Below are 72,089 nucleotides of genomic sequence, written 5' to 3'. Positions count from 1 at the left end.
CCATAACTGTACCTATAACCCCGTATATCAACCAAGGCAGGAGGTAGGAACATGCAAGGGAATTTGGCAGTGATTGCCCCTGTCATAAGTAATATCTACCATTTTATGATTCAGCATTTCTCTCTGCATGATTCTTTTAAAGAGTATAAATAATTCACACTAAATTATAGTTACTAGAAGGATATTTTAAGCCTAAAGTTGAAATTTATACAATTAGTGTCTAAAACCACCTTGAAGGGAGAAAAGCAAACATTTTGACTACCTAAATAACACTTTATAAGGCTTTTAGGTAGCTTACTTAACATTCCTTAAATTAATAGTAATTTCTACATGAAAGTGAAATATGTATAATTTTTACATTAAAATGAAATATTATAAAATATAATTAAGAGGCTTATCAGCATTCTCACATTTTTGGGGTGGAATGCAAAGGTATGAATTCAGAAGCTTATTAAACTGGATGACTGATTGCTCTATCTGTTTCTTAATTATGAAATATTTATACCCCTGATGTCATAGACCATGCAGTATTTATGCCAGATGTGCAATGAAATCTATATTCAATATTTGGGCAACTTGACAGGGGAAAGAACCCATCCCCTAAATTGATTCTAAAATTATCTTCAATTTAAGGCATTATCTCAGAATTGCACATAAAGCTCTAAATTCAAGAGAAAGTAAGATTATTTTTACTTGAATTACCATAGAATTTGCTTCAGGTCTTTAGTCACTTTGCCAATAGAGATAGCCAGAGTTTTATTAAACACTTCTCCATCTGAATGATAATGTTGCTATAGACCCTTTCCCATCCCTACCCCCACATGCCTATTTTTAGAAAGAAATCCACGTGTCTTTAAACATTAAAATACAACTGACTCTTTCATCACCAAGGCCAGGTTTGGAGGTCTTCCAACAGAGAACAGATTATAAACACGTGAAAAGGCAGCTTTCTGTAAGGATCTGTGTTTCCTTTTAAGCATATAGGTGAAAGTCAAGTGAAGTCCTGAGGCAGAGAGTTCTCAAAGTATATCCTGCATAGAATTATCCACAAATTCCTTGACTCGACCTCCAGGTGCTAAATCAGGGAGTAGGTGCAGGTTGGGGCCAGGGAATCTGCATTTTAATGAGCACCTTCCAGTGTTTCTGATGTAAATCATCCCAGGATTTCACTTAGTACAATTTTCCCTAAGTATTCTTCCCCTGACACTTGGGGATTATATATTTATATGACCCACAGACCATGTATAAAAGAGTTTGGGTAATGGAGTAGATGGCCTGGGCTTGACTATAGATTCTGCCATTTACTGGCTCTGTGGCTTTGGGCAAGTCACTTGGTCTCTCAGATCCTGTTGTCTCATCTCTAAACAGAGACTATTCATCGTCACGTATTTCCCAGAGTTCTTAGGAGGATCGAATTAGATAATGGCCATGTGTGACAAAGATGATATTACGGGTTCACTAAATGAGCTTGTCCTAGCCTCCTGGCTGCAGTTACGGGCCCTATAGCTGTTTTCTGGCCAGTGGAAGATGACGTATGTTACTTTACTCCAGACGCCTCACCACTACCACCATCTTTTCCTTTTACCATGTAGATGTCAATTCTCAGAATAATCTTGAGAGCCATGTGTGGAACATGGTTGGTCTTGGACTTGAAAGACTGCTTGGAGCTGAGCCTCCTCTCTGTCTACCTGCATTGTACTGAAAGGTGCACAAGAAATGTCCACTGGACATTTTTGAGTCATTTGTTACTGCAGCTCATCTACTTTGTGAGACACAGTCGTATATAGATTGCGGACCTTAAGTCAAAGGACAAGAACTGGAGCAGTGAAAAGGGGGAACTGAGAGGCCAGGCTGGCTTTTTGGAGTAGGCATGGGATCCGAGGAAGACCTTCTGCCCACAGATGGCCTCTTCACTACATGTTCACCCACTCCATTAGACCTTTTGCTGACAGTGGATCAGAGAGAGAGAATAGGAAGCAGGATGGGTGCACAAAGACATTGGAAGCACTGAAAAGTAGAGACCGGGTATGGGGGCAAGGTGCCTAGAGGGAGGGTGGCAGACTAGGCTAGCACAGAAGCCTGAGGTCTTCAAAGAGCACATTGGACTTGGGAGTCAGGCGAACATCCAGGTGTCAGGGAGCACACAGGTAACGAGTGTCAGGAAGGGCAGCAAAGCAGAAATAGGTACTTTGTCCTAAGCCAACACATGTGCAGAAGTCTATATAAGCTATGGGAATTGGAGAGGACAGGTTCAAAGACTAAGAAGACTTTTCTTCCACACCACTTGAAATTCTAGCCATTCTTCAGAACTCACATCAAATGCCACTTCTTTTATTTGACATTTTTTAACCACCTTTTTAAATAAAGCCTCCAACTAAATCAGGAGTCCTTAATCTGGAGTCCATAGACCCAAGGAGTATAAGAATGAACTTCCAAAGGGTTCTTGAATCTTCTGAACTTGAATGCAAATTTATGTGCTCCTATTTTGGGGGACAGAATGCTTACTATGAAAGCATATGAAACAAAAACTAAGAATCACTTCACTGGTTTTGTGAACACATGAAATACAGGCGTTTGTTTTAATCCATTTGTTTACCCTCCTGTTGAGCACAATGTAGGTGCTCAGTAAATGATCACTGAAGGGATACACGTGTCTTCCTCTGGTTCTCCAAGCTGAAATTGCTCTTTTGGTAGTGTTTTTCCTAAACCACTTGGTTTGTAATTCCCTTGTAGCATTCTCCACAGACTGTATTGCATCTAAGTTCATTGTTTACTTGCTGTTTTTTCCCCACCTCTAATCACTTTAAGGGTAAGCAGAGTAAGATTCATCTTTATGTTCTCAAAGATTGTCTAAGACAACAAATAACATAATGAAAGATACCATTACATCGTTTGATTTTTATAACAATCATGAAACATATGTAGTATCATAGTCCCCATTTTACAGATAGAAAACTAAAGCTTACAAAGGTGAGTGAGTTTATTTAAGGTCATATAAGATAGTGAACTGAGAGTCTAGAGTCAAATTCTTGTCTATCTGACACTAAAGCCTTATACCATGTTCTATTTAACTATATTACAATGTGCTGCTGTAGCTGTCCCTCAAGATGTTTGGATTGAACTGACTTGAACTGAAATAAATTTTATGGACATAAAACAGGGACGGACTATGAGATAATCAGAAACTTTCAATTTGGTCCAATCATCTCATTTTATAGGTGGAAAAATGGAAATTTAGGGTAAGAGAGTGGCTTGCCCAAAGTCAGGCAGCAAATATGTGGTCAAGCTGAGTATCTTGCCTAGTGAATCGATGCGCTTTCTTCTGTTCGTCCCTTGTTTCCTTTGTTCCTGCTCCTCTGGAGTGAGGTCAAAGGGTCAAATCTAGGTAAATTTTTATAAAAAGGTATGGCGTGTCTTTGTAGCTTAATTTAGCTCCTTAAATATTTTAAGATACCCTTGGACAGCTGGTAATGATATGGTTCTTGATTAGACAATGCATTCTCATGCATCTAATTTTCTCCATTTTTTCTTTCAGATATTCTTTTTAAAAGGGAAGCAGAAATGTGCCAGATCTTATGATAAATGCAGTCAACTTAATTCACAGCAATTGCAGTCCCTCATTAGTAATAAATTAAATATTGAAAAGACCAGATCATTTCAATGTGTCAAAAAGAGCCTTGTCACTTGGCATGATTTAAGAGGTCCAAGTGTGCATTTCATAATGATCATCTATATCCAGTATTTCTGATCAGCTCACTCAGCCTCTGTGACTCATGGGACTTACCCAAGATACTTGTTGAGTTACAAACAGAGCCAAATATGAGGAGCAAAATAGAATCATAATTTGTGTCTAAGAATTGTTAGAATTGATGGACATCATTGAAGTAGGAGCTTCACCAGGAGAAGCTGCATTGAATTGTTTCTATGTGACTTCAACATATCACTTCATATTAGACAATTTTTAAAAAATCAAATTATTTTGGTACTGATTTTACCAAAAACAATTCCATTAAAGAGCTAAGAAACATGTTCAAATCTCAAAATGCCAATTCAAAGTATTAGCTTATTTTTCATTTATTTTTTTACCTAAATGCTTGATAATAGTACCATTTTTCTCTCCCTTAACTGACTAAGTTCAGCCAACTGCTAAGCTAGTTCAACCAGTAGTGAAATCAGTCATAAAAGATGAGTTTTGATAAAGAGAAACAGAAAAAACAGTGAATTAGGGATCAAACACATATTGCTTTAGTGTAAACCTCCCTCACATAATAAAAGACTCTGGCTCTCTGTGGGAAACTTACTAAATGCTTTTTTGATAATTTTATTACCAAATTTAGAAAAGTAGGGAGTACTAAGCAGATTTTTAGCAGAAAAGCTGATAAGCTTAAATATTATAATAGCATCCTTAAATGATGAAGCCATATCATCAAAAGGAAAGGGTGCGATAGAAATGCAATATATGTAAAAATGTCCATCCATAAAATTCATTCATTCCACAAGCATTGATTGAGTGCCTTGCCACTGAGTGCAAGCTAACAGGCCCAGTGGTGCATAGGTTGGAGAGTGGACTAAGACAAGAGTCCTGCCCTCCAGGACTTCTCACCTAGTAGTGAAGCGGAGATAGTGACAGCAGTGTAGAACTAACTGTAATAAAAGGTGCCTAAGGCAAGAGATAGATGAAACATAGTAGTTCAGGGAAGGACGAAAGCAGTTTTAGCAGGGGAGATATTTGAAATCAACTAGTGAGCTTGTAGAGCTAACACTCCGGTGAAAAGCCAGCTTATCTCCTGGACAAACTATTCTCTCTAATGCAGTATGATCATGTTATGCTGGTAGTCTAAATGGAGTATTTACAGGAGCACAAAGAGATCTGGGAAAGATCTTGAAGAAAGTCACATGTGAGCTAGGCTTAAAGAACAACAGAATGGGGTGCCGGGATGGCTCAGTCAGTTAAGCATCTGACTCTTGAATTTGGCTCAGGTCATGAGCTCAGGGTCATGAGATAGAGCCCCATGTTCAGCCCTGTGGTGTTCAGCTCGGCTTTGAGCCCTGTGTTGAGCCCCATGATGGGCTCTGTGTTGGTGCTAGGCATGGAGCCTGCTTAAAATTCTCTCAGTCTCTTCCTCTGTATTCCACCCCCCAAGAAAAAAAAAGAATAGAACATAAAGATCTCCATGTCAGTGAGGACTTGATCATTAAAGGTCTTAAAGACCATATTAAGGTATTTGAATTTTGTCCTGTGGCCAATGGAGAGCCATTAAAGGATTTTTTAAGAAAGATTTTATTTATTTGTTAGAGAGAGAGAACACGAACACAAGCAGGGGGAGCTGCAGGCAGAGGGAGAAGCAGGCTTCCCGCTGAGCAAGAAGTTCCATGCAGAAGTTGATCCCAGGACTCTGGGATCATGACCTGAGCCAATGGGAGATGCTTAACGGACTGAGCCACGCAGGCATTCCCCCATCAGAGATTTTAAGCATTGGAGGGATGTGGTCATATTTGCACTTGAGAAAGGTCACTCTGGCTACAATGTAGAAAATAAATTGGAGGGGAAGTGAGCAGGTGAGAAGAAAGGAAAATCCATTGAATTGGTTTTTAATTTAAAGATGATGAAAACCTAAGAAGGTAGTGTGGACGCTGGGGGAAGTGAAAATTATTTGACTATAAAAATGGAACAGAGGGGTCCCTGGGTGGCTCAGTGGGTTAAGTCTCTGCCTTCCGCTCAGGTCATGATCTCAGGGTCCTGGGATGGAGCCCCGCATCGAGCTCTCTGCTCAGCGGGGAACCTGCTTCCCCCTCTCTCTACTTGCCTCTCTGCCTACTTGTGATCTCTCTCTCTGTCAAATAAATAAATAAAATCTTTCAAAAAAAATGGAACAGAAATGGTAAATCTTAAAGATACTTAGGTAGAATTGATTGAACATGGCAACGGTATTGGGTTTGGGGCTATAGGAAACAAAGAAGAATCAAAACTATCCCTCAGTTTTTACCTTGGCTGACTAGATAGTAAATAATAACATTTTATTAAGATACAGAACACAGAAGTAACACATCTCAATGGGAGCAGTGGCAGAAGTGGAAAACTGGGAAAAAGAAAGTAAGAAACTGATCAAACTCCATCAGAGCATGAATCACTTTATTTTTCATCATTGTGGCCCCAGTATCTGCCTCAACAAATACTAGAATGAATGAATGAATGAATGAATGAATGAATGAAATGAATTATTGCATTTGAAATACCACTGAAGGTATTTGAATCTGTAGAGTAAAAAGAAAGCTCATTTCACTCATTGACCTAATAGTTACTGAGCACCTACTATATACCAGGTAGTTCTGTTTTTGTTTAGTTTTTGTTTGATTTTTGTCTATTTTTTGAAGGTAAAACTGGTAGGATTTACTAGAGTGAAAAAGGAGGCAAAGCAGATTCCAAAGCATTTAGTTGAGACAACTGAGCAACAACAATATCAGTAGTGTGGTATTGCACGTGTTAAATTTGAAATGCCTATTAGTGCAGAGGTATGGTTGGCAGTTATGCATACAAATCTGTAGTTCAGGTAAGAATTCTGGGCAGGAGATTAAAAACCTGGGAGTCATCAGTATATAGATGGTATTTATAGCTACAGGACAGGATTGAATTGGACCACCTAGGAAATGAGTATAAATAGAGAAAAACATAAGTCCAAGACTAATCCTTGAGACATTTCAGTGTTTAGTTGGCAGTAGGATGGGAAAGACCTAAGCAAAGAGCAAAAGAGATCAGTAAGGTAAGAAAAAAAAATGAGAAATAGTGGTGTCCTAGAATCAGATGAGTTAGTATTTTACAAAGGAGAGGGAAGTCTACTTGTAGACAGACCTGTGGACAGACCGTAAAAGGGGAGTCCTGAACATTGATCTTTACATTTGGCTACTAGGAAGTCAGTTGTGACCTTGACAACAGCTGTTCAGTGGAGTAGTGTGGTTTGGGACATAAACATAATTATAGTGAGTTCAAGAGAAAATGGGAAGAGAAAAAGTAGAGACAATAAGTGGGAATTAATATTTCAAAGACTATTGATCTAAAGGGAGGACAGAAATGGGCCACCTGGTCAGAAGGGACGTGGGGGTGCAAATCATGTAGGGTCTCGTAGACCAAAATTAGTACTTTGGGTTTTACTCTTTGATGGGGAACCATCATCCTAGAACAGAATGCTGAGGAATCCAAATATTTAGAGGTCTCGGAGAGAAAAAGGAAACCACATAGGAGACTGAGAAGCTGTTAATGAAGTAAGAAGGAAAACCAAGAAATTATTTATGGAGAAGCCAAGACAGGAGAAGACAGAGTGGTCTACTATGTCAAATGCCACTTTGCAGGCAAGTAGGATGAAGGCTTGGAAAGATGAAAACTGTTGGTTTCCTTCCAGAAGTGTTTCCATTGCTTTGGTGGAATAGGAGGGGATGATACGATTTTATAGTGGATTGAGGAAAGTTGAGAAGACCCAAGAATCACAGTAATCAGGCACATTGATCTAGGAAATAGGAGATCTGCTCCAATGACATATACAGAAGGGGTAAATGTGTGTGTGTGTGTGTGTGTACCATAAAATACGTAATAGTTTAAAAAATTGCCACTGGGAATTGCATAATTAAAAACTTAACACTGGAGGGCGTCTTACTGGCTCAGTGCATTAAGCATCAGACTCCTGATTTCAGCTCAGGTCTGATCTCAGGGTCATAAGATTGAGCCCCACCTCAGCCCAACTCTGTGCTCAGTGGAGAGAGTCTGCTTGGGATTCTCTCTCTCCTTCTCCCATTCCCTCTGCCCCACCCACCCCCTCAAATAAATAAATAAATAAATAAATAAATAAATCTTTAAAGACTTAAGCACTGGGCTTTAGAGAACTAAGAATGTTAACCATTAAAGAAGATTTGAATGAATGGCCAGTATAATTCTCACTCTTGTAAAGGTGTGATTTTATTGGTGATTAAAACCAGGAATGAAGTGACTGAATTTGAAAAGTAAGTGGAATTCAGATTTTAATGACTGCAAAGCTAAAATTAGTGCATAATTACAATAATTATATCTTCCCCTTTTCCTGGTACAATTATCTCCCCCATCTCTCTTTGGTTTTGAACTCTTCCTGGTATTTATTTAAGTCACCCTTTGTGAATGTACTTTTACTATGAGTTTCTTTATAGTAATCTCTTTTGGAAATATGTAACTACAAAAAATACATACTTTAAGAACTAGTGCTGAGGTAGAAATCTTGAAGAGGAAGTAATTCTAACCTGTGTCTCTCCTACATAAGAATGTTTCTCGGAAAGTCTTTCAGAGAACTATTTGTAAATAGTTCTGGCCAGAAGGTAAATTAGTGCTGAAGAATTGTAACAGTATACTTGAACTTTGACAGACGAATGTGTTAAGGGCTGATCTGTTAAGGAGAGAGTCTTTGTGGACACTGATCAAAGCAACCATCTACAAGGTAACTAGATAAATATAGAACATCACGGCTTTCAGTTCTCCCCCTACTCCCCCCAACTCGCCCCACTGAATTTCCTACAGACTCTAGCCCTACTGTTAACATGTTTACTTCTGATTAAAATGTAATTACTGCTTATTGAGCAATTACTCTGACTTAGGTATTGGCTAAGCTAAAATAACAGCTTATGTTTAGTGGAATGCTCACTGGAATACTTCAAACCCATATGATGCTCACAGCAAACCACTGGTAGATACTGTTATCCTTTCATTTTACAAGTGAGAAAACAGAGGAGAAGTATGTTGAAATAATTTGCTCAACGTCATACACATCGGTAGCAGAGGAGCCATGATTCAAACCCAGGTGATGTGGTTCCAGCATCTGTGCCCTTAACCACCAAGCTCTTGTGCCTTCCTGGGGCTAGCATACCTTACTTCCCTCAACATTTGAATCTCCATTTTTACAGAAGAGAAAATTGAGGCTCAGAGCAAAGAATCAATAAGGTGTTCAAAGTAATACAAGTAGAAAACAGAAAATTTCCATGTAAATCCTGTTACTCTTTCCATACTCACACAACATTTGATATATTTAGAGTACTTTTTCCTTAACTCAGTAATTGCCAAAATGAGTTCCATGGTCTATTTCAATGGGCATTGTCCAAAAAACCCAAAAAAAACCCCAAAAAACCAAAGCTCCATTGACAAATACTTTGGAGAATGCTGGGTTAAGAAAACTAAAGAGGAATTTCTTTCTACAGGTCTTTTCAATACTTTTGATATGGTAATGTACCTCTTGAAGCTTTGGAGGGCTGGGTTAAATTAGCAACTTAACCATGTAATTTTTTTTCTCAGAGCATCTTACTAGCAAGTGCACAGAACATACTTAGTCTAACTGCATAACTACATTCCTGAGCACACATATCTCTGATGACCTTAATTAGATTGAAAGGCAATCTGGTTTCTGGTTTCTGTATTCAATTAAGAGATACTGATCTTCATGGCTGAGATGCAGGATGTAGTCTTTTCTCAACAATACCAAATTTACATGCCATTCATTACAGCAAGTTATTTTGAAGATGTCCAATCATGTCCAATCAATATTTGTTGTTTTAGAGAGTGATATTTTCAGATTTGGTCCCAAAGTTCTGGGGGGAAGTCTTTGTTTGCAGGCATTCCATCCCTACACACTGACAACCATCTCTGAGGGCGCTGACAGCAATTTGTGATAGAATTTTGTGGTTTCTGTTTATGTAAAGCGAAGTGAATACAGTTCATTCACTTCTTTCGTAAGTGTCTCTGCTGTTTTATGAGTTACTTGAGTAGTAACCAAGACAAGAAACAAGAATATTTAAAACATGAGAGGTAAGAATCTGATAAATCTATTTACTGATTTTCATCACATTTTAGCTCCAGTAAAGTGAGACCTAAAATGATGTCTTCAGTGATGACACAGAAGTGATTATAGTGATGAGGAGGTCTCAAGCCAGAGATTATTCCACATCTCTATTATGATGTCAAGTTGTATCCTGGGATAGCACTGACCTTGGAGAATCTATAGGAAAGTACAACCCCCCAGATTATAAATAAATGTAAAAATGTATTCTGTGCCAGAATAGACAAAGCTAAAATGCAAATGGTTTTTTTCCTTATGGAAGTCATTAGGAATAAAAGCCAATAGTCAGGTCATTGTGACATGTTGCCAAATTTCATAGCTATTTGGGAAGGAAGCAGAACCTCTGTTTCCTTAAAAAGACCAATTGAGGGCACCTGGGTGGCTCAGTGGCTTCGGCTCAGGTCATGATCTCAGAATTCTGGGATCGAGCCCCACATCGGGCTCTCTGCTCCGCAGGGAGCCTGCTTCCCCCTCTGTCTCCGCCTGCCTCTCTGCCTACTTGTGATCGATCTCTCTCTGTCAAATAAATAAATAAAATCTTAAAAAAAAAAGACCAGTTGAGTTGGGATTGAACAAGGTCCATATAAAGTACATATGTCTTAGGCCTAGAAGGAAGAGAAGGGAGAATACACACACACACACACACACACAGATGCATGCACGTGCACTAGTCTTAGGCTTGGGTTCTTACAGCTTGTCACAGAATCAGGCAATCATGGACTACCAGCACTGGAAGAGACCATTAAGCTATCTGACTTATCAATCCCATCTATAATAGTTTCCACAAGAGGGCGCCTGGGTGGCTCAGTGGGTTGGGCCGCTGCCTTCGGCTCAGGTCATGGTCTCGGGGTCCTGGGATCGAGTCCCGCATCGGGCTCTCTGCTCGGCAGGGAGCCTGCTTCCCTTCCTCTCTCTCTGCCTGCCTCTCTGCCTACTTGTGATCTCTGTCTGTCAAATAAATAAATAAAATCTTTAAAAAAAAATAGTTTCCACAAGAGATTATTAAATATTTGCATGAATGAACTAATGAGATACCCTTTTTGGTTGCTATAGAACTTATACCGGCCATCTGGGAGGGCTTGTATTACAAAACAGAACAGATTTTAGAAGTAGAATAGACCAGGTTCAGCTCTGACTCTTCTACTTATAGCTGTATCAGCCAGGATGGGCTAAGTTATGTTACAGTAATAAATAACTCCAAAGTCCCAGTGATAAAAAAGGAATTTATACAACAGAACACCTACAATTTAGACCAAGAACAGAATAAGTGTGTGTGTGTGTGTGTGTGTGTGTGTGTGTATCTATCTCAACATATATATATGTATGTGTATATATATATATATGTGTGTGTGTGTGTATTTCTCAACCGTATATATATAGGATAGATAGATCAATTGATTGATCGATCTCAACCCTCTCTTGGGTCTTCATGGCCAGTGAGAAATCTTTATTTCTTACTTATGTTATATATCCAATCCATATTGGCAGTTTCTCCCCTCTGACCTTGTTCCAGTTTGTCTCTGCTTCCTCTTAGAGGGATGGTCATATCTGAGCACAGTATCCTACCCAGTTCTCATTTCGACAACATAGCACCAAGTTGAGATTATTAACAGGCCTCATCCTGGACACCATGTTTCTCTTCATGTAGTAAGGACATGTCACTCTCATAAAATCAAAGGCTATCATTACTGGCTAGAAGTCATTTAAAGCAGTGGTCCATAAGGACAGCAATATTAGATTCATTTGTAAAGTATTTCATAAGGAGACATTCACAAGCACCACTTCTTGGGTTTCCAAGGTTTTGGGTAAAACTCTTGAAACTGGTACATGGACAAGCTTGATAACTTCTCTGTAGAATCCCCTTAGCCTCTCTTCACTCTATATCTTAGGCTCTTTCTAAATATTCACCATGGATCAAACATATAGTTCAGAACAACTGGAGCACTTCTTAAAAATGGTTTTTAGAGCCTTCCCCCAAAATATAGAATCAGAATTTCTGGGAATTAGGTCCAGAAATTTACATTTATAACAAATACCGTAGTTGAGTCTGATGTGCAGTTAGATTTGGGAACCTGTGATCCAGTTCAAACTTCTACCTAATGTTTGAACTACCCATAATCCTGCCAAAAATTTTACAGAAAATACCACCTTGAGCTCAGTGAAGAACTTATGCAGTAGAACACTTAAAGATTAATTAAGCCAAAAACATAGGGTAAGGATGCATATACATAGCAGCCTTCCCTTGGGTCTTCATGGCCACTAACAGAATCATGAAATCATACATATATTTAGAGTTAAGAAGGGACTTGAGATTCCAATTAGTCAAGATTCCCCAAAGTGTGTTCCAAGGCACATGAGATCTTTAAAAAGGGAATTCCAAGTTAAATTAGACTGGGAAACACAGAACATTCCATCACATGTCTTAGGAGTTTTAAAATGCACATTAGCACAACAAACACTCTGAGAAGTACTGCAGCAAATAAACCTATTTACTAAAATCAACATTTTCCAAAATTATTTGAGCAAAGAATCTCTTTTTTTAAATCACCCTTTAGCTTGAAGAATCAGTGTTCTGTGGAACAATTTTTGAAAAATAGTGATGCAAAATATCTGATGCATGAATGTTCTATCCAACTCTCTAGCAGGAACTCACTAAAATCGGAGGCTAATAATTCCATTTCTGACATCTCTAATTGTTCACACATGGGTCAGCGATTGTCTTCTGTCTTATAACCTTAACTTCAGGCCATATGGTTTATATCTGGAGACAACATAATACGGTAGAACACATGTGAAGTTTACTGTCAGAAGTCCTGGGCTTCAATCTTGGCTCTACTAATTACTAATTAATTGACTTCAGTCACTCTTTAGACTTCTTAAACATAATTTTTTTTCATATACAGAATGATACTCATCTCACAAAGCATTGTGAGAATTAAGTGAGATAATGCCTGTGAAAAGCTCAGCACAGTGCCTGGAACATGATAAGCACTCCAATAATAGGATTCCTTCTATTTACAGATGAGAATGCAAAGTGCTTAACTTCAATACTGAGGGAAGGAAATTCTGTCTTGTTCTCACCCCTACGCACCTTGTCCCATATACAAATCTCCTCCTTTCCTTAGTGCTTTCCCTCCAGATTTGCCTGATCTGCACAGATTCGGTCTGAAAATAACATCCTAATAAATATTGTTTTAATAAAAACAATTCCACTGACTTTATTCCCTAATGTGTTATTATCAGAACACCAAGAAATGAAATATAATGTGAGCATTTTAATCTCTCAAGAAGACATGATAGATGAAGAAACAATGACATAAAATAAACTTTGTGGGACTTGTGGGAAGGTGCTGGAGGTGCTATTCCAACAAGTGTGTTCTGTGAAAAGACTTTTCTTGGAAACATTTAGTGGTGATTGCAGTGGGATTACTTACTCATCGACACTACATGTTTATAAGAAAGCCAAGTCAATAGGACATTCCACATACTGAAGCATACAGTTGCCTTACAGTGAAGCAAAGAGTGTGGTAGGGAGACAATTATGGTTGTACCTATATATTAGCAAAGCAAAGATGAAAAGTGGTATTATTTAAAAAGCAGTGCTCCAGTTAGAATGGCCAAAATTAACGAGACAGTGAACAATATGTGTTGTTAACAAGATAGTAAACAACAAGTTTTGGAGACGATGTGGAGAAAGGGGAACCTCTTCCATTGTTGGTGGGAATGCAAGTTGGTGCAGCCAATCTGGAAAACAGTGTGGAGATTCCTTAAAAAATTAAATATAGAGCTTCCCTACGACCCTGCAATTGCACTACTGGGTATTTACCCCCAAAATACAGATGTAGTGAAAAGAAGGGCCATCTGTGCCCCAATGGTCATATCAGCAATGGCCACAGTCGCCAAACTGTGGAAAGAGCCAAGATGCCCTTCAAAGGATGAATGGATAAGGAAGATGTGGTCTATATATACAGTGGAGTATTATGCCTCCATCAGAAAGGATGAATACCCAACTTTTGTATCAACATGGACGGGACTGGAGGCGATTATGCTGAGTGAAATAAGTCAAGCAGAGAGAGTCAATTATCATATGGTTTCACTTACTTGTGGAGCATAAGGAATAACATGGAAGACACGGGGAGATGGAGAGGAGAAGTGTCTTGGGGGAAATTGGAGGGGGAGACAAACATGAGAGACTGGGGACTCTGAGAAACTGAGGGTTTTGGAGGAGACGGGGGTAGGGGGTTGGGTGAGCCTGGTGGTAGGTATTATGGAGGGCATGTATTGCATGGAGCAGTGGATATGATGCATAAACAATGAATTCTGGAACACTGAAAAGAAATAAACAAAAAAGAAGAAAAAAATAAAAATAAAAAGCAGTGCAGCTGCTCCCATTTGAAAAAGAAAAAGAAAGAAAAAAGGGAGGTGTTAAAATTCCAGCTCTGTCATTACCTAGCTCTAATACTATGTGAATAATTTAAATTATTTGAAACTTGTTTTTCTCCTCTGTAAAATGGGTGAGACAGGAGGGTTATTATTTTTTTTTTTTAGTTTGACATAAAAATTCTAGAAACTTCCATACAATAGGATTGATTTAAGATAATTTTTCAAATGATAATCAGCTTTAAAAACCACTCAATTGTCAAGAACACAAACAGGCAGTTAATATAGGGGAAGTATAAATAGCTTATAAACATAGGAAAGGATGCTTAACTTTAATCATAATTAAAGATATGCAAATTAAAACAGTAATGAGATACTATTTTTCACATATTGGTATGGTAAATATATGAGACAAAATTAATAGTTCATAAAGTTTTTGTTGGTGTGGGGAAACACTCTCATATGATGCTGATCTGTAATGCCTAATAAATTTTAAGTGTATATCCACTTAAACCTAGCAATTCCTCTTCTCAAAAATTATCCTAACGATACATTCACATGTGTGTGCAAATGTAGTATGTGCGAAGAATTTCCCTGCAGTAATGTTTTTAACAGCAAAAACCTGGAAACTACCTCAAAGTTCATCAACAGATGACTGGTTATATAAATTTTGGTTCAAATAATGTTAAGGGCATGAAAAAGAATGGTGGTAGATAAGGAAGCTGTTGATGGCACAAGATGCTCTATACACATTAGATGCAAAGAAATAAATAAGGGGTAGACTAACTCCCATTTAATGATTAGTTACTGAGTGACTGGAACTGGTCCTTTATTTATTAATTCACTTAGTTTTTACATCAAACACTATGAGGTAGGCTCTTGTATTATCCCAATAGTATAGATGAGGAACTGGAGATACACAGAAGGTTGAGTGGCATGGCCATGTTCAAACAGCTGGTATGTGATAGAACCCTGCTGTAAACTTATGCTTTTCTGCCTCTTGCTATGTGGACGCCTCTGTGTTCTTCCACTGGAAGAAAACATTAAAGAAAATATGTACATATGCCTAGATATGACTAAAAAAAGTCCAGGAAAGATATCCAAGAAACTGTTAGCAGCAGTTGACTGTGGGTGGGTGTGGGCGATGAGTCTCTGAATAGAAGAGTTGCTCTGGGTCCTAGACATCTCTTTGGTTTTGTTTGCTTTGTTTTGTTTTGTTTTGTTTTGTCTTTATCTGTTTGCTGAATTACTTTTAATTGATTGATAACTATAAAAGCAACTAGCTTTTTAGAGTAAAATTAAAGAAACTAATACCCTCATTCGATAGATTAGGAGCTTGAGAGTGAAAAAGGGGACAGGACTCACTGAGTTCGGGAAGGTAATTAACAGAGCAGTAAGAGCCACAGTTGTCATCTGTTTCTTTCTGCTTTCTTAGACTTCTTATCCCTGACCCTCAGAGAGTCTGTGGGTCAGAGATAAGAGACCTCATTTTCATTGTTAATCTTTTAAAATTTTTATTTTGTATTTTTAAAAAGATTTATTTATTTATTTGAGAGAGACAGAGAGGGAGAAAGAAAGAAGAGTGAGAACGTGAGCTGGGAAGAAAGGCAGAGGGAGAGGGAGAAACAGGCTCTCCACTGAGCAGGGAGCCTGATGCAGGCCTCGATCCCAGGACCCTGGCATCATGATCTGAGCTAAAGGCAGACACTTAACCAACTGAGCCACCTAGACATCCCTAATCTCTCTGGATTTCTAAAGATTTATTTATTTATTTGAGAGAGAGAGAATGCATGTGCATGCTCAAGTCGGGGAGGGACAGAGGGAGAGGGAGAGAGAGAACCTCAGCAGATTTCCCACTGAGTGCTGAGCCCGATGACGTGGGGCTGGATCCCATGACCCTGAGATCATGACCTGAGCTGAAACCGAGAGTCAGACACCCAACTGACTGAGCCACCCAGATGCCCCTCATTGTTAATCTTTTAAAATTTTTTAAATATTGTATATTTTTAAAATTAAACACTTTGTTTAAAACTCCTTTGTAATACTATCAAACTGAATTCAACAGCACATTAGAAGGTCATATACACTGTGACCAAGTGGGATTTATCCCAAGGATACAAAGATGGCTCAACACATGAAAATCAATTAATGTGATAAACCACATTAACAGGGATGAAGGATAAAAATCACATGATCATCTCAACAGATGTAGAAAAAGCACCTGATTAAATTTAACAAACTTCCATGACAAAAACTCTCAATGAAGTAGGAATAGAAGGAAATCACTTCAACACAATAAAACCATATATGACAGGTCCACAGCTAATATCATATTCAATAGTGAAAAGCTGGAAGTTTTTCAATGAAACTCAGGAACAAAGAAAGTATGCCCTCTCATACTATGGCCACTTCCATTCAGCATAGTACTGGACGTCCTAGCCAGAACAACTAAAAAGAAATAAAATGCATCCAAATAGGAAAGGAAGAAGGAACAGTGTCTCTGTTTGCAGATCACATGATCTTATTCATAGAAAACCCTAAAGACTCCACCAAAAAAAATTGTTAGAACTAATCAACATATTCAGTAAAGTTGCAGGATACCAAATCAACATACAAAAATCCACATTTCTATATACTAATGATGAACTATATGAAAAGGAAATTAGGAAAATAATCCCATCCGTAATAGCATCAAAAGGAATAAAATACTCAGGAGTAAATTTAGTCAAGAAGATAAAAAGACTTGTATGCTGGAAACGACAAAACACTGATGAAACAAATTTAAAAACACACAAGAAGATGGAGAGCTATCTTGTGTTCAATCGGAAGAATTAATATTTTAAAATTGTCCATACTACTCAAAGCAATCTATGAATTTAATGCAATCCCTGTCAAAATCTCAGTGGTATTTTCTACAGAAATAGAAAAACCAATCCTAAAATTCATACAGCACAAAGGACCCCAAATGCTAAAACAATCTCGAGAAAGGAGAACAAAGCTGGAAGCATCACAATTCCTTACTTCAAAATATATTTCAAAGCTACAACAATTAAAACAGTATCTATCTTTATGCCAGTGCCATACTGTTTTAATTGCTGTAGTTTCTAGAATCCTTGGTGCCAGAGCTATATATGTTTTGTAGAGTATCCCAACAGATCAGACTTTCCTACATTTGGTGATATTTTTTTCCACCTTGAACCGCCAGTGCTGATAAAATTGTTTATTTTGCTCAGGCATGGGAACTTGCCAAGAACTTATTAGCCTCTTTGATATGCTGGAATTCCCTTGAACTGGACAGTTTAGTGTACTTAATCACTTGTTTTTTCAGCAGCACTCCTATGGAGAGACAGCAAGAAGAAAAAAACAAAAAATGGATACATCACCAGATGGAGAAAAGCATTAGCCACCCTTGACCTTTCGAGTGTTCTATCTTCTAGGCCCACATTCGGGGACATCTCTGTTGGGCAGATGACTGGAGCCAGACTGTATGGGTTCAATATTGAAACCTTAAAGAAAGCTGAAACAAACAAGCAATGTGTCTGAACATATTAGGTCACAAAGAAAAGCCTGAAGCATTCTTTAGTGTATTTATATGGAATTAGAGGGCAGAAGTGTGGAAGGTGAGAGGAGAAAAAGTCCAGTTCCATTTTTTGAATGAAAACACAACTCAGGAAAGGATGAGGAGTCCTTTGACTCTGTTTAATTCAATTCATTTATAGTCCGTCTCTTTCCAAATTAATTTTGCTCCTCTTTTCTGACATTTCCTCTATGAGGAAAAACTAAATTCAGTGCCCTGTGAAATGTCTCAATTTTTGCTGTGCAAGTGGGTAATGATATTCAAGGCTGGAAAATGCTATTGGATTTCACCTCTCTACCTGCTCCGAAGTCTGCGGCCCTACCCCGGGCTGCTACATAGGAGATCATCATGACTATAAAATAATTTTGAGTGTTGCCATTAGTGGCAGGATAGTGTACAGCTACAAGGAAGTTAAGAAGGGAGGACAGGCATGGCTGACCATAACATGACACATGATGGGACACTTTTTCACATTGAAGCAACTCTTTTCAAAGTCACACGATAAAGAATATAGCAATTATTTCTCCTTCCTCCAACATAAAGAAAGACAGAGAGAGAGAGAGAGAAAGAGAGGAAGGAAAAGAAAGAATAAATGAAAGAAAGAAAGAAAAAAAGCGAGGGAGGAAGGAAGGAAAGAAGAAAGGAAAGAAAGAAGGAAGACCTAGAGTAGGGAATGGTCTGTAGGGATGCCTCCTCCCTAAATCCACTTCCCATGGGACACAATCAACCCTAGGAACAGAAGCACCATGGGAAGAATGGTGGGGTAGATAGTGATTTTCCTTAACAAGAATGGTTTGGGTCTTCTTTTTTTTTCGGCCCGTTTTATTTTGGTGCCATAGAGACCAAAATGGAAACTCAGTTTCAAGTTCGAGCGAATAGGCTCCTTCTCCTCACTAATACTTCACCCACAGGGTTCTAGTTATGGAGACTGAAGTGCAACTGACTAGACCATCCAGCCTGTTGCTTTATTTCTAAGATGAACAGAGCCACACTCCAAGTACGAGCTCTGTTCACAGAAAGGTAGCAGCTCACCAAGACCCTCCTTCCTCAAATGCAGAGCAGACACACACACAAAAGAAAATGAAAACGGACTCTTTCTTATAGAGAAAGAGAAAAAACAGGAAAGGGAGGCAAAGAGAGAAAAGAAACGACACCCTCCCTATCACCTAAAAGCAGCTGCGAGGGTGAACCGGAAAACATAAAGACCTCGTGTGGAAATTGCTAGGAGGGTGCAGAGACTTTGCCTGGACCGGACTAGTTGAGAGCTGTTTTTCCACATCTGCAGTGCTCAATTCTTTCATCCCTGAGATGCCTGAAAAGAATTAGAACAACACAAGCCCCAGCAACAAAAGCTTCATTTGAGCTCAGCAGCGTACACCCACCAATACAAGTAGGAGTAACACAACTGCCTGCCCAGCTTTCAAGGTCTCAAAAACAAGAACTCCAGACTCCCTCGAGGGCTTTGCTGAGCTAGAGGAAGCACACACTCTTGCACCTGATTGAGAAAACACCTTGGCTTCAGTCCTTTCTAATTCAGATTGGAGATAAACAGCCAGAAACACAGGCCAGTGCGTGGTGGAATAATTCTGCAGTATCACTACAGAGTGAGAGCTTTGCCTAAACAACACCAGACTTCCGTGTTAAGGGAAACTTTCCTGGAAGGAACTGAGCGGCGAGATCCTTGAAGGAAGGAGGGGTTCTTGTTCTCCCTCGTCTTTCCAAGCAGATACCTCAGCACCCGGCCTGCGGGAATTGCTCATTCTTATGTTCATTTATTGGAGAATTGGGGGCAAATAATTAGGGCATGTCGGGGGAAAAGAAGTAACTGCAATAAAGACAGGGGAGCCTTTGCAAGAGAGAGAAGGCAAAGAGTAAACAATGCTAGAAGGAACTAGGTATGGGAAAGCAATAGGAGCAACGGTGGCAGGTAAGCAGATAGAGATGACCCTCGGGAACCATCCAGCACCTTGAGAACACCAGGCTCTCCTGTCCTTCCCTGCCTTTACACAAACTGTGCGCTCAGCTGGGACTTCCCTCTCCACCTATCAAAATTCAATCCATCATCCAAAGGTAAGGCCAAAGGATACCTTCTTTGCTCCCCGTGGCTGCCACCTGTTCCTGCAGCCCATTGTCTTTGTGTTACAGCAGGGAGGGTGTGGGGTCCTCGTCGGTCATGTTCACATCCGCCTCCTCTACTAGGCTGTGGTCTCTATGGGGCTGGGACGTGGTCCAACTATTCCGTACCCCCCAGCACTCAGCCCATAGAATACACAGAGTAGGGACTCCGTGGAAGTGCACGAACTTGAATGTAAAGAATGCACTCTACAGAGGATATGCTGCCCTGATGTGGGGCTGGAGGTGGGGTGGGGCCGGAATTTTCTGGTCTGCATTCGCTCTAGTTCAAAGCCCGAAGCAAACAGCCGGAAGGCTAAGATTCCCCTATTTGTTCCTCATCCCTGGTGGGCAGCACCACTGGGCATAAAGCCCCTCAGAAATGCTGGGGGCCTTCCATGACCTTCCCTGACGGCCCACCTCTGATACCCTCTGGGGCTGAGTCCAGGTATGCAGCTTGACCTCCTGCCCTGGAAAGCTGCCGGCCTCGCAGTTTCCATACACCTTTCCTCGGGAAAGTCCAAGCGCGACTGGTACCAGATGATCCTGGTGAGACGGCACTGAGGTCTCTCAGCAGCACTGGACACGTTCGGTCACCCCCTCCGTCCCGAAACGTTCTTCTCTTTGCTCCCAGTCCCCCAGAACCTCCTGGTCTTCCTTCTAGCTGTCTGGTCCCGATTTCTCTCTCTTGCAGGTGCTTTCTCCTCTGACTCACTTCCACAGCAGAGAGTCTCACAATTTAAAGTAAAAGAAGAATAGCCCGGAAAGCTTAAAACTGCCCACAGGTATTCTGGTTCAGAAGGCGTCTGAGGGCTTAAGTTTAACAAGCACCTCAGGTGCTTTCGGTACCGCTGATGCCCGGATGGCACTGAGGACCAAAGCTCGAACCAGCTGCAGTCGTCGTTGGGCCTTGTGTTTTCATTCTGTGACCTCCTTCTGTGACCTTCAGGGTCAGTTCTGTCTCCGGCCTAAGCTGCTCAGCAGAGCTCCTGTTCTGGACAAAGGCACCCTTTTGCCTGACAATTTGAAGGCTTCCAGACATTTGCACCTCGGAGAAAAGCATTTTCTTTGACCCAGCTGCTCAGGACAGAGGACTCTGAGAATCTTCCTTGGCTTCCCTGTCACCCTTGACTCACATAACCCAGTCGAAGGGGAAGGCCTGTAGAGTCTTAATTCCTCATAGTACAGCCTCAAGAAAGCAGTGAGCAGTAGGCTGTCCTAGGTAAACCTAATCATGGCACCTCAGCACTTTATAAACGCTCATTTACTTCCCCAAACACCTGCTAGTCAGAATCCTCCCAGGCCTTTCACAATTTAGCCTGGGGGTTGCCCCGCGGGCCAATCTGCCCCCACCACCTGTTTCCTTAATGACCTTTCACTGAAACACAGCCCCACCCGTTTGTTTACTTACTGTCTACAGCTCCTTCCGGCTACGACAGCAGAGGGACTCCTTATAGCAAAGATCAGGCGGCCCACAAAGCCTCAAGTATCTGCTCTCTGGCCCTCTGCCCAGTACCCCCCCGGCTCTAGTCTCTGCCTGCCTCACCACGGCCACATAATGAGCTAATTCCCACATTGGGGTCTCGGCCCCTGTTGCTCCCTCAGTTTCGAATGCTCTGCCCCAACCCCACTCTTGAACACCTAATTTGAACTCACCCTTTAGGTCTTTCATTTAAACGTCCTTTCCACAGGACAGCTGCCACTAACTCCCGCTCCCCGCAACCTTCTCCCCACTCCAGTACGAACAAGGTCAAATGAATGCAAGCCATTTAGGGGACAGACATGGGTCTTTAGGAGAGCCAGTTTAAGTCAGTCTGCCAGTTTCAATCAATTCAAGCTACGCGAGCTTTACACGTGATACGACCACGTGATACGACTGAAGGCTACAAAGAGAGGCCTCAGTCCACTGTTTGTCACAGGCCTGAAATGCCACCATTTGTCCAACGAACGTGGTCTCCTCCTCTCTTTCTCAATATCCTCTCTTAAAATACCCCTGAGAGTATGAACATACTCATGTACTTGTGAATTAGCTGCAGCGTGAATTTGGTGTTTGAACATGAATCAGGTAGAAAGAAAAACATCAAACACAATTGGAGTTTTAATGGGAGTGGGGAGCACTTGGCCACTGTCACAAAAAAGGATGTTTGAACAGGGCTGCCCAGGCAGCAGGCAGGGCGAATTGGGCATGTACATGAAGAGAGAGGAGAGGCCAGAGGGTCAAGGTGCTTTGTCACATATCAGCAACAAATCAAACGAAATATTTTTATTCCTTCTAGTCTTTTCTACTTCAACATTAATTAGGCAGAGGTTATTTATACATTTAACACTGTGACTGTTTAGAAGTGAAGTATGACTCTAAAATGCAAAACTGCTAATTTTGAATGAACTGTTAACTAGTACCTTTGAGGTTTGAAGGTTTTATTTTTTTTAACCTTCCTTTCCTCCTTTTTTTTTTTTTAAGAAAACTTTGTCTCTATGGAATGAAATTCAAATAAATATTTCTGAGAGTATTTTATTTGTAATTTAGATAATTTGTGATTGCTATTCTTAATATAGTCTGTTGAGGTATATAACCTGAACTAAAATTCTACGGAATAATTTTCAATTCTATCTAACTGAGGGTAAATAATAAAAAAATAGACCCAATTCTAATTAGAGAAGATGATATAACAATAAACTAACCTTTGTATTCCATTTGCCAAGCTTAAGAAATAACCTCAAAATTGAAAATGTAGGACTGAAATAATAAATATAAGCACATCTTATCGTTGCCGGTGTGAGGTTGTTACTAGAGTGCCATCTTCAGTGCAATATACAAAGGAAGTTGTTTTTTCCTTTGTGAGAAAATTAAACATCAGAGACTATTCTTTTTGGAATGCTGAGGCAAAATGAAAACACTAAAAATTAGAAGGCAACTTATGTCTCTTCCAAAATGATGCTTCATGTCTAACTGGTATTTGGGGTCATTGATTTGTTATTCTAATATCCAGTGGATATCATCTATTAGTAATTAAGCTACTATAGATCGAAGATTTGAATGTCTGGGACAAAATAGATTATTTGGCAGTTTTGACTCTCTTGGTCAATGACTTTAGTGTATAAGCCAGAGAATCCTAGGATCCTAGAAGTGTCCTCAAAGAAACAACTAATCCAAGCTTGCATTCAAATACATTTCCTTGAATAACATCCATCCTCCTTGTCAAAACCATTCTCGCTCCGGCTACTTGTACGGATAAAGAAGTCTGTATTTTGAAATCTAGCTCATTCCAGTCATGGGCTGCTAGAAAACCTTATGGACAATGTCCTTATGCTACACTGGAAAGTCTCCCTGCAGCCTCTCCCACAGATCCTTATTCTCCTCTTTGGAACTTCCAAACAGAACAGTGTAATGGAAATAGCATTATCCTGTGAGTCAGGAGAAACAGGTTGTAGACCAGATTGGTCTTAATATGTTACTTGGCTTTGGGCAAGTCACCTTCCCTCTCTAGCCCTAGTTGCTCTTCCAAAAGAAAAGGAATAGGGATGAAATGATCTGATTTGCAAATTCAAGGAGTATGTATACTCCTGGCTTCCTGTGATGGTTTTTCAACGTTAGGGGTGACTATTTATCAACAGGCTCTTGGTTTACCCCTGTTCCGACAACCTTTAAGATGGAATAAAGACCATTTAGTTCTACCGTAAGACCACTCTGTTAGGTCAGCAACTGGCCTTCTTCATTATGCTTATAGTCAAATGAGCTGCTGAAATCAGATACGCGTTTGAGATTAAATAACCCAGTTAGTGCTCACACATTCTACACTGCAGCCGCATCTAAGCAACCAGGATGACTGTGCAGAGAATGGAAATACTGTTCCGGAACTGAGTCCTACTTCCCTCATAACGCACGTATCAAAGCCTACAAAAAAAAAAAGCCGACATGTTCAAAGGAAGGTGCTCTACCTTGATGTAATTTTAATAAAATGCCTGCGTTCTGGTTCTCTGAAAAGCCCTCTTTTCCTAAGGACAGGCTAGTTCCCTTCTTAATCCTGATGGTTTTATCCCGTTTCCAATACACATTTCTGTGTGACTCCCTAGTGACATATAGAAAAAAAAATGCTTTGTGAATTTTTACGGTGAGAATTGATACAGCAGCATTTCAGCAGCTGTGCCAAATCTGAGCAAATGACTATTTTCTGAAATAGTGCAAGGAGAAAATAACAGCCATGTTTATGGCAACACATGGCAAACCTGCCCACATGTCAGCAATAATGAACTTCTTTAGTTACGCAGGGGCTCCAGAGTGCAAGCTGATTTCTTGAGTCCCACTCAGGAGTTGAAGTGCTGCCCTCCGAACCCACGGCAAGGAGACCCAAAACACAAGAAACGTCTTCCTAAAGTTGGCTTCCTCCCCCGCCCCCTCACCCCCGATAACACACTCCGTCTTTCTTTTTTTTAATATTTTATTTATTTATTTGACAGACAGAGATCACAAATAGGCAGAGGGAGAGGAGGAAGCAGGCTCCCTGCCAAGCAGAGAGCCGGATCCCGGGACCCTGGGATCATGACCTGAGCTGAAGGCAGAGGCTTAACCCACTGAGCACCCAGGCGCCCCCACACTCCGTCTTATAATTATTTTTGTGTCAGCATGACTTTCTTTTAAATCAATCACTTACTGTACTAAATTTTCTATATTTCTGGAAGTTCTAGAAGGAAATGAGCAGATAGAAGTGTGATGATTCTTTCTATAAATAAACAGTGAGTTTCCAGGATGGAATTACTTTCCACTTGGAAGGAGAGCCAGGCATAAAACAACTGGTAGCTGTTGTGGGCTGGAAGATGGCTGGTAAATAAAAACAAAGATGGCCACGTGGGATATGCATTCAGTTGAAATGCTCTCTAGATGTGATAATACTATGGGGTGCCTGGGTGCTCAGTGGGTTAAAGCCTCTGCCTTTGGCTCAGGTCATGATCTCAGGGTCCTGGGATCAAGCCCCACATTGGGCTCTCTGCTCAGCGGGGAGCCTACTTCCCCCCCACCCCCTCTGCCTGCCTCTCTGCCTACTTGTGATCTCTGTCAAATAAATAACGTCTTTACATGTGGTAATACTACAATGGCAAATACATGCTTGCACATAGAATTCTAGATTTTTTCATGCGTCCTGTCACTAACAACCGAACAGCAGTGGGGGAAAAAAAAAAAAAAAAGCAAAAAAAGCTCCCTGAGCTAGCCTGTGCCATAGATGATGTTGGCTGTTCATAGCAGCAGAAGAGAAGAATTTCCAGCAGGGAGGACTTGGCAAAGGCGACACAGCCCTGCTATGGAACAAGGAGACCCATGGCAGAGACATGGCATCCCGGGGGTTCTTGCAGGAAATGGCTTTTGAAATGTGCACTTGGTAATTTGTATTGAAATACAATTTCTGAAAACAAACCAAAAGGCTTAGCAGCTTTTTATCATGGGATTAGGAACCCAAATGTTTGTATCGATTTCTTTTGCTCCCTATCCAAATTCATTATATGTACTACGCATGTTTCACTTCCTATTCTTACTAAGCACAAATACTGCCTATTGTTTTTTTACAGCTAGAGCTCTACCAGGAGGCCCTGACAGTCAGTTCGTGATGTCAGTCAGCCTGGGAAACAATTCCACGGGAGCTGAAAAGGTAACCCGTTGTTTTAATGGACCAGTGAATTCCTTGAAAACGTACAAATTACTAGTGTTGTGTTGGTATGTGCCGGGTTTCATACCTATTTACAAGAAATAAAGTGGAGAGGGAGAATAAGGAGAAAGAAGGCTGTGATTTGACGTATGTTGCCAATGTTCTTGTTCAGTAATCAGATTCTGAGTTCTTTCTGATAAATAATAAATAAGCATTTTTTTGATAAATAAGCATTTTCTTCCTCTGCATAGTCCTTTGCCCTTATCCTCCCTAATCTTAACTTAGGTAGAGAGCCCTTTGGTCAGTAATTTGTAACCTCCTTGTTCTTCTTTTTAACCTCCGTGTTCTAATAATGTCTAATCAAATCACTACCTTTATTTTGGATCTAGATGTCTCTACATGGTTCTCTGAATAATAGTTGTGATTTGATTACTAGTATATATGAACACAGTGGTCAGGTTTCCATTTAAAGTGAATAAAAAAGCAGGATATTTATCACTGGGGCCCCAGTACCTACTTTGATTTGGAAAATCTAGGTAGTCAAGGCAGAAACATTGTGTTTATATCAACTAAATAATTCTTTTTGTGCATAGTTCACTATTTGTGTATACTCGTGTGTGTGTGTGTGTGTGTGTGTGTGTGTAGGTCGATCTGGCTTATTGTTCCATTTTTGTTTGGTTTTTCTTTTAGACCTGGCCTATTGTAGAAACTAACAAAACAATTGCATTGGCCAAAACCCAAATAATTCGTATTTGTTCTTGATGTTGAGCTTTACTGATTTCACACTAATAAACACACTAAATGGCTACAAATATGACCTATCAGAAAAGACTTTTATTAGTGAAAACAGCATTAAAATTACTGAATATCAACTCCAGAATTTTACCACAATGGTTCAGTTTACATGAAACAATAATGAAAATATACATTGCAATTCATAATCGGGAGAACTGATCTTACTGTGATTTTGAATTCATAATTCCACAAGCAGTATCCATTGCACAACATGACTTCCTCAGGTTGGTAACCAGCAACACAGGACATGATCTAGTATCTGTAAGGTGCCAACTGAGAGAAATGTGTTGTTCAGAAAGTTTAGAAGACTATTTCCTTCCTAGAGCTAATCTGAAAGTGACGTTTTGCACTTTTTCATTACATACTCCTATATAATTTCTATGAAGTCCTTATTCATGAGCTTTTTAAGCTAAACAAGCAATTTCTCATTCCTGACATATTAATAAAATCACTAGACTTTCTATCTAGCCAGTGTCTACAAAAGCAAACTAAGATGGAGCACTGAGTCATTCTTTCCTGGTTCTGGATACTATAGTCCACGGATCTGGTAATTACTAGAATTTGATGAAAAATCTGAATCTTTTTAGTCTCAACAGCAATTATTTGGCTCGAAGCATTATAAGCAGTTGTCTCACAGCCCCACTTCGTTTTCCCTCTGTAGACATAGGAACAACAGGTTAAACGAAATCTCTAAAAAAATTTAAGAAGTCCTGCTCGCGCATATAAGAGAGACAACACAGTTTGTCTTCCTGGATTTCCCCTTCTGAAATGCAATCTTATCAACCAGTGGAAACGAACATGAAACAAAATTCAAAATTAGATTAAGGGCAATTTTGTCCAAAATAAGTCATTTAAAATTCATTTAACCTCCTGTTTGCTTTTAATTTAACAACGGACAGATAACTAGCAAATCCAAAACTGAGGGTTAACAATTATCAGGTGAACTTGATCTTTGTTGCTAGTTATTCCCAGTAAGTGAAGCCACAAACAGGATATTTTAGTTCAGCCCATCTGACCATAGTGACTAATTGAATGAGCACTGGAACTGAAGCCAAGGCTTCGTTTGGTACCACTTGTCTACATAACTGAGTGGCCGGGGCCCAAAGCCCTCTTCTCAGTACTCACGAAGAACTTGGGAAGAGATGTAGAGAGAGGGAAATAGAGAATATACTGTTCACTTCTTCAGTCTTGCTAGGTATAAACTTAAGACCACGACACCTTCATTTATATTTTCTGTTTCCCTCTCTCTACATCTCTTCCCATAAGGAAACATGCAGAAGCCTTTAAATAGATAGTTAAGATTGAATATTAATATTTGCTTATCTGCAGTTATGTCAGATCCCAACTGATTAATGGGAATGGGCTGCCAGTGGAAAGGAACACAGATGGCAAAAAGGTCGGAAAAGAAAGCATCTCTTAACAGAGATTTAGCAATTACGTTTAATACAAACAGTATTCTAAAGCTCTGTATCTTACCCTCAAATCTAGGTGAAAACATCAATTTGGTTACTGCTTTATTTCCTCTGAAAGATAATGGAAAGATAAATATATTTAACAAACTGTGGCTTCAGAAATACCATTGTAGCAAACGATTTTATTAATACTTTCATAAAAATGGCATTTAATAAATGCTAAGACCTTGATGTTATTAAAAGCAAACAAAAGTCATTAAAACAGTTTCTTTCTGTGATTTACACTAGCTTTTATAGCATGACTGGATTTTTATCTTATAAACTAACTTCAAATACTAATAATCAAATCAGGGTAAAAACAATACAATGTGTTTTCTTTACTTTATTTCAAAATAGTGATTATAAATACATTCTTAATATATTTTCTCGCCAGCTCTTTGGATGCGACAACAATAACAACAACAAAAAAAAAACTCACTGTGCTCATTTCATACAATGTCAATGTACAAATCATGCAAACGATATTATAGATTACTATTACTGCCATACATTTCTAGATGTGTTCTGTTATTTCTGCGATACCTGCTGACGTTACTCATGAGGCCATGCCCTGTATAATTTATGCATCCTTATGGCTTAAAGAAAAAAAATGCTTCCAAAAAGCAACAAAAGAAAGCTGGTCTTAAATGATTTTCTAATTAATATATTTATTCAGTTCGTTTTCAGAATGGAAAACTAAATATAGAATATAAATTGCCTTATAGACTTGAATCACTATTTTAATAGCTGCTTTCTCATAAAATTACACAAAGATTTACTTTGAAAGAATTGAACCATTTTTATTGATTTCATAAAAAAATAATTTAAAACTTGATTTATATTACACGGACATAATATATTATCTCAACCCCTTCACTAATTTCATACGCTCTAATCTTCTTTGCAACCATTCTAATAGAGTCCAAGCACATGATACAATGCCAAGAAGCCCATGATGTGTCAGACCACATTAGAAGTGAGCACTTCTTGGATTTTCTAGATTTGAATCAAATTCCACCAAAGATGCTGCACTGACATGTAGATCGCTCCTCAAGGGGTTAAACTAACATCAAGGTTATTGTTGAAGCCAACAAAATGTAGATACAGTATCTTAACTGCTCTTGTACTCAATGCAAAACTTAGGCCTAACTACATCATCATAAAATGTACAAGGAGAATTAATGAGAGACAGGTGCAAAACAGTATACACTGTATCATGTAGGCACAATTACTTCAGTTAAGGAAAATAGATCAGCCTTAACCAAGGATTTGTTACTGTTGTTCACTTACAGTTAAAACCTCCAAATAACCACACACATTGAAATTCCTTTTTAAAAAAAGTTGAACATTTATACCTTTCGGCAGAAGGGGATGACATAGCCAATATGCTACAGCAAGTTTGAGATGGTGGCAGGTACTCTTGAAACATCTTCAAAGCATCACCACACTGAATAAAAGGCATCATCCCAATGACCTATTATCCCCAGATCATGGATAGAGCTTTCCGGTTCCTCCCCTAAGTGTCTACTTAAGATTCCTCAATCCATACTTTATTGACAGGATAAACTAAAACACTTTCTTTGAAGCCTTTGCGTCTTTATCCTGTCAGTATGCATTAGGAGCCCTTTAATCCATGGACGCATGGAGGCATGGTAATGGCATATTAAAAGTCCTTAGGAAACTGTAGATGAAAATACGCTGTTGGGCACACATCTTTGTGTCTTTTCTTTCAAGATCAGAAAGCAAGTATTTATTTGTATATTTTTAATATTCATATAAAGTTTTCACAGACATTGTCATGAAAATTAAAATTACACATTAAAGTTTTAAGAGCACCAGCACATACATATGGAGACAATTTTTTCTGCTATTTAAAAAAAATCTCCAGATTACCTATATGTATGCATATACACCCAAATACACACACACACACACACACATACACGCACACCGTCTAAGAATGCCAAGTTATTTTTTTTTTATCCTGGAACAAACCTATAAAGCCCTGAAATTAGTACTTAATAAAGGGACTACGTTACAACTTTAGCCATAATATCATTTTGGAAGCTGCGCCAAAACATCTGCCACTTGAAGTTCATGAAGAATGTCTATGTTTACCTTCTTGGTTAACTCACTGATGAATACAGTGATTATAAGAAATGGAGCACAAAGAAACATACATAGGTGGGCAGGCCAAGAAGGTAATGTGTTTTAGGATGTCGCTTTGCTAACTGGGAGCTCCTAAAAATCTTCCAGTGTCTCCCATTATCAAGTCCTTCCTTTGACCAATTTTGACTTAGAAGTTAACAGCACAAGCAAACACAGTGAACTCATCTGAGACCAATGAAAGCATTTTACAGTGTGGCTTTGGGAGCCGAGATGTTCACTGCTCTACTGGATTATCTGATAGTAGCTGGAATGATGACAGAACAGGATACTGATGCATACGAGATATAACTATTAACCTTATTCATTAATTGTTTTAAATAGTTGTAGTGAAAACTATTTGAATTAAGCTCATAGAATCCTGAAAAGCAAGACAACTGATGGCAAATAACAACTGCCCCAGACACGATACTATAAAACTAAGGAACCTATTTTAAAATGCACGGTTGGTAACAAATCTGAAGATAATATGCTAAGTTCCCAAGAATAGCACAGAACTGGTTTTTATCTTTTTTTTTGTATTTTTGTGTTTTTGTGGTTTTTTTTTCCTTGTTTCGTTTTTAAATTATACCTGATCACAATGTCCAGAATATTTCTGTACACAGAAGCTTCAGTTTCAGTTTGGTATATTTTTTTTTCTGTCTAAATGTATAGCTATTGATAAATTCCCTGTGATCAGGAAAACAAGTCAGGCATATTAAATACATATTAAGGAGTACATATTTTCCTATTTAGTATACAAAGTACTTCATAAATATGAATTATGTTACAAAAATAGCTTTGGGTGCGCTCACACGGTAAGCACTTCGCTAATTTTGGACAACCTTTAAGGATTGTGGGTATTTCACGTAACTGAGAACAAACTCTAATGTTAGTTTAATTTGAGCCTTGTTTAATTCTGATAAACATCGTGTATTTCTTCAGATCACCACAAATGCTATGTAACTCACGTTGACTTTTCTCTTTTAGGTTTTATGTATAGACAGGTAATGCTTAAAGTGTTCAAATTTATTTTATAGTTACGTAATGCATGGTATATTTTAAACAAATATTTGCACAATTTTAACATTATAAATCCAGCGGTTTCAAGATGCAGGCCATAAAGTTTACCGATTTACAAATACTATCGAATGTTCTCTCTTTGCATGCTTTTTTTTTTTTTTAACTTTTCAGATAATCTTTACACAGAGTTGTTACAATGCCACAAATCAAAAGGATTTATTCCAGTTCCACCGACTTGATCTACGTGCAAGATGAAGGACCCAGCTGAGGTACAAACACTGGTACCAGTTTTCTCGAGTTTGCTTTACAAAGCACAAAGAGACGGAGGTTTTGCATCGGGGTACAAAACAGATTTGCCTCTTGAGGTTAAATTCAGTGTATTATGTATATAAAGCATCCCTTTGGCAATAGAGTTTGCAGTATCCCCACAGGACTCCACAGTATAGGTTTTATGTAGTAAAATCTATTAAGGAAACTCTCTTCTACCGGACACATCTTTGCAGCTACAGTTAATGAGACAGCCTCGGAAACACCTGCCTCTATGCCTATTGATAATATAGTATTTGGAGTTAGAAGTCAACAAAAGGCACTTTCATCATTAAATAAATGTCCTCTGTATGAAGTGAGATTGCATGACCTAGATCTTGTTCAAAGCTGTCTGCTCCTCAAGGACCTGTAGGTAGTCAGGGGAACTCTGGAGTTTTGCCTTCAGTTCAAAGTACTCGCTGCTCTTCCGCGGCTCCACGACAATTTTACTGTGGTTGCCGCCTATCAGGGACTTCTTGTTTTTTTTGTCTTGTTGTTTTTCTGGATAGCGGATCTCGAAGCCACTGACACCTATGCTATTGTACTCCTTTTTGCTTTCCAGAAAATTCTGAATAAACACGTTGGAATCCCTGCTCGGGAATAATTCGTCCAGCTCATCGATTGTGCTCAGTCTCTTCCTGCCATCCACGTGTAGTAAATCTTTCTCCTTGTCGGCGACATTTCTCATGACGACTTTCTGTCCCGGAGGATCGGAAAACATGAAGCCGGTTTCTGACTCTTTCAAACCGCAGGTGTGGCTCTTGCTCATCTGCTCGATGGTTTGTGGAATGAAGGCTTCCGTGCTCAGTCCGTCTTTTTTATTGGTCTTGTGGTCATGCTTCCTCAGCTGCAGCTGCATGGAGCCGCACTCAGGATTCCCCAGGCCCTCGTGCTTGACCGTGGGCTTCTTGTTTCGCCGCAGCACAAAAACAAGAAGACAAAAAGCAACGAAGACAGTTAAGATGAGGACCACGAGGATGCTGAGGATGAGAATAGACAGAGGCACCGGGCCACCGGGAGGACTTCGAATGGGACCCAGCGGGGTGGTGAACGTAATGGCAGGTGCAGGGCTCGTAAACGGCGCCGATGGCTTGTTTAAGAGTTTGGGACATAAGATTTCATTCTTGAGGGACTTCAGCTCGATGTTGGCAAACTGAACCGGAGTCTCACATTTCAGTTCCTTCACGACAATGCCATCATTCAACTTCTCCAGCCACAGCTTTAACGCCACCAAGTCACAAGTGCAGTCCCAGGGGTTGCCCTCCAAGTCGATCTGTGTGAGAGACTGCAGCTGATCGAGGACCCCGCTGACGGGTAAGTACATGAACTTGTTGTTCCTCAGGTTCAGTCTAGCGAGGGGTGCTCCCGAAAAAATGTAAACGGGCAGGCTCTTCAGGAGATTGTTGTTTAAGTAGAGCAACTGCAAATTTGGCATCGAGTCAAAGGTGCCCGCCAGGATCTCCTTAATCAAGTTGTATTCCAGATACAGATACTGCAGGTTATGCAGGCCGGAAAATATCTCAGGATAGAGTCTTTCAATCTGATTGCCGTTGAGATACAGCCTGCGTAAATTAGTGAGATTGTGGAATACGTCTCCCTTGATCGCCGTAATCTGATTGCTGCCTAAATGGAGCAAATCCAGTCCTTCAAACTCGGCGAAGTCCGCGACGTCCACGTCTTTGATGCTGTTGCCATTGACGTGCAACTTCTTGGCATTTAAGGGTTTCGGGACCAGTTCAGACATGGACTGTATATTCTTCTCTTGGCAGTTGACGCTCAGTCCCAAATCCGAAGGATGTGTTTTGCAAAAGCAAGGTGCTGGGCAAGGTGTCAGAGGGGGCACCCTCGTTTGGTAGGACACAATCTGGCTGAGATTGCGGTTGGAGAGGGACTTGCCCGCTACGATTCCAGAGATCTTGGACGGATTGGTTGTTTTCGGCGGTTTGGTCACTAATCTGTGTAAGGATGTTTGGGTCGTGTGACCGTTGGGAGTGGTGTAGCCACTCTCCAGCTGAGACGGGGGCAGGATTCGCACATCAAAATCACTGCCTGTGCCCATGGGGCATAATTCTTGTTTGTTGGTTTCTTTCAGAAGCCTTCCATATAAGTCGCTGGGAGTTTCGCAGATAGCCTCTCCTATGTAAATGTTATATGGCATATTCTCCAGCCACGCTTTCAAAGGCAACAAATCACAGCTACAGTTCCAAGGGTTATCTTCCAGTTGCAGTTCGACGACACGGCCTATGTGCTCCAGAACTCCGATATAGGGGAGCTTCTGGATTCTGTTCCCCCGTATATCCAGATGGGTCAAAGATGCAAATCGGAAAATATTATCAGGAAGGAATGAAATCAGATTGTCATTAAGAATGAGAACTTTCAGTTTGTGGAGCTTATTGAAGGCTCCTCGTTCAATATACTTGATTAAATTGTAGTCAGCCTGGAGATACTCCAAGTTCTCTATGCCAAGGAAAGTGTCAGCTCGGAGAATCTTTAATTCATTGTTGTTCAAGTGCAACTGCTTTAATGCACTGAGCCCAAGAAAGGCTCCTCCCTCAATGTTCTGCAGTTTATTATTTCCCAGCTGCAGGGATACTGCGTGTGAAAAATTCAAGAATGTGTTTGGATAGAGGATATTTAAAAAATTGTTTTGGAAATTGAGGTGATAGAAATTAGACCAAGGTGGCTTCAGCTGATTTGGTCTGTAGACCGAAACCTTCTCACAGTTGACATAGAGCACGTTCTCGACTGACACGCAGGAGCACACATTGCAAATTTCCACTGATATGTCAGAATCTGCATTTGTCGAAGAAATCAGGGCTGACAAAAGCAGAAAGAGCCAAAGAAACATCTTCTTGCAATCAGCAAACAACTTTATGCTTCTGAATAAAGAGAAATAATCTAAAAAATAAAAAGAAAACATTTTTTCAATGATCATTACTTGAAAAAGTACTTGCGTTTACATCATACCATAGTGAACATGGGGCTGCAATGATTAGCTTTGTATTTTTCTGCAAGTATTCTCACTCAGGTGGAAAATGATCACCGGAAATGCTGTCAGTTTTATTTCCATGCCTGTAGTTTATATGCCTTTTACATGTGCAGAAACACAACAAACAACAGGAGAAAAACGCTTAGTTGTGCTTAAACCTTTACATTCGGAAAATACTTGCTCTACGGTGGGCCATCAAACTCCACCCTTGAACACAGACCACAGGAGGCTGAAGAGAGAAGGTGTTAGAGCCCTGGATTCAACGGAGGGTGGCAAAGGGAGGGACTGGGTTGCTGTAGAGGGGACAGTCGAAAGATCAAGGTAGAAGGAACCGTGGGAGGAGACCTGCCCGAGCTTTAGCCCACAGGTAAGCACGCTGCCACAAACGAGTTCACTCCTGTACATGTCTGCCTTAAAAAACACAGATGACCCAGTGATGTTCTAGAAAAATAACTGATTAGGAAATGGCCAAGTTTTAATTTCAAGTAAATACACAGTACCTAATTTCCTGACAGTCCTCTCCCAAACGGGCCGGGGGTGGGGGTGGGGGGCTTTTGTCTCTGGGTCCCTGAAAGCAGGAGAGAAACCTGAAGCCTGAAATCTTGAGTTGCCTAGCAGATGTCCAGACAGCTTTCCCACCCCCCAAGAACCGGGTCTCCTGTCTACTTGGCCCACTTCTATTCCCTCACATGCCGTTTCGAACCCACGTCTGACGACTGACACTTGGCTCAGATGCTCATCTCCTTCACTGTGACCACAGACTAGCGCTGCTGAGGAAGGGGAATTCACACACTACAGTCCTCGAGTGGTTTTATCTGCAGCACCAGATACATTTAATACAGCAAATGTTTGTCCTAAAATCATCACTTCCCAAACATCTCCTCCCAATATCACCACCCCATGTCTCTGTCTATAAACAAATCACAAATCACCTAGTGGAGTTTAATGCTTAGCAAATTAACCCGTTGTAGCCATTTCCTTAAATACTGCACGCATGTACAAATATATGCAACGTTTCCTGGAAAAGCCTAAAAAGAGAAATAAGCTCTGTGCATTTTACTGATGCGATTTTAGCCATGTGAGTCTTTTCCATCTTGAATGCAATTTCAATATGGTTACCACCAGATATTAATTAAATAAATAAATTACCCAGGAACACATGAGGGAATGATACAAAGAAGTGTCACACAAAAACTCCTTTGTTTATTTTGCCCACGAGGAATCAGCCAGTGGCAAAACCAACCATGTCTCAAGATACACCATCCTTCAGCCACGACCCAGAAAGATTTGCATTTTAAGTAGTTTGGTTCAGAATACAGCCAGCACTGGCACTGCCGAGATGCTCCTTGCCTGCCATGCAGACATGCATTCCCCCTGTTCAACATGATAGTTTGATTGGCAGTGCAAAAAGAAGTCATAAATTCTTAAGTATGACATCATCCAAGACAACTTTCATTGTAAAATCAAAATTTCACATGATCATTTTGCCTTCCTATAGATGTGGTTTCCAGTAGCTATTCTGGTCGGTTGAATCATTTCTTGTTACTACCCCCCCCCAGCCAAAAATCAACCAAACTAGAAAGAAATGAAAAGGAAAAAAAAAAACGAAATAACCTGAATTCAGTACAAAAACACAACGAGGATCATCAGCAGATCTGAAATTGCATAAGGAGCTGCCCTCCTCCTCGTAATTTCTACTTTAAATAGCAAGGGGGAAAAAAGCCACAAGGACGAGCTAGGAAGTTCCCAAATGCATCTCCTGTGAAACAGAGAAAGCCGCAGGCAGCTGGAGTGTCAAGCGAGGGAGAGGGGGAGTCGATCTCCAAGGAAGAGGGACCAAAAGGGCAAGAGACCATGGAGTAGTGGTGAGAGGAGGAAGGAGAGCTGGAAGGGAGCTAGGAAGAGGGGAAGGGGGCACTGAATGCAAGCGAAAGAAACCTCTCATTCACAGGATACCACTAAAACGTGCACATATGGAAATCGGGGAGAAAAAGGAAAATAAGAAAAAACCCACAAAGTGGGTTTTGGATACCAAAAGCCATCTCTCGGGCTGCCCGAGAGCGGCGCGTCTGCCGAGAGCGCCCGTCTCCCCATCTACCGCTCCGTCTCTCGGTCTCTGTGCCCTGCAAGACACTCGGCACCCACAGCCGGCCGGGACCGCGCAAACCCCGCTGGGCTTACCGCGTATCGGGCATCCACGGGAGTGCGGTTCCTGGCGCTCGGCGCCCGTGCGGAAGGAGCGGGCCTGCGGGGAACAGACGCCTGCGTGGGGCGGGCCGAGGTGGCTCCCCTGGAGCTGGCAAGAGAAACCTCCGCCCGCCCGCCCGCCTAGGCGGGGGTGGGGGGCTCCGCCGAGAGACGCGGTCACTGCCGCCCCCTGTGCGCCACCTCGGGCCCGGCGGCGACGCGGCCGGAGGGGCTGCCGGCGGTGGCGCGTACCGCAGTGTTTTGCCGCATCCCGGTGCCCGGAACCGGCGCGCAGCCCCCCTCCCGGGTCCCGGGCCCAAGCGGCGGCCTCGTGGGTCGGGCGGCAGAGGCGGAGACCGCTCGGGATGTCGCGGGGGCCCTCAGCTCCGCAGCGCACACGTCTCTCCGCGCGCTCCCGTCCCACAAGGGGCAGCTATTGGAGTTTCCTTCGGCCTCTCTAGACCCGGGCGTGCGGTGGCTGAGGGGTCAAAGACAGCCGGCTCAGGCCACGAGGCTGAGGGCCACTGGGGCGTCTCTGGCCCGCTTGTCACTGAGTAAGCCGGTGGCTCGGTGGCCGAGAGCGGCGGTCCAGGCACCCCCCTACGCCCTCCCAGCCGCCCCCGCCCCCACTGGCCAGCCACAGAGTGCCGCTCTCACCAACCAGAAATCAGCTCAACATTTGGGCATCTTGCAAAGTCGCGCTGCCAGCACTTGCCCGGCTCTGCAGGGCTTTTAGAGTTAGCCACCGGCTTCTCTCGCGTTCCCCGTGTTGCTGGTGCCAGCAATCTCCCACCGGCTCGGGGGCCACTGCCCTGAGCCCCGGATCCACGTCCGCCTAGAGTGCTTGCGAGTGGGGCGCAGAAAACAAAGCCAGCGCAGCAGCGGCCCCGACAGCCCGAGCCGCCCTAGACCAGGACACTTTCCTCGCCACCCCGGCCGCGGAGGCAGCGATGTTAAGGACACCGGATTCTTTTGGTCCTCAGGGACTTGCGACCGCGCCGTGGGTAGGCACGCAGGGTGGTGGTGGGGTAGCCACTATAGTCGCTCTGGCCACTCGGCCGGCCCCAAACCAACACGACCCAAACTAAAAATAATAATCTACCTGCCCCCCTTTCACGCGCGCGCGCGCAGGCACACACACACACACACACACACACACACACACACACACAGACTGGTGCTGCCGAACCAAGCGGGGAAGAGGCTGCGAGTGTCGGTGCAGCTCGCGCAGCCCCGCTGGAAATTCACCCACCTCCGGAGCCCAGCAGCTTTCGCAGGGCCCGCCGCGCCGGGATCCGCTCTGCAGTTTCCACGATGGTCTCTACGTGATTCCGGACCGAGCTGCGCCGCGCCGGCTCGCCCGTCAAACCCACCAAGCCGTCCTCGCAGGCAAGCAGGCGGGCAGCGGCGCGCGCGCGCGCACCCGGCCAGACACCGCGCGCGCACCCAGACCCTCGCACACGGGCTGCACCTTTACATACACGCGCCGAATCCCCGCCCCCGCCCCCCCTCCACCCTGCACACAAGCAGCCTCCCTCCCGAAACTCAGGAATCTCGACCCCCGCACATTGCTGAGGTCCCCTGTCCCCCATCCAGACACCTCCACTTGATTCCTCTTCTACCCACACGCCAAGAAAGCGCACTTTCTTCCAGGCATCCGCCCCCTCTTTATGCCTAAAACACCCCCTAGGGAGGAGCGACCCCTTTCCTCACGCCAAGAGACCCCAGTCTCCAAACGCTAAAGCGCCAACCTCCATCCTCCCACCACATACACGCACACTCGAATCCTTTCTCTTCCCTCAGTCCCCTAAGAACGAAGGCGCGCGCACACACACACACACACACACACACACACACACACACCCGGGGCGTTCTTTTGAGAGAGCAACCAAGAACCCCGGCAAAGCCAAAGAAACGTCGGAGGGGGGGGGAGGGGGGGCAAGAGAGGTAGATAGGGTCGTCGAATCTCCGCGGGATTCAATAATTCCAGGACCGAGGGGGGTGAGTCAACAGCAATGACATTCAAAGGCAACAATCGCACTTGGGCTTTGTATAGCGGGTACAGTACCTTCGGCTAATTGTCACCCCGCAGATCAGAGGGCTCCGGGGATACTTCGGCAGAGGGCGATCCTGGATGGAGCCTTCTTGGGACCAGTTTCCTGGGATCCAGTAGTATCCTCACTCTCCCTACCTGTGTGCGCGTGAGGGGCTGGGGGGTTTTAAGGCAAAAGTGTGAAGCTTTAGCTCAGAGTGAGACTTATTTAGTGGGTTTAGGAGGAGACGGGTTAATTCTCCGCACCTTAGAACTCTGCGTGCCTTCGGTGTAGAACGGGTTAAGCAGGACGTTTAAAGAACTGGGGGTGGGGAGAGAGGGATAGAGATAGAGGAAAGAGAGGTGTGGGACTGGGAGAGATGCCGCACTTGCGACCAAAAGAAGAAAAAAAAAATCTGCTTTGGCTACTGAGCATGCCCAGTTCCCAGCTCGAGCCCTATAAGGGAGGCATTGTGTGCGTTCCACTTCTCCGGGCTTTGGTGGTGACCGGGAGGGGACTTGGGTTGGGGAGGGTAGTGGTGAATGAGAGGCTTTAGGGAAGGGGGACAAGGTTTGGAGCTTTGGGGCCGGGAGGGAAGAGACCTAAGGGATACCTTGGGGAATCAAAAAAGCAGACGACGGAAGGGACTAAGAAAAGTCACATCGGTAGCCCCCTCACTCTCCTGTCTATACCAAAGAGGCTTTAGCAATACAATCTCAAATACCCAGAGGCTGCAAATCCAGCGTGTGAATTGTCTAGGCCCCTTTCTTCTACCCATTTGCTAGTGCTCCCACGAGAGAGTAGGAATATCCCGGAGAAAGGCTAATGTTCAAACGAATTTCGTGCAGTCTGGGAATTTAGTTAATAGGCTTGGCAAGAAAGCAAATGTACCTGTGGGGCGGGGGACTTTGGCTGTCCTGTATGTGTTTCCAATACCTGGCTTTCCTAACGGGGAAAGGCTAAACGGTCCTTTTACTCCCCTCCCCCGAGCCTTGCTGTTTTTGTAGCTGCTTGGCTAAGAAAAACAACTCTCTCTCTTTACTTTGTGTCTGTGGGGATAACTGGCTTTAGGTAAATAGAGCTAAGTTAGAAATGGCGAGTATTTTCCTAGCCCATTCTTTTCCACATTTCAGGTAGTACTGCAGGGCCCACTGCTTCGGGACCTATGTTCTGCCTAATCCACTTATGCAAATTCCAGTGGCTCTAGCCACGATAGGGTATACTCAGTACCCCGAAATGCTTTTACTTAAAAATGAAAAACTCTTTAAACTAAAACTAGCAATAGCTTTGAAACCAAAATTTGGCTGTCTGCCTGAACTCCTACAGTTAAACATTTACCATAATTGGTTGGTGTTTAAAGGCCTCAAATCTAGGCAAAAAACCCGATGAGCAAAGGATTTATTACATTATTTGTGGATAGTGTCCTATCTTGTATATTATCTGTGGTATCTATTTATATATAAGTTCAAATTTCTTCATTTTTGTCATTTCATGAGGCTGCCTTCAGGTTACATTCATGTAAATGTTTTCTGGGCACAGCGTGTATATAGAAATGCATGTACAATATATAAATGAATATTTAAATAGATATGTGTATATAGGCGTATTTTCTTATGACCTTGGTAAATAATTGCATCTTTCATAAAGAATCTTTTCTCTACCCCCACTCTTTACTGTCCTTAAAAATTTCGTCTTCTTCTCTTTTGAAAACCTAGAGGCAGAAACTGAGTGGGCAGCAATGGTAAATTTTGCTGTATTCCATGTGAAATCCGTTACGAAATAGCATTACTTAAAGAAACACTAAAGAATCCATCCATAACATAGGCACTTGTGCAGCAACTCTTAGTAGGGTGAAATTTGCTTCCTCCATAGGTCACAGCTGCAGTATGGTGAAAAACCCCTCTACTGTTGTACCTTTGAACAAAACAGATCCTGCTAATTAAGAACTCACATTTGCATTATATTGTATAATGCGATTTGAAGGTGGTAATGGATACCAAAACAAGTTGGCATTTATTCTAAATGCAAAGGATACAGGAAGCTACAATATATTTGATCAGGAGAGAGGAATTGTTTGTCCTTTACTATAAATGTTAACAAGATTCAATAGGGTGAGCAAAAAAAATTTTACCTGAAAATATAATGCACATTCCAAGCACTGTGATAGCTGAAAAGGCCAGATTTGGACAGTAAATATCAGATGATTTAAATGCCTACTTTTATTCAACTTTAGAAACTGTTCTGAGAGTTGACTGTAATTTGACTGTAATAACTGTGAAATGTTCTTTTTCATATGGGTATGGAGACAGAAGTCTGAAAACAAGTACAGCTAGAACATCCATAAACTACGATTAATAGTAGTGCTAAAAACTTATCGGTGATTAATATCCAAGTCATTAAAATGAATGCTTTCATGTAAAATATTTTGCTGCTTAAAAATGATAAAATGGATACTCCTAAAAATAACATAGAAGTAACAGCTTCCATGCCTTCTGCTTCTTTTGCTTTCAAATTTAAAAACCCAATCCTTTAGTCCTGCAGTCTCTTTTCTAGCTCCTAGAAGGACACATGATATCCATGTAGAACAATAGTAAACTAAAGGAAATTGCTAGCTTAAAAAAAGGAAGTAAATATATAAATAAATAAAAGTGTTAAGAAAACTCCAGCACTGTTTGTGGCAATGGAAAGAAACACAAAGTTGATGTTCTTCCTAAAATATATGAATGTAAATATCGTGAGACAGATTTGCAATAGCCTCTGTTCTTCTACAACTGGAACCATAGGACTACACCGATTTGCTGTGTCTCCCACTTTCAGGGCAAATAAACAACTGCACAGGAATTTCACCAAGATTTAATGAAGCTTTAGTTGATCAAATGCTACCATTCACAAGTGAGTAAAACACCAACAAAACTTGGCCCTTGTCGGTGGTCTTGCGCTCTCATATTCCTCATTTATCCTGCCTTATCTTGCTGCTGGGTTTTATTATTATTATTATTATTATTATTATCATCATTATTATTTTCTTAAGTAATATCTACACCTGGTGTGGGGCTCAAACTCAGGACCCTGAGATTGAGATCAGGAGTCACATGCTCCACCAACTGAGCCAGCCAGGCACCCTCTGTCTTGTTGCTGTTTAAAATCAAATTAGCCTTAATTTTGGTAACCAGGTATCACACACAGATCTTTCAGTGTATCTTAATTTCGAAAATGTATTTATACTGTGGCATTTAAAGAAATTACGAATTTGGCATCTCTCAAATTGGAATAGAAGGAAGTTCTGAGGATGTTAACATATCTTCTGGGAAGAGACATTTCTAAGATCAAATAAGTTTAGAAGACCCTTGCTTCCATAAAGCCGGACATTTTTTTTAAACTTTGGGATTTCTCAGCAAACTCAATGATATTAAAAATGAATTCTCATTTACAAGGGGGAAAGGATATAGCATGTAACATCTCCCAAACTTATTTGACCATTGAAGCCTTTTTGTTTTAATCATGTAACTTTGAGAAATCTTGTACTAGTTGCTCATTTTTGCAAATTTCGTGGAAATCAGGAGCTGAAGGGTGGCTTTCAGACCATAATCTAACCCATACCATCTCAAGGGATCCTCCATTTTTTTTCCAGGGTACTTCCCCTGCAGAATTGAAGTTGTCAGCTATTAATGTATTGAAATCTGAGTACTCCAGGCATTGGCTGGTTTTTCACAAATTATTTCTCTGTGATTAATAAAGAAGAATATCTTGTTTCAAAGCATCTTTGTAATTTTGGCTCCTAATTGAGTACTCATTCATACAGCTCACTCATCCCACCTATATTCTCTAGAATAACATTTTTCTAAGCCACAGATGCTGATATAATAACGTGTGTTCTGTTTACCTGTTTCCTTTCTGAGTATTCTCTAACTTGGAAAAAATATCATCTTTCTCACTCACTGCCAAAGATAAGAGCCTGGAAACAAGCTCCACTGCCCTCAGACAACTCAAAGATAATAAAGATCGTGAAATAAAAAATAGGAAGTTAATAGCCAAACAATCTATGGTGAGAATTACTCCCATGGGCTGTACAAGTTCCAAAACACCAACCAGAGCTTTGTCAGTAAGACAGAAAGTTGATGAGAATCCTTTCATTTTTACCATGCTCTATTCTATCTAGGGAACCAGACTACTATTCCCAGCCAGCAAAACACGTTTTTTTATTTTTTCTTAATTTTGCAAAAATATTGAGGGTCTCTTTGACCAATGCTTTTTATAAAAGTATGATTTTGCCTTAGAAATTTAAACTTAAGGGGCGCCTGGGTGGCTCAGTGGGTTAAAAATCCCCATGAGAGGGGCGCCTGGGTGGCTCAGTGGGTTAAAGCCTCTGCCTTCGGTTCAGGTCATGATCCCAGGACCCTGGGATCAAGCCCCGCATTGGGCTCTCTGCTCAGCAGGGAGCCTGCTCCCCCTGCCCCCGCCTGCCTCTCTGCCTACTTGTGATCTCTCTCTCTGTCAAATAAATAAATAAAATCTTGAAAAAAAAGAAAGAAATTTAAACTTAAAACTTTGCTTCAAATCGATTTTCTGTATCCCAATTACTATATCAAAAATAAAATTTATCTCTTTCTGAAGCTCAAAGGGTGAGTCAGAGGAAAGCAGAACATCTGTGTGAACCAGTGTCATGTATCTGTGATTGACTACCTTCTTTTTCAGTCTCAAATGGGAGCTTCTGTCTCTCTGATCTGACTCAAATTGAGTGATGTCTACCCACATAAGGTCTTCTTGAGCAAAACTGTCCCCAGTCTCATGCCAAGGGATCACGGTATAGGAGAAAATGGCATCACAGAGAATGCCTGCTGTATCTGCCGTATGTGTACAGCATTGTTGTTAATCATGGAGTTTCAGGGTTTAAAGGGACATTAAAATTCTTGTGGTTTAACCACTCCCAGTAGAAGCTGAAATCGTCATCAGATGGACACTCAAAGCTTGAACACTCAGCGATGGGGAGTTCCCTGAGGGTACGCGCTCCAGTGAGCCACCCAGAGAATTTATTATGGGCATTCTGCAATCTTTACTGATTTGTAAATGTGAACGAAACATAAAATGAGACATATGAGGATTTTAAAGAATACACAAAATTTGGAACCAGATGGACTTGGGGTGAAATTCTTGCTTGACTATTTAATAGTTCTATGATTTAGGGCAGTTAACTTTTCTCAGCATTCATTGCCTCCTCTGTAAAATGGGTATGACAATCTTAACCTCTCTGAGTTTTACAAGGAGTAACCAAGATAATGTTTACAAAACACCTAGAATGGTGTCTTTCTGGCACAGAGAGTTATTATTTGCTTCTATTCATATGTAGAAAAAATTCCTAGATACACAAAAAACAAAGAATGCTAATTGTATATGCATTTTCTACCTGAGTATAAGGATGATATACTCTACCTGAGTATAAGGATAGAAGAGGGTGATGGGATTATTTGCTTGTTTTGCTTATTTTTAATTGTTTCAAAAGCTAGAAACCATTATGTTAAAATAAAAACATGGGTGTTTACACTTCTTGGTATCTTTTAGTTACTTTTGTATTTTCATCAATTAATAGTTCTTTTAACCATTAACTTCAACAACAACCTCTGTAAAGCTGAGCATCACAAACACCATTTTTTTTTAAAGATTTTATTTATTTATTTGACAGACAGAGATCACAAGTAGACAGAGAGGCAGGCAGAGAGAGAGAGAGGAGGAAGCAGGTTCCCTGCTGAGCAGAGAGCCCGATGCTGGGCTTGATCCCAGGGTCCTGGGATCATGACCTGAGCCGAAGGCAGAGGCTTTAACCCACTGAGTCACCCAGGGGCCCCCATCATTATTTTTGAAAAGAGTCTTCCTCCAGTCTTGCTTCCGGTCTAGAATCTCATCTTCTGTGCTCCAGAGCCACAAGAAGTGGGAAATATCATTTCAGTGAAGGTCTTCATCATGGCCTTGCAGAGAATATTAAAAATATGTTTTCCTAAATTCTGTTACTGAATATCTTTTTGGGAAAACAGAGAAGGAGACAGAAAACAGGGAAAAGGAGGCACAGTGTATATAGCTATGATTTGTAGCATTATTTGTACCATGTGTGCAAAACAAGTTCAAGTGACTTAGGGGTACTATTTTATCATTTTCTCTCTAGAAAACATGTATTTTTAGAAACTTAATGACATAAAGAACTAGCATTCTTCTGTCCATAAGATTATTTTGTCATGAGCATAGCATGTGTCATTTTAGAGAAAAGAAAGTCAGAATTGACAAGATGTGATACAATTATATCTAAGATCACCATCAGAGGCTCAATCATCCAATAACTGTTCAGACAGATATGATGACTACAGGCATGTGTCTGAGTTGCTGTTAATTGGCTTTTCCTGGAATACTCACTGTTGGAAATGTTGAACTCTAACTTACACTATCTGGATTCTGTTTGTATTTCCCCATAGCAAAAATATTCTGATGTAAAAAACTGTTCAAGGTATGACCTCTAACCAAACTATTTTTCACAGAGTAAAAGTTGTTGGGCCTTTTACTTCTTATAGCTGAAGCTATTCAATAAAATTTCATTTTTATTATCTTTATGGATGAAAGAATACCCAGAAAACCAAAACTATAGGATCCAAGTACTCAGGGCAATGAGAAAAAAAATTACAAATGGACCATGTAATGATGACTCCTCTCATTTCTCTTCCTGTTTCAAGAGATGTGAGTTTCCTGAACCTTGAAGGGAGAAGAGCCTCATTGATAGCCACTCTTACTTCTCCTTGAGAATCTGTCCTGTATGACAAGAGGCAGGGTGTGCCTGTGGTGGGGCAATGGACTTGGGATCAGTTGTCTTCCTGATCTTCCACTGTTACCCCTCCATGTACACAAGGAGGGTTTCTGGTCAGAAGGGTACGAAATGCCATTCTTCAGTTTAAAATTTGGTGAATCCTCAGACCTGTGCTGGACAGGTGGCCAGTGATGTTTTGCAAACCCAAAGACCTGTGACATAGGTTGAATGCACTAACATTTCAACTTGAAATGAAATCTATTGACAAAAGCGTCTATTTTGTTAGTATTTGCAAAAAGTTGTAGGATTTTATAGAAAAGAAATTGCTACATGGTGGTATGTCTTGCAACAGAAGAAGTTGAATTAGGTATGTTGAATTTCCAGTATGTACTGGCAACTATAAGGAAATAATTTCATATATTAATTTCATAATAATGAAGGACTAGAAAGAACTGGTGATTAAGTGGATTTTAGCTCAAAAGGTAAATATTTTTTGCTCTCTCTTCTGGCTCATTATTAAATATTATTATGTAAGATATCTCCAATTCATTAGAGATTCTGCTTTTATCATTTATTAAGACTAGTGGCAAGTACAGATTGGCCTAGAGGGGAAGAATGGATGAAGGAGAAACTAACTTGGCCATGCATATGATATATAAATTACACATAATTCAAATCATTACCCACTTCAAGTAATTACTTTCTTTTTAAGCATGCATTTTCCCTTCTTTCCTACTGATTGTAAAACATTTGCTCTCAGACCTTTTCTGGAAAAAGGCAAGCTTAATCCTCAGAGTTCCTAGAGAGCTACATTGCCTCTTAGGCCACATAGACATAAACTCTCCAAACTTAAAACACACCAGTACCACTTCCTCTTCCCATCCCCATCCCAACTGTTGGTTTGGTGGTTGCACATTGAAAGAGGCAAAATGTATTGAAAATAAATGAACATATTTCACTCTTTTAGGAATAGAAAAAAAAACCTGCCTTTCCTTTCAGATTCCAAGAACTCGATGAATTCAAGAACATTGGAAGTTGAGTTAAGATAGCCTGCAAATAATCTACTCAACCAGAACATTCAGTTCATTTTATATCTTTATTGAATACCTATTCCACATCAAGGCTCTGAGCCCCAAGGTGAAAGGCACTGCCTCTGTCCTCCGAGATCTCTTCCTTTAGTGATAAAGCAGATGAGACCATGTTGTAATAAATAATATTCTATAATGTATCAAATGGAAGTGCCCTTCAACCACCGAATGCTCATTTTTGAACTTCACCAAATTTCTCACTTTCATTACCACTGTGAAATCCTATAGTCGAAGGCAGTTGTGGTAGGCTTCCATGGCACATATTCAAGGGAATTAAGAAAATCAGAACATTGCCTTCCATCAAATGGCAAGGTCAAAAACTTGTATGTCCTTCTGGAGATGACATAGTCCAAAACTTTGGTATTCCTCCAGAATATAGAGTCAGAATTTACGGTGTGCCAGACATATTTGGAGAGGACATTAACAGGAAATGTTCTACAAAATAAGAAATTAAATCATGTAGAAGGGCCAGAAATTTGAACAACCAAGATAATCAAAAGAAACAAAATGAAAGAAGATACCAACACAGTTAAGAATCTTTTCAAATTTGATGTCCAAACTATGAAAGCTACAAGAAGCTCATGTTGTTTAGCTTCTCAAGTGGAACTGAGAGCAACCTTCTTACATACTGATTATGAAACAACAACCAAAAAAACCCCATCCTCTTCTTAGGAAACAAGAGCTATTATCAATAATATCTTAAATATAAGCATGTTTGGTTCCACACTGCTACTTTTTTTAAACCAATATACACAAATTGCCACAATATTTAAATGGGTCATTTGAAAAAATATTTCAATAAAGAGAAGAATCTTACTAAAATTGTCTTTACCAGGACTGAAAAATGGGTTCCTTTATATTTTTTGACTATTTTAGTAGGTCAAAACAGACTGTAAATTTACTTCTTAGAGGTGGTTAGCCTTGGGACTCCTACTGCAATCTGACAGTGATGCCTTCTAATTGTTGTTTATGGATGTCAAGAGACTTTACACCCTTTTTTTTAACTTTGGTTTGCTCTGATTCTCTTTTTTACATGGTATTTAATTTGTGCGTTTGCTCAGTCCACCACCAATAAACAATTCTCAAGGGAATGTTGCATTTGAATTTGAGCAGATCCCATTAGAATTTTGGTAATCAGGATTTGCCATTACTCTTCTCATTTCCAATGCTTTACTGTATAAACAACCCCCCGCCCCGCCCCTACCTGCTCCCTCTTCCAAAAAGGAAGAAAGATAGAAGGAACGCCAGAAAAGCAGCCGTTGGCATCTTACACTGAAGTCCTGTTTTGCTATTCAATCTACTTGAGATTGAATTTTTTTTACAAAATTATTTGGGAAGAAAAAAACATTTTCCCTGCTGTTGCTGTTGTATTATTATTTGACTGATTTTCAGTTTATTAGTCATTCATCTGGATTGGTGCCTGTGTATTTTCCCAAAGGTTTAATATGGAAAATGATTTCTTTGGCCATATTGAATCTTAGCTCAAAATTGTCTCTTTTTCGTATCTAAGAAGCTTCACAGATATTTTCTTATTCATGCTCAGGATATTCTTGTAGATTATAATAAAAGATACTACGGTAACATAGCTTATAATATAAGAAACAGACTAAAGCAAACTTGATTAAGGTGGCCTTAGTCAATAAGTTAGGAGCCAGGAAAGAACTGTCCGATGTGCTACGATGTTCTTCTAAGACTTTTGAAGGCAGGTAAGTAGAATATTGTCATCATGGGGGACCAGAGGGTATTGGGACGCTGAGAGAAACTGAGCTCTGCTGACATGATCAGCAAGTAACCAGGAAGCACCTACATCCCTTCTCTTTCCTCCGAACTTGCAGTCTCTCTCTAGCAGAATTTACCCCACTGACAAAACTTTAAGAGCATGCTAGCTAGCAAAGGAGTAAGGCGATTTGTGGAGTCCCAGGGCCAGGATCACAGAGGCATGTACAGAAGGGAGCATTTGGACCACCTGCTCTTTGGTTACTTAGTATCCATAGCCACCCTTCTACCCTTATTACCTTCCATACAACACTCTACGCTTTCTGTCCTTCCTCAAATGAAGATGCTTCTTCCTTTCCTCCAGTGTGAGATTCCAACAGTCCCACTGTCCTTCTCTAGGGGCTACTAAGTACTCTTCTAAGTCCACGTAAACATGATATATTCTGAAGACTATCTTGTACTTAATTAACATCCTTGTATAAAATAACAAGGAGCAAAGAGGAAAAAGGAAAAAAAATTGTGTGTGTGAATATATACGCAAATGTTACTACGCAATGGATGTGTGTGTGTGTGTGTGTGTGTGTGTATGCATACACCAAGCAAGGTTATTATGCATAGCTGGTACAGGACTTTTTTCTTTCATGAGGCTGGAAATGACTTAAGTCCTTCCTACACTACCCCTTCCAGGTTTCCTTTGCCTTAAGTCGTACTCAACTAGTTGTTGTTCTTTCCCTGATACGGCGTCCCAAACCTTCACTCTCGTAAGCTCTGAATGCTTAGTCCCGTCCTTCAACTCTTTTTCAAAGCATTAGTTTTCCATTAACCTTTTCTATTGGTCATGAGAGTCTAAAGAGGCATCATGGAAGAACTGAGAAGGCAGGTTGAGACATAACGCTTTCCATTTACACTGTGTAGCAGCAATCAAAATTATCCGTGGTAATTAGGATTAATCTTCTTCGAGGGAAAAGGTACAGGTGTCAGGTGACTTTCACTGGGATATTGTTCAATAATACTGGTTACTAAACTACAGCTTTTTTTTAAGATTTTATTTATTTATTTGACAGAGAGAGATCACAAGTAAGCAGAGAGGCAGGCAGAGAGAGGGAGGGAAGCAGGCTCCCTGCTGAGCAGAGAGCCCAATGCAGGGCTCCATCACAGGATCCTGAGACCATGACCTGAGCCAAAGGCAAAGGCTTAATCCACCGAGCCACCCAGGCACCCCTAAGCTGTTTTTGATGATGCCAGTCTTCCAGATCTCTTGGCCTGTTAGGGCCATAGGAGGCAACATGAGCTGTTGCCCTGAAGAACGACGCAGTGGAAAGACCAGTAGCACACACTGTCCTGGGCACCCAAATGAAAAACGCGGATAACTCAGGAGATTGGTTTTGGTTCGACTTTTCTGATAAAGATTTAATGTTGCTGTACTGATTTCCAAGACTGCACTCACCTTTCCTTTGTAATAGTCTGAAACGAAGACTATGTCTAGTTGATTATAGGACAGCAGGTAGATTTGACAGTTAAATAAAAGATCGATTTAGGGAAACCACACTGGCTTTCCACAAGTTAACTACCTTCGGCTCGTGCAGGCTCTCCGAAACTTCCTCCTTTTTCCTTCACGGAGGCTTCACACATTACCTTGTGTCTCTCTCGTCTTTTTTATTTCTGCAGCCCAGGACGGTGCTCTTCACTCTAAGACTAGCTGCAGGATAGGATTTTGCAGTTTCTCTCTTTTTTGGCCCCTCAAATATTCTTCTTAAAGTGTTTTCCTGTTAATTGCTATGAGAAAGAAGATTGAGGCAAACAGAAGTACCACGGTAGGCGGTGCCCTGATGGCTCAGTCTGTTGAGTGTCTAACTCTTGATTTTGGCTCAGGTCATGATGTCGGGGTCATGGGGGTCAAGCTCCATGTCAGGCTCTGGACTCAGTGGGGAGTCTGCTTAAGGATTTTCTCTCTCCCCTGCCTCTGTCCCTCTCCCCTCCCCCAACTCTCAAATAAATGAATCCTTAAAACAAAGAAAAGCAGAAGTACCACTGCTTCAATTCATTTAACAAATCAGTTTGGAACACTTAGCAGTTCATGGAAAGTATATGATGATGGTGATACAGCTCTCACATATCTTTCAGTTAGGAGAGTGGTTGTCCCTGCTCTATAATTTCCTACTCTCCTGCTAGATTAGGATACTCTCAGTGTTTTCTAAAGCAGGAAAATCCCTGCCACCCAGTTTGATATTAAAAGATTATTTAAAATCAGAACGGTTTCAGAAACACTGCACCCTCTGTCACTGGATGTCATTGAACTTAGACTCCAGTTCAAAGCAGTGGATTCAGGCTTGCACCATCACTCTACTTGGGAAATTTGGTCATAATTTTGAGCTTGTAGAAATTTCTCTCTCTTCCACGATAATTTTCATAATCTCTGACTATGTCCCTCTCTGCCACCTGAAGTTTACTTTTATGATCTCCTTGCCTAGAGCAAGTGGCTTCCTACCTGCCTTCATCTCTTTCATCTCTCTGGCGAGTCTCCAAATCCAAGAAGTCTTACTCTCTTCCCTGTTTCTAGTCTCTACACTGAATGAATAATTTTCCTAAAAAACATTAAGTAACCATATTTCAAGACCGGTTCTGTACTCAAGCAAAATGTGATTTTGTTTTTTACTTATTGTTCTAGGTTAATGGACCTTCATCTGCGGGCTGGATCTCTCTCTGCCTCTCATTCATGATCACTGAACTTGCGTTGTGTCAGGCACTTGTTTTAGGTGGTTTTTATGTGCAGTTCGACTCTATTCTCATAACAGCCCAATGACGAAGATGATTTTATTAGCTCTATTTTATAGAAGAGGGAACTGAAGTCCACAGAGAGTGCAATCACTTGCCCCAGGCCACATGGAGGCTGTGCGAGCCCAAAGGTTGATGTAGTTGTCTTTTTTCCACCACCAAGGTCTTGCTCCTACCATCATTTTTTTTAAGAGAAGGAGACAGGGAGAGACACACATACACACACACACACACACACACACAGAGAGAAAGAGAGAGAGAGAGTGCTCAGAGGAGGGGTAGAGGGAGAGAGAGAATATCCAGCAGGCTCCAAGCCCAGGGCAGAGTCTGGCCTGGAGCTCCATCTCACAACCCTGAGATCGTGACCTGAGCTGAAATCAAGAGCCAGACACTTAACCAAGCCACCCGAGTGCCCTGCTCCTACCATCTTGTAAGCTAACTCATCGCTGCAATATATGGGTTCTTTGTAAGATTTAACTGGGTTCAAGAGCAACATGAGTCCATAGTACATGTGGTTGCCACACATGCAAATAGGCTCCTTTCACGAAAACGTACGGCTTGTAATCAAGAAGGTGATCATTTTGTCGCACGTGAGATGAGAAGCAACTGAAAGGGCTGTAAAACTGGAAGCTTAGCTGTCTTGAGTCATTGAGAGGGCTATCTAATAGAAAAGGTTAAAATTTCTGTACATTTACGGAGGGGAGGACTATGCAGAGCAAATGCATGTTAGAGAATGTCTTTGAACTCACATTAAAGTGGACTCTTAGACTTTTCCACAAGTGGAATGAGTGGGCTACTGCGGAAGAATGTTGGTTACCTGTTTCTTGCAGGATTCAAAAGGCTGAGAAGTCACTTTTGGGGAATGTTGAAGAAGAGAACCAGTATTAAATTAGTCACATCCAACGAAATGCCTTGATCTATGGTAAATACTAGCATATAGGCATGCAATGAATGTCACTGTTTATGGCCACTATTTCCAAAAGACAGATTCTGCACCTTACCAGTTCTCGTCTTTAGTCACTTACTGCCTGAGCCTTTCCTCTTTGGCTAAACCTGACCACTTCCCTATTATCTTTCTTCCCCCCTGAATTTTTAGGTATTTGCCTCTTTGGAAGTCCTGACAAAATGCTTCAACCTGGATCCCAAATGTCATCCCCTCAAAAGAGCCTGTAATTGAGCTTTTCAACCTATCAACCTGTTGTGCTTCCTCGAAACAACAGGTTGATAGTCTGTTGTACCTAAATCTTTCCCCCAGCAAATTGTAAGACTTCTTATGGGACTGTTGTCTTAATCCATATTTGTATTTGCCTCCTCTTATCCCCATTCAGCAGCATGTAGGTTATACATTCCAGTACCGGGCACAATCTGCCTGCTTAGTACCTGTCAGTCAAATGGAGTGGAATGGAATTATAGGTCATTGTGTTCAAATGTGAAGACAACATGTGGACCTGACTCACACTCTGAGCCTCATTTGGGGTGAGCAGCTAATAGATATGTGGAGACTTTTTAATAGAAAACTCATCTCTAGATACATCCAGAAAGCTCCAGGAAAAGAACTGGAAATTAAAGAAAAACAAGTCAGAGCCAGTTTTGGCTTTCATACCTGAACTGTTCACACCTATAAGCAAGGGCTTATTTCTCTTCACTTGGATTTTTTTGCCAGTGGCCTGTGACCTGCAGGGAGTTTTTCTCTTATTCCCTCTGCCAGCTGGTGAATAATTATAGCTTCCATGCCCCATACTAAATCAAGGTATCTCGCAAAGCTGCCTAAACCACTGTTTCCTAGATAACTTCTAATACTTATTAGCGAATTATGGTGATGACGGCATCAGAATTTTAAATGATTTATGTTGTCCCTCAAAACAAATCCCATTGTAATCCATGCAAATTATTGTAGAAGGTTTCTGATGGTAAATTCAAAGTACTTGAATCATCTTTTCTTTAAATAATTTTTAATCAGCCAACATTATACAATTTTGCATGCAATTACAAATGTCACAGATAGTGGCTGAGGAATCTTTATGTTTCAGCATTTTAAAAATCTATTTTTGGCTTAGAGTTTTCTGTTAAATCTTAGTGCTTTTGTGGTTTCATCTATTTCAAGCTTATGATAGGCATCAAGGCAAGACCAGTTGGGAAGATTAGCAAATGTTATAGGTAGGATAGTAGAGTTAAGGCCATGACTTATTACTGTTATTCATCTGTATTTGCTTTCATTGGGGCATATGAAATTACAACTTAATTTAGCAAAGTGTTTTTTTTTTGCAATAATCAGTTCTATCATGAAGCACAAAATGTTCTTTTTTCATATTTGTAACACATCTCATTTCATTCTTTACCCTCTGTTTCTATTTTCCTTCATCTAGGCTTTTTTTTTTTTTTTACATTAAATGTTTTTGGCTACCCCAGCCCATCAAATACCCCTTAAGTTCCCCAATGTCTTTGAGTTTACCCAGATTGCTTATAGAATAGCCAGCCTTTCACTTTTTTCCAGCCCCATTCGGCCATAGAGCTTCTTTCCATGCTTCAAAATCCACCTAACAATGTAGTTTCCTAAAATGCTACTGAATGATGTTTTCTTTGTGATCGTTTCACTCTGTACATGTCTTGCTTTGATGGTTTGATTCCAGTTTTGTGTTTTTAAGTCTTTTTTTATTGTCTGATAAAGGTTACTAGGTTCCAAGAAGCCATCTGTGTGATTCACTTTGTGTAAGGCCATGCAAAATTTAGCTCCCAATAATTTTTAAAAAAGATTTTATTTATTTATTGGTGGGGGAGGAGCAAGGGGAGAGGGAAAAGCAGATTTCACATTGTGTGTGGAGGCCAATGCAGGGCTTGATTCACAACCCTGAGACCATGACTTGAGCTGGACCCAAGAGTTGGACCCAACTGAGCCATCCAGGTAATTTTTAATGATGAATATTCTCTTTTAAGAAAGGCAAACAGGAACTATGCTTCATTCAATTTACTATCTATTGGTGGACAGAAGAGGTTTGCTTCATTGTGCTGTAAGGGATTTGACTACATTAGTATTTGTCCTGTTATGACCTGTTACTAACAGGTTTCTGAGTTTTCAGAAAAGAAAAGAAGAGAAAAGAAAAATGTCTTTATAGATTTCTCGCATTGTTTGTTCTATGGATGACTTAATATTAGGACTTGCCCTTTAGTCATATAATCAGATTCTGGACCAAAGATCTATACAGTCACGTTGAAAGGCATGCTATCTTTGAGTAACTCTGCTCGGATGTTAGCTAAGCTATGTTCGAGGTATATTTCACTATGTACACTAATGTCATGACCACTCATGCTAATAGTGTCTGGTACAGGTACACAGGTAACATTCAGGGAATGTTATCAGACAGGTGTGTACTTAGAAAAGAGTGCCCACCGTACAACCCTTAAATACACTTAGATGGTTAAAATAAACCCAGCGCCTCAGTTTTGGTGTGTTGTCATAATCCACGCCAAGAAGGTAAACAAAGTTTATAAAAAGTTCCTTTTCACGTGTTCTGTTTGAAATCTGCTGGCACCTTCAATTTTGACTATTTAAATACAGCTTCCTCTATCACAGCTGGTTGCCTGTGAATGAGAAATATTTAAATACCCTGCTAAATTTTCTAAATGGAATTTTTAGAAATCCCACATTATGCATCTGCATATGCAATTTCAGCTAAATCATAAACAGCATAGTAGCAATATATTTCTTACTTTGGTAATTACTTTATTAGCTAATTAGTATTAAAACAGATTGCCAGAATACCCAATACGATTTCTTAACCGCTGCTTAGTGTTAAAGAGTAGAACTGATACCACTAGTAATTCAATGGATTCTTAAATGTTTTGTCATAGTAGTAATAATTACAAATGCATTGAAGTTAGTTGCCTATACTCTTACAGTGGTGGTGGTATGTGCCTCACAACCTTTTTGAGAGAAATGAATGATTGTAATATTTAACCCCCTTAACAAGTTACCTGGGATGAATTTGATGAGCCTAAGATAGCTAGGAAATTCTTAAGTAAGATCAGTATGTCAGATAGTATAAAGAGGCCACGTTATTTTATTTTATTATTTGTTATCTTTGTGTACCTCCTATCACGTAGGGCAGTTCATTGCACATAACAGGTAGTCAAAAATAAGGTTTGCTGAGTGAGTGAATGGGTCTCTAGAAGTCCAAGATCTGTCCAGGCAGGGGTAGGTACACAGATGCTAAGTGCTTATTTACCTTTTTCTCTATCCCCTTAGGAAATATGAACTTTTGGGTGGCTTGCATACATTTCTATCTAAGCCAGAGATCAAGTCAGCTGTGTATCAGCATGGACCTTGCCCTTAAAAAGGTGTATTTGGCTAGAGTGACAAAAATATGTATAGAGTGCTTTAAAAAATGTAGAGTCCCTTGAGTGACAGACGCGTACATGTATATTCATCCTATAAGTTTTGTATATGCATATACTTATAATAAAAATACTCATGTTGGAAATCTTTAACATATAGCTTCAAGAGACAAATTCTGAAAATGTTCACCATCAGCTTTATACTCAGTTCCTCAGTCATCTCGCATCTACATAGATATCACAAGTCTTCTTCCCTGAAAGCTACCAAGTAACCCTTGGTATAGTGCATACAGATCTGGATTTTTCTTTTTTTAAAAGATTTTATTTATTTATTTGACAGAGAGAGACACAGAGAGAGAGGGAACACAAACAGGGGAAGTGGGAGAGGGAGAAGCAGGCTTCCCACCAAAGCCCACATGTGGGGCTCCATCCCAGGACCCAGAGATCATGACCTGAGCCGAAGGCAGATGCTTAATGACTGAGCCACCCAGGTACCCCCAGATCTGGGTTTTAATCTTGACCCCTCCTTTTATTTGCTGTGTGGCCTCTTTGGGGTTCAAGAGCTTCCCATATGATGTAGGATAATAATACCATCCATACCCCAGGCTTATGGTGAGAACTAAGTGAAGTCATATATGTAGAGCACCTCCCACATTATCGTTTCCTCATGCTAGTTACCTTGCACCTGCTTACCACCAAATGTCTACACGTGCAGCTGTGAGAGTCTCTTATTCAAGCCCATAAGTCTTTATCTCAGGAGCATTTTTTTGTTTGCGAAAATCATCTTTAAAATCTATTTACATGCCTAAAAACCCGATGCAATTCTGTTGCTCAGAATCTCTCTCTTTTTTAAACTTAAATTAAAAATTTTTTAGGGGCACCTGCGTAGTTCAGTTGGTTAAGCAACTGCCTTTGGCTCAGGTCACGATCCCAGAGTCCTGGGATCGAGCCCCGCATTTGGGCTCCCTGCTCAGTGGGGAGTCTGCTTCTCCTTCTCCTGCTCTCCTGCTTGTGCTCTCTCTCTCTCTCTCTCTCAAATGAATAAATAAAATCTTTAAAAAACTTTTTTATAAAAGTAAAAATTGTGTCTATTTAAAGTGTACAACATGATGATTTGATATCCATATACACAGTGAAATGATTATTACAGCCAAGCTAATTAGCATATTATCTCCTCACATAGTTGCCATTATTGTGTGTGTGTGTTGAGATCACCTGAAATCTACTTTCTTTGTAAATTTCCAGTATTCAATACAGTGTTACTACCTATAGTTACCTTGTTACACATTAGATCTCCAGAAGGTTTCATCCTACATAACTGCAACTTTGTATCCTTTGGTCAGCCTCTCCCTATTTTCCGCACCTCTACACCCCTGGTAACCACCATTCTACTCTCTGCTTCTATGTATTTGACTTTTTTTTATAGAGAATCTGTTTATTGTTAATTAGTGCGCTAATTGCCAGCTAGTGATCTTATCACCCAACAGTAAGCACTATCACAATTTATTTACTTTCGTAAATACATCATAACATTTATGTCGGTCTATTTTATTAAGCTGTTCAACTATAACAGAACAACCGAGGGACACTCTGCTAAGTTCAGTTTTCAGATAATATGGTAAGATATCATTTCCACCTTTCGTGGGTTGGTCTCATAAGCCACAATAAATGGAACTTGCACTCTTTTGATCACATTTGGAAGTCATTACATTGCTGTGTTCGGTAGATGCATGCTCTCAGGTAACCTCAGGTCATTCATCAAGGAACATAATAGAGGAAGACGGTCAGCCTTTGGATCCTGCTGTAGGCAGACATAGCAGACTTGACTGAGTCGTGAGAAAGGGGCCAAGCTTTACTCAGTTCAGGGGACCATACATTTGAAGGCTGTGCTGTGTAGTACAGTGACTCTCTCAGACGTTATATTTGGTGGGGCCTACTCTGTGACACTCTCAGAGTGGGGAGAGTGTCCAGTCCCTTAGGGAGGAAACCAGAGTGATGAGGCATAATCCCCATGAAGGAAGCTTTAGCAGGTTAGTGATTGGTTAGTTAATGGAAGATTCACGATTGCCTAGGGGCATAGGAGATAATGTACAAGGCAGGCCAGGGGAGAAAGAAAGGGTTGGTACATTAGAATAAAAGGCACAAATAGAAAATGTAATGGGACAGTGCTTCTCTGGTGTAAAGGCACTGTAGGGAATTCCCATGGCTATAAATAGGATGGTTAAGTTGCCCACACTGGTATGAATGATGGGTGCTGGAGATCTGTTGAGAATGAGAGGCGAATCCGCTCTGATCAGAGACGAGTGGAAGTGAGGAATGTGAGTAAAGAAGTTGAATCACGGCATAAAGTAACCAGCATCCTTTGACAGGGTGAACCAGGAGGTTAAGAAAATACTTACTGCTACACATTAAAACCTGTAGCTTTTTATGTCATATAATTCTGGGCCCCTTGCAGGAATAGAAAAAGAAATCCTCAAATTCATGTGGAATCTTAAGGGACCTTGAATTGCCAAACAATCTTGAAGAAGAATAAAGTTGGAGGCCTTACACTTCCTGATTTTAAAACACATTACAAAGCGGCAGTAATCTAAGCAGTGTGGTAGTAACATTGATCAGTGGAATGGAACAAAAAACCTAAAAATAAGTTCTCACATATATAACCAAATTAGCTTTGACAAGGGTACTAAGAAGACACAAATGGGAAAAGAACAGTCTCCTTAAAAATTGGTGGGGGCAACACTGGATATTCACATGCCAAAGAGTGCACTTGGATCCTTAACCTCACACCATGTACAAAAATTAACTCAAAATGAATTAAAGAGCTAAACATACGACCTAAAACTGTGATACTCCTAGAAGACAACAGAGGGGGAAATCTTCATGACTTTGGTGTTGGCAATAGTTTCTTGGTTTCCTGTGATACCAAGAGCATAACAGATAAATGTTATCTGTTATGAAACAGATAAATGGGAGGGCCCCTGGGTGGCTCAGTTGGTTAACTGGCAGACCCTTGATTTTTGGCTCAGGTCATGATCTCTGGGTCCTGGGATCAAGCTCTGCCTTGGGCTCTGCCCAGCAGGGAGTCTGCTTGAGAGTATCTCTCTCACTCTTCCACTCTCCCTGCTCTCTCTCTCTTTAAAAATAAATCTTTTCAAAAAAGATAAATGAGACTTCATGGGACTTAAAAAGTTCTGCACATTAAAGGAAACAACGGAGTAAAAAAGTAATCTTTGGGATGAGAGAAAAGAATGTATCTGGTAGGTGGTTAATATCCAGAATATATAAAGAACTCCCAAAATTCAATAACAAAAACCAAGTAACCTGATTTTAAAAATGGGCAAAGGACCAAACTAGACATTTCCCCAAAGAAAACATTCAAATGATCAACAAGCATATGAAAATAGTTAATATTTTATATTAAATATATCAATGTCAAAATTATTAAAAAATGCAAATCAAAACCACAGTGAGATATTACCTCACACTCATTAGGATGGCCACTACGGAAAAAACAGAAAATAACAAGTGTTGGCAAGGATGTGGAGAAAACGGAAAATTGCGCATTGCTGGTGGGAATGCAAAACAGTGCAGTGACAATGGAAAATAGTATGAGGGTTCTGTAAAAAATTAAAAATAGAATTACCATATGATTCAGTTATCCCACATCTGGATATATATCCACAGTACTGAAATCAAGATTTCAAGTAGACATTTGTCTGCCCATTTTACTGCAGCATTATTCACAATATCCAAGAGGTAGAAGCAGTCCAAATGTCCATTGTCTGGTGAATGGATAAAGAAAATGTGGTATATCCATAAAATTGAAAATTATTCAGCCTTTAAAAAGGAAGGAAATCCTGTCACACGCTACAACATGAATGAAACTTGAGGACATTTTGATGAGTGAAATAAACCAGTTGCAAAAAGACAAATACTATATCATTCCACTTATATGAGGTTTCCAGAGTAGTCAAAACCATGGAAACAGAAAGTCGAATGGTTGGCTGTCAGGGGCAGGGAGAAGAAAAAATGAGGAATTGTTGTTTGATGGGTTCATTGTTCCAAGCTCCTGTGGCCACAGTTAGGACCAGAATGAACAAAACTGATACTAAAACCTTAAAAAGAAGGGCTTGCATATGTGACTTATGTGAACCAGGTGGTTTAACACTTTCTAAAGGTCACACAACCATTGGCTGGGAGCTGGAAGCCAGACCTGATTGTCAATCCAAAGGGCTTTCCTCAACCCAGTTTACCCTCTGCTAGCACAGCCCCTGGCACACAGGGACTACTCTAGTACAAGTTCTGGAAGAAATGAATGCCTTCCACATTATCAAATCACTTCTCTCCTTTGTTAGTTGATAGAAAAGTAAATATTTTCCTCATGCTTCTAGATATGGACCAGACCAAGTGATTCTGCCTGTAAATAATTTGACTGCTGCGTAATAAAATGCACATGACATAATGGCACTGAAATATTTCAAAATACAAAACAATTCTGGGAAGAGGTTAAAAAAAAAACAACTAAAATGGAGCATCGTCATTAAATGTCTCCATCTGATACAGCCTTCGCTGAATATCTAAGTTAGAACCCGTAAGATTTCCTACTGTGGTGTGCCTTGCCCCCAAATATGTGTTTGCTACTGATTTAGAAACACATTCAAAGTGATAATTTTGGAACCTTTAGCTTTTCACAAAGTATTTTCAAAAATCTATTATGTTACATATTTCTTTCAGCCACCAGGTGGCATGTGCTTTGCTGCTGAAATATACAATAAAAATGTATAATAAAAATGTATCCTGAAGAGAGAAATTATATCAAGTCTTACACAGCTAACAAAAAAATAATGATAGTGGACTTTATCATGAATTAAATCAACAAAAACCTCCATGCTAATAGATTTGACAGTTATGAGTACCTCATATAAAGACCTTAGGAACTTTAGGGTAGACATTTATTCTAGCAAAGAGCTCACAAATAAAATTTATAACTGATTTAAAATAGTTGAGCATAATTATTTAAAATGATACTTTCTTAGCTTAAGGCAGTAATTTCATTAGTGACCTGGTCTTGTAAGATGGAGGCCAAAAAAAAAAAATCTATTTTCTCAATTGTATTATAATTTGTAGCCCTGCTTATCAATGATAAAACCACACACTAGTACCTAAGTATCAGGCCGAATTAAAATAAAAAAAAAATAAAGCTATGCTTCACGTCAAGAAACCTGCCAAATATGAAGGAAAAACAGGAGGTAATTATTCCTTTTATTTTGTAAAAAGTCATTCTGCAAAAGGATTCACAGCAACATCGCTTAAAAGAGTGAATTCTTGAATTTAACTTTTTTTTTTGAAGATTTTATTTATTTATTTGACAGAGAGAGGTTACAAGTAGGCAGAGAGGCAGGCAGAGAGAGAGAGAGAGAGAGAGAGAGAGAGAGGAGGAAGCAGGCTCCCCGCCAAGCAGAGAGCCCGATGCGGGACTCGATCCCAAGACCCTGAGATCATGAGCTGAGCCGAAGGCAGAGGCTTAAACCACTGAGCCACCCAGGTGCCCTTGGATTTAACTCTTTATCTGCCATCCCAAAAAAGGGAAAGAGGTCAGCCAGGTGCTTATGAAGTTGGACCAGCCCTATGGGGCTGAGGGAGTTTTTGGGAATGTGGCAAGCTAAAATCAACCATTTTTCCTCCTCTCCATAGTTTAGTTTGCTTTCCACCTCCAATCAGGAGAGCCATCTGACAAGGCACAAAGCAGAGGAAATGGTTTTCTTAGTTTTGCTTTCCAAAAACTTACACTCCTAGGGAATGCATATGACTACTGACATAGAAAAAAAGATACATGAGGGAAAAATAGCATTGTATGAGCAAGGGAGCTGAGGAAACAGGTTTTTCTCAGAGGCTAAAATAGATCTCCACGGGTAGAGAGGACTGAGGCATTTGCGGCTCCCAGTGAAGAGTGTCAATACTTCGCTTCCTAGGTAGAGGCCTGGGGAGGTGCCAAACTGCAGACAATGAATGGTTGTGTGGCATGTTTAGACACACGGAGCCCCAGAGATTTGTCACAGAGATTTGTCTACCTCAAAGGAGCAGGGAGACGGTAGAAAGGGTCCTGTGTGCTAAGGACAAACAGTCCTTTTCCGTGATGTAACCTATTTTTTAAAAGGGGAAACAGTTGTGTCAATCAATGTCCACGGAACTTACTATAATTGAGTCTGAGAAATGCCCAGATAGAGACTAGCACAATATATTGCCAAAGTCTGTGAAGGCACAAGGAGTGCTATGTAACACCCCCAGACAGAAATTAGCCTCACCTAGATAGGCTTTAGTGTCTGTAGCTCTCAATACTTGTGGGTGGGTGTGTTTTTGTGTACGTGGGGTAACTGACAGAGCTTTGTGCTCTTTGGTACCAGATTCTTGGACGTAACCAATAGGGTTTCCTAAATTGATTTTTCGGTCCCATGAACCCTGGTTTGTGTTGGAATATCCATCTCTTATTTGGGCCATCTTTTTTCTTTTTTTTTTTAAATATTTTATTTATTTTTTGACACAGAGAGAGAGAGAGAGACAGCGAGACAGGGAACACAAGCAGGGAGAGTGGGAGCGGGAGAAGCAGGCTTCCTGCCAGTCAGGGAGCCTGATGTGGAGCTCCATCCCAGGTCCCTGGGATCACGACCTAAGCCAAAGGCAGACACTTAACAACTGAGCCATCCAGGTGCCCCTTCCTTGGGCCATCTTAATTCTTAATCCTGGAGAGTTTTTAATCATTGCTCCCCAACACCAGGGATGACGTGTCTCTAACCTGAGTACCTCAGGATTGGTGGCTCTTTTCTCTGAAAACTGTAATAGTAGAAAGAGTTGTCTAACATTTGTTGAGTATGAACTATGTGTGAGAATGTGTTCTAGGCATTATACATGTACAATTTAGTTTACTATTCACCACACACTATGTGTGGCTCTCTTACACAAAGAGTCTCCTTGAATTTCAACTGAAACTGAAAATAGATCCATGATTTTGCTGTCACGGCATTTCATAGTCAACACCAGTAAAATCTCCCACAAGCAAGCATTAGTTCAGGACTTGACTGTGTACTCACTTCACGCTCAATGTCATCGGGATGATACTGGGATTACCCATTCCTGGCGGTGTCAGAGAAGGTTTCGTAAATAAAGTCACGCTGGAACTTTGGCTTGAAGGGTGACTAGCAATTTGATGTGAGGGGTGGGGATGAGAATAGCCCACTGGAGGGAGCGACATGTAGAAAGAAAGGTTCCTATTCATCATTACTTATACAGGGGCTCTCAAAGAGTGGTAAAAATAAAGTTTCTCTGTGGAAGAAAAAGGCTATAAGAGAAAGCCAAATGCTAGAGCTGGTGACGGAAATGTAAAAAGTCATGTTCCTTAGTCCAAAAATAGAAATTGTGAGCAAAATAATTAATGGTATGTGGAATTTAGCAGCAATTTGAACTCATGGCATAAATAGGTCCACTAAATCCTCAATATGGGAACAAGAAAAAGTAATTCAAAGAACTACTCATCATGCACTCCAGTAACAATTTAGTGAAATTTGAAAAAATGGTATTTAACTTACGGTTTGATGTTTTAGTTATTCTTTACTGCATGTTAAAAGGGAAATTATTTACAATAATGGCCTGCGAAGTTGGAATACTGTAAGTCTTAGACCTGATTTCTCAAACATGTAAAGGGTCTATTATAATCCAATTTTGTGTCCCACTGTGTCTCACAGGATATTAACTTCAAGTCATTTTCCCAGCTTTTACATTCATCCTCAGATGTATCCTTTATGATAAGTGCTTAATATTATGTTATAGCAATATAATTCTTGCAACATACTGAAATCTTTGGCTGAGCACTGAAGTTGTGTACAGTTGTTTTTTTTTTTTCGGGAATAAATACGATGACTGTAGACATTTTAATAACACAAATTTATACCTTGTTGTTTTGATTAGTCACTTAGAATAAAATTTCCAGTTGTGGAATTGTTGGGCAAAAGGTAGATAAGTACTTTATGTCTCTTGATAGGCGTCACACATTCTCCACTGAGAGGGCTGCATTCATAGCATGAAAGTCATAAATGAACAGACCTCTCACAGCCTCTCCAGCACTGGGATTTATTATTACATTTATCTTTACTTCTTTATTATATAAAATGGGGTCTCATTTTATTAAATTTTGCATTTCTTTAACTCAATCCAGTTGGACTTATATTTCCTGTGTATTTACTATCAGCATTCTTTTGAGAACTGACACTTCAGGTCCGTTGATCATTTGTTGCCTGGAATTTTGGAGTCATTTACCTAATTTTCTTCATTCATATGGCTCTCATCTAGGGAGCTACCACAATTATCCCTTACACTTGGCATTCACAGATGCAGTTTTAACGGGTATCTGTTCTCCGCTGGTTATTTTACCCATTAAGCAAGTCATTTCTGAAATTGAAAAGTACATAAAAGGGTGGGAACAAGCAGCATGTAGACTTTTAAAAAAATGCCATGTTAAGGAAGTTAATAATGATGACCAATAATCGCTGACCTTTTATGATTCAGGAAAACAAAGGAATATTATGGCAACAGTGCAAATAATTATGACATTACTATGCAACTGTGACGGACTACTGTAGAGTTGAATATTCGGATTCAGTTTCCATAAATGTTCAAATATTCAGTTACCTAGTTGAAGCTTAGCTCAAATGAAGATTTGTTTGGACAATTTCAAAGCATGCTTTGTGTTTTAGAGTCACATGGGTATAACCGAAAGCATGGATGTTGGCTGTAAATATTTCATGAATGGACTTTTCTAGGCTATTTTGGCACTTGTGCTTGGATTGGATCGGTTAAGATTTCAAATAATGTTGGGGCGCCTGGGTGGCTCAGAGGGTTAAGCCTCTGCCTTCTGCTCGGGTCATGATCTCAGGGTCCTGGGATCGAGCCCCGCATCGGGCTCTCTGCTCAGTGGGGAGCCTGCTTCCCCTCCTCTCTCTCTCTGTCTGCCTCTCTGCCTACTTGTCATCTCTGTCTGTCAAATAAATAAATAAAATCTTTAAAAAAAAAGATTTCAAATAATGTTAATATTCATGGGTCTTGTAGGATGACTTCAGGTTATTTTATAAAATGCATAAGAATTGGGGATTCTTTTATATAGAATATCCTGTACTACTACGAATAGGAATAATATGTTGGAGGCACTGGGTCCGGATTATGTTAACTAAAAAACTAGAATGCCGTAGAAAATGTGTGCTCTAATTATAAGCAAGTAAGTTAAGATGCTTAAAGATAATATTCAGTGTGATGAACATTCTTTGTGCTCTTCTGAGCATTGTACATGTATTAATTCTTTTAATGCTCATCACGATTACTACAAAGTAGTGTAAGGGAAGGCAAATAATTTTCCTTCTACCCTTCTGAGTTATTGGCTCAGATTCCCTGTAATGAAAGACAGATTAACAGAGAAAAACAAACAGAAGTTTATTAACATGTACATCTCAGGTATACAGGGCAGATACCCAGGAAAAATGAGTCGCTCAGAGGGATGGCTTAGAATTCAGGATCAATACTACCTTAATAGGGAAAGGGGAAGAGGGGACAGAGGCCTTTCACAGGAGGGTAAATATGACAGCTGAGTTCCTTTTGGGGGGTCTTGTCCTTAGGCAGGTAAGGGAAGGCCAGAGAAAGCTTCTCCCTGCATTTCCTGTTCTAGAGTGCCTGTAGCCCCAAGTAATCAGTGTGTCAAAGTGGCAGATTTTGGGGTGGCGTGTTCTGCTCCCCTTCAGTAGGTACTGTTAAAATTCTGTTTTATAGGTGAAGAAACAGAGGCACAGAAGGTTATTAGAAATGTACTTAGACGGTGGGGACACTCTCCTATTTTCCATTTTTCTATATTTTCAAGTTTTCTATTATAAACATGCATTCCTTTTATACCAGTAAAAATAGAGTCTTTCATGCTGACTGGGACACACGTTCAGCTTCACACCCGCTTGTATAGAAGACAAGTGGGCATCTGAGTAGTCACTATCCTTGTATTCAGTTTTACCCACAGGGCACAAAGACAGAACAGCCAACATCAGAAAAAGCTGTCCCTTTCCTTTGTGAAATAATAAAGAATAAAAAAGATGTAAGACATGATTGATCTCACAAACAGGCTCCTGGTGAAACCAACAAGAAAATTGTGGTTAGGTGGAGTTTTCCTTGGAGAAGAAGAAAACAATAGTTTGCTGCAAACTCTAGCTGAAAATATAGGATGTCACAAGGATTTTTTTTAGACCTTTTGATGATGTCAACTGCAGTGAAAATACGCCCCCTTCCATTCTCACAAACATGAAGGCTTTGAATTCAAAGGCTTTCTTACAACACAGTTAAATGTAGCAAAGGAAAAATGGTCACCTAAAAAGGCACCCGGATAACGTGATAAAAAGCAGTTAAATTCCATTCCTCTTGACAAACATTTATTGAGTGCATAACATGTACTAGGGGCAGGTAGGGCTACGCACTAAGAATATGGCTTAAGCATCTGACTCTTGGTTTCAGCTCAGGTCATGATCTTGGGATCAGGGGATCAAGCTCCGAGTCTGGCTCCGTGCCCAGGACAGAGTCTGCTCATGATTCCCACTCTCCCTCCTCCTCTGCCCCCTCCCCCTTCTCATGCTCTCTCTCTCTTTCTCTCTGAATACAATCTCAGGGAAAAAAAAAGATAAGTAAAACATGCTTCTTGGCTCATCACAGGTTTTCACCTATTGGGTATGCAGGCATGAAAACAGTTCATTCCAGTACAACGGGGTAGTATAAAAGATGCTTTCCAAGAGGTGCTGTATTTGTGACACGGAGGAAAGATGGGATAAACAATGACCCTCCAGGCCCTGGAGTTGCTACTAGGTACAAGGACCGCCTTTATGTGCCAGGCATGTGCCTAGCCTGTAAATTTTGTAAAGGCAAGGATCATGACTATTTTGCTCTCCACTGTATAACCAGAACTTTAGCAAACTACCTGGCCTTAAGTGACAGCAAGAGCGGCGTTGTTATCCCTCTCCCCCATCCTGCTGTTTCTGCTAGAACAGGGGGTGGAAAATTATGGACCAAGTCATGCCATGCTTTTGTGTGGCTCACAAGCTGAGAATGGTTTTGACATTGTAAATGGTTATATAACGCCCGCGTTTTCTCTCTTAGCTTGGAAAACCTAACATATCTCTTATCTGTAAAGGGCCAGATAGGAGATATGTTAGGTTTTCCAAGCTAAGAGAGGAAAAAGTTTGCCTAACAACCCGCCCCCACTCCTTTTTTTGGCCACATGTTCATCTCTATTGTTTCCATGGACACCTGACTTTTATCTCCTGCCTTTCTCATGCAACTTTCATAGAAACTGCTGTAGTCTGTCCAGTTTAATTCTGATTTTTTCAACTTGTCTTTGAGACTTGGACTTCCCATTTTAGCACTTATGATTTTCTTTCATTACACACACACACACTAAGAAAGGTATTTTTAAAGTTAATTGACTTAGAATATATCACCTATATTTCTAGGTCCTATTGAGATGTTATATATTGCAGGATATGGATGTGATTTGAATGGATATTTTACTAGTTTTAATTTAAATTGACAAAAGGAAAATGTGCTCATTGATTTAAAAAACTCAAGCACTTCACAAGTAGAGCTAGCAGTTAAAGTGTCCTTTGATTGTCCTGGATTCCCAGCACTCCCAACATCCTCCCCCTTCCCCTCCCTTCCTCACAGAGGAAATTTTTTTTTTTTTTTTACTAACCAGGCATACCCTGCACATTTTTAATACATTTACACATACAAATATGCACACAAAGAGTGTTTTGTCTCTTATTATGAGTAAATGGCATAAAAAGTCATAGTGTATATAGATTTTCAGCATGATTTCCCCCATGAACTTTTCTCCATACTAACATCTCATCCTATTTAATTTTCCCCAGAATTAAATAATATGCATGTACTTTATTTAGTTAACTGATTTTTAAGAATGAATAATCATGTCATTTAGAGCACTATAGTCATTCATGTGGATTTTTTCATTTCCCCTCCATTCACTGGCCACTTATTTTATCTTTATCCATTTCCCCTTTTATCCCTTAAATCATATAGGAACTCCAGGTAAGATACTTCCTAAAATAGCATCAATTTTCTTGGAATGGAGTGCCTCATATATGTGTAAAATGAAGGCTCATTTTCTCACAAGAATATCTTTAAGATGTCTTAGACCTGCATGTAACGTGTCGATGATTTCTCAAATCCTTTTCTGCACCTGTTGGTCCATCCTTTCTGTTTTCCCGAATTAAGTAAACCGTGAATAGGAGCAGAAGTAAATTCAAACACTGCTTTTAGGCTGTCCACACGATGGAAACAGCCAGAAGGAAATGCAGAACATGTCAGCGTGTGGCTCAGACAGCGGTCTCTCCAGCGCAGTGGAGGAGGGCATAACGAAGGGCTGTGCGCGTGCAGAGGAAGACGCCTTAAATTCTGCTCTGGGGAATCAGGGAAGGCTTCAGGGAGAAGGTTCTAACTTAGCTGAACCTTTGAGAAGAGTTTTCCATGTGGGCAAGTGGAAGGAGGTATTTGAGAGTGGGGAGAGAGTGTCTCTAAAGGCATGGAAGAATGACAATGTAGGGGTGTTCAGGCAAGTTCAAGGAGTTCAGGGCTCCGAGGCCAAGTTGGTAAGGGCTGAATTTCAGGCAGGGACAGATGATGGAGTGAAGACTTGATCTTGAGAGTGATGGGGAACCTTCACAGAAGGACTTTAAGCAAAGGCTTGAAAAGATGGCATCTGGGTTTTAGAACAGGGGTCAAAAAACCTTTTTCTGTAAAGGACCAGGTGATAAACATTTTAGGCTTTGGGGACCACATATGGTCTCTGCTGCATATTCTTTTTCTTTTTTGTTTCTCTTCCTTTTCCTCTTCTTCCTTCTTCTGTACTGCTTCTCCTTCCTTCCTTTGCAACCCTTTTCAAGAGGTAAAAACCATTCTTACCTCAAGAACCATATAAAAGCCGGCCAAGGGCTGGCTTTTGACCTTGGGGCCTAGCTTGAGGACCTCCATTTTAGGAGAGCGGCTTGAGGTAGGGGCACCTGGGTGACGCATTTAAGTTAAGCATCTGCCTTCAGCTCAGGTCGTAGTCCTGAGGTCCGGGGATGGAGCCCCATCTCAGGCTCCCTGCGACCCTCCCCTCTCTCATGCTCTCTCTCTCTCTCATTCCCTCTGTCTCTCAAATGAATAAATAAAATCTTAAAAAAAAAGATTTAGAAGACAGTGGTTTGAAAGTTTGAAGTCGTTGCAGACATTGTTAAGTTTTTGTCTCCTTAGAATGTTGGGGATGGGAGTGGCAGAGTGGGGACCCGTGAGACTGTGGCTCTGACTGGCAGCGTTTTTCCCTCTGAACCCCAGCCAGGGCTGTGGGTTAGGGCGCTGCACCCCTCTTCTGAGGCACGCGCTGCTGATACGTCCGCGGGTCCACTCCACGGTCAATAATGCAGAGACAGGCTGAGACCCCGCGGACTGGTTCAAAGAGCGCAGCTGGCAAATGAGGCTGGAGGCTTGCAGGAATTCCACGAGGGATTCTCGAAGCTTTTTATCTAAAACCCATGGCCTCGTGTGGGGGAGCTGGAAGCAGTTCAAAGGGCAGATGCAGAGCCCACACTTAAGGGAGCAAATCACTGAATGCCCCATTCACTAGAATCCCATATGAAACCATGCTTAAGAAACACTTTGGAAAAAAGAACTCTGTCATCTTATGACTTAAAACCGGTTTCATTCTCTGTGTCTTGAGAGGTGTTCCGACCAACACTAAGGACAGTAACTTAGGTGCAGTTGAATGTCCACACCATGCCAGGCTGCCCGCTTACTTGAGACCTCCTCCTGGCCCTGGGAAGCAGGCCGCCTTCTCTTCATGCCCATTTTACAGATGAAGACCCTGAAGCCGAGAGTCACAGACTGATTTGTTCAAGATGGTCTCCCTGGGATTTGAATCTGGACATTCTGCAGTGTGTTGCCTCTAAAACACCACGCAGACTACTGATGCCGAAGGAACAGCATGGAACCAGGGAACGGAAGAGCGATACCGCCGTGGCCTGAATTCACCTGCTACAAACGAGCTCACCACGTGTGTGCTTCCAAATCTTTCCTCGGCAAGATATCTTAAGATACCATTTTCATATTCACCGTAATTTGCGAGCCGACTTAAAGCTAAAATGTGCTTAGAAAGTTTGTCCACTGCCTTTACCCTCGGGAAACAAATATCTTTTAAAGTTCAATTGCCACATTAAACATTTACCATTTACCTTTCATACTTCCTCCTCCAAACAGAGATTTCCCTACCAGTCTTTTGCTCTGAATTCTGAGTTTATATGTGGGATTCATTGCATTAACAATTTCTGAGATATTCAAGAGCTCAGAAACCATGGCAAATTCTCGGAGGGGAAAAACATTCAAGTTTATAAATTTGGGTATTAAGCAAATTAGACCCTATTATGACAAAGAGACCTTTGGTTTTCATGCATGATGAGATAGAAAAAAGATGAGAAGAATGTCATTCAATGTTAATCTGCACATTTCATTTTTATCCTAATTGTGTGCAAATGAAAAGGGTCTCTGAACATTCAAAAGGGCTTTTCACTACTCATTAACCACAGATAAATGCATGGGCAGTGGTTTGCCCCCAGAAAATTGCCTTGAAGGTGACTTGAATGTATAGCTTCTGGTTAAAGGGCAGACCTTTCCTCCCGGCCTCATCAGTTCTTTGGCTCTCAGTAGTTAGAATTGCTAATAATTGTGGAATTTATTACCACCTCTGATGGGGTTTGGGTCATAGTCTGTGTGCCAGGGTCAAAGTAAAAAGAATATTGCCGATATGATTCGATGTGTGACCTCAAACCACATGCAAATGGTTACAGCCCTAGCTCTTCAGAGATCAGATTCTAGAGAGCTCAGATTCATTCCCACACATCTACCTGTTGCCCCAGCTACATCAAATTACCTGAAGGCACTCAAATGTTTCAACTCTTTCTTCTGCCTCCGTTCATTGTATAGCTTCCCTCCCTCAGATCTTTGCAGTTTTAAAAAATCTGTATTGATATTTAAAAATAAATCACAAGAAAATAAGAAAACAAAAATAAATTACATGTAAGATACATGGAAAGTGTATTCTTTCTGTGATAGATTTAAACAACATAGAGCCCCTTGTGAAAGAGCCTCTTTCTCACTGCCACCCCGTCTCATGCATAAATTGAGACACTTTGTGCTTTTATTGTAATATACGGTGCATTTAGAAAAATGCATAAATATTATATAGATGTGATCTATTGTTTCTCTTTATGGTCTAATTTCCTCTGTTTGCACTCTTAAATATATAGTTTAAGTTTTGCCGGTTTTTGCACTTTATTTAAATGGAGTAGTGTATAACGTATCTTACTTTTTTCACCCTCCGTTTGGTTTCTGAAATGATTCATTAACTTTGATGTGTGGCTGCAGTGTATGTAGTATTCTACTCTGTGCACATGGGAACGAGAGGGGAGGGAAGAGACGGGAAGGGAAGAAAGAAGGATACAATTAATTTTGGAGTACTTATTTTCTCCCCACAGCCTTGCAACACTCCCATTAATTCTAACAATGTATCTGTAGATTCATTAGGATTCTGTATATTTCATACATTAATTTCATAGTAATGAAGGACTAGAAAGAACTGGTGATTAAGTGGATTTTAGCTCAAAAGGTAAATATTTTTTGCTCTCTCTTCGTCTTAATCCTGTTCTTGCAGAGGAAACAGTTCAACTTTTCACTAACAAGTATATGTTCACTTTGGTTGTTTGAAGTCTCTGTGTCAGACTAAGGGGATTTTCTTATATTCGTAATTTACTGTGAAGTTTATTATTCTTTTTAAAACCATAAATGGATGCTAAGTTTTATCAAATGTTATTTTTTCTACTGAAAGAAATGTTATTTTTTTCTACTGAAAGATCATAAGTTCATTTTTCATCTGTTCATGTGTTAATGTGTTCATTTACTTACGTGAATTTGTGATGATAGAGCAACCTTGCATTTCTGTGATAAATGCAACTTAGATGTGATGTATTAGCCTTTGTAGATACTGTTTTATTCACTTTGTTAATGTTTTGCTTATGATTTTTACATTATGTTAATGAGTGAAACTAACAAGATATTTTTTTCTTTCTCCTCTCCTTATTAATATTTGGTATCTATTATACACTAGTCACATAAAAAAGAGTTAGGATGTACTCCTCTTACTATTTTCCAGAAGAGTTTGAGGAAAATTGGAATTATTTTTTCCCTTACTATTTGGTAGACCGTGAATTCAGTATTTTTGATTATTTAAGAAATATTTTCTGAGCTCATATTATTTTTATGTTTTTCTAAGAATTTTTCATTTTATCTACTTTTCAAAAAGATATTGGCATAAAATTAATCAAAATATTGCTTTACCCAATCAGGCGAATTGAAATCAAAACCACATTGAGATACTACCTTACACCAGTTAGAATGGCCAAAATTAACAAGGCAAGAAACAACAAATGTTGGAGAGGATGTGGAGAAAGGGGAACCCTCTTACACTGTTGGTGGGAATGCAAGTTGGTGCAGCCACTTGGAAAACAGTGTGGAGGTTCCTGAAGACATTAAAAATAGAGCTACCATATATATATATATATATATATATATATATATATATATGTATATACACACACACACACACACACACACACACACACACAGTGGAATATTACTCAGCCATCAGAAAGGATGAATACCCAACTTTTGTATCAACACGGATGGGACTAGAGGAGATTATGCTGAGGGAAAGAAGTCAAGCAGAGAAAGTCCATTATCATATGGTTTCACTTACTTGTGGAACATAAGGAATAGCATGGAGGACATT

The 72,089-nt window shown here is 40.5% G+C and overlaps 1 protein-coding gene across 3 annotated transcripts; it reads right to left on the bottom strand.

The window, feature by feature from the left end:
• Positions 1 to 29,780: 29,780 nt before the first annotated feature.
• SLITRK4 (SLIT and NTRK like family member 4) lies at positions 29,781 to 38,864 on the bottom strand. 3 transcript variants are annotated; one of them, XM_032844840.1, is made up of 2 exons: positions 38,518 to 38,864; positions 29,781 to 34,171 (listed from the first exon to the last, which is right to left on the bottom strand). In XM_032844840.1, the coding sequence occupies exon 2, from the start codon at positions 34,119 to 34,121 to the stop codon at positions 31,605 to 31,607; it is 2,517 nt and encodes an 838-aa protein (XP_032700731.1). In that variant the 5' UTR covers positions 34,122 to 34,171; positions 38,518 to 38,864; the 3' UTR covers positions 29,781 to 31,604. The 3 variants fall into 3 exon arrangements, with proteins under 3 accessions (XP_032700731.1, XP_032700733.1, XP_032700732.1); XM_032844842.1 differs by lacking the exon at positions 38,518 to 38,864 and adding an exon at positions 37,702 to 37,931; XM_032844841.1 differs by lacking the exon at positions 38,518 to 38,864 and adding an exon at positions 36,444 to 36,488.
• Positions 38,865 to 72,089: the final 33,225 nt, after the last annotated feature.

Source organism: Lontra canadensis, unplaced genomic scaffold, assembly GCF_010015895.1.
Source record: "Lontra canadensis isolate GAN:19392208 unplaced genomic scaffold, GSC_riverotter_1.0 scaffold157, whole genome shotgun sequence".
In the NCBI taxonomy this organism is placed as follows: Eukaryota; Metazoa; Chordata; class Mammalia; order Carnivora; family Mustelidae; genus Lontra; species Lontra canadensis.
This window is presented reverse-complemented; position numbering and strand designations above follow the sequence as displayed.

Excerpts from the sequence above, each read along its gene's own strand:
- SLITRK4 (XM_032844840.1), bottom strand. The coding sequence starts at position 34,121 with ATGTTTCTTTGGCTCTTTCTGCTTTTGTCAGCCCTGATTTCTTCGACA.